General features: G+C 35.0%; 1 protein-coding gene and 1 long non-coding RNA gene across 2 annotated transcripts; one reads left to right on the top strand and one right to left on the bottom strand.

Annotated features, from left to right (window-relative positions):
* Window positions 1–5209: 5209 nt before the first annotated feature.
* Window positions 5210–30566, bottom strand: Lyplal1 (lysophospholipase like 1). The gene is made up of 5 exons (XM_047521158.1): window positions 30435–30566; window positions 26277–26376; window positions 13684–13853; window positions 6436–6551; window positions 5210–5543 (listed from the first exon to the last, which is right to left on the bottom strand). Exons 1-5 carry the CDS (start codon window positions 30526–30528, stop codon window positions 5304–5306), a joined length of 720 nt encoding a protein of 239 aa, XP_047377114.1. The 5' UTR covers window positions 30529–30566; the 3' UTR covers window positions 5210–5303.
* A 107-nt stretch (window positions 30567–30673) lies between these two features.
* Window positions 30674–35204, top strand: LOC124962302 (uncharacterized). The gene is made up of 3 exons (XR_007104452.1): window positions 30674–30938; window positions 33696–33830; window positions 34926–35204. It is a non-coding gene; the product is annotated as an uncharacterized LOC124962302 (long non-coding RNA).
* The last annotated feature ends 36885 nt before the right edge of the window (window positions 35205–72089 follow it).

Genomic DNA, 72089 nt, shown 5'->3' on the forward strand with positions numbered 1-72089 from the left:
CAAAAGGTATACTATAAAAAGGTATACTATAAGGAAATTTCTTTTTCAGGGAAAATCCTGCCAACCATTTAAAGAAAAACTAATACCAATACTACCCAATTAATTTTATGAAGCCATTATCCTAATACAAAAACTATACAGACTGTACAAAAAATAAGGAAAATACCCTGTATGAATATAGATGAAAATGTTAGAGAATAGTATTCAGTCCTATATAAAAAGAATTATACAGTATGACCAAGAAAGTTCATCCCAGGAATGAAAAACCAGTTCAATATTCCAAAACTGATCCACACAGTAACTGGCTAAAGAAGAAAAATCTCATGATTATACCAATTGTTATAGAAAAGTCATTTGATGAAATTCAACCAGCATTCATGTTAAAAACTCTCAGAAACTGGAAACAGAAAAAACTTCATCAACTTGATAAAGGACATCTGTAGAAAAATTGCTGCTAAATCACATTTAATGGTGAAAGATTGAATGCTTCCCCATTACTGAGAACAGGGCTAGGATGTTTGCTGTTGCCATTTGTATGTGGCTCAGGACTATAAGTTCTAGCCAGTGGAAGGAGCAAAACAAAGCCAAGGCATACAACTGGAAAAGAAAAATAAAGGTGTTCCAATTGGCAGGGGCATGCCAGGCTTTCTAGAAAATCATAAGGGAACTACCAAAACTCTCCTAAAATTAATAAATGAACTCAATGAGATCAAGACCAATATACAATATTATGTTTCACTATACTAGCAATGAACACATGAAAGCTGAATATAATAATATCATTTACACCAACTCATAAAATGAAATTATAAATCTAACCAATCATACAGATTTTGTATACAGAAAGCTACAAAACATTGATTAGAAAAATCAAAAAAGATCTAAATAACTGAAGTAACAGATTGGTTAATTGATAGTGAGTTGGAAACCTCAAAATAGTAAAAATGTCAATTTCCCCCAAATTGATACACAAATTTAACACAATTCCTATCAAAGTCCCAGCAAACTTTTTTTTCCTTTTTCTTTTTGTGGGGTGTGATATATGGATGCTAAACAAAAATAGACAAAACAATTTTGAAAAAGAATATATTGGAGGACCCTACCTAGCTTTAAGACTTATATAACTAGGGTAATTAGGTCTCTGTGGTATTGGTTAAAGGATTAACATAGCATATAATACTATTCAGCCATAAAGAATAATAATATTATGGCATTTTCAAATAAATGGATGGAATTGGAGAATATCATGCTAAATGAAATAAGCCAAGCCCAAAAAAACCAAAGGCCAAAAACTTTCCCTGATAAGTGGAGGATGATATATAATGGGGGTACAGTGGGGAATGAGAGAATAATGGGGGAACTTTAGACTATGTAGAAGAAAATGAGAGGGAGGGGGTATGAAAAATGGTGGAATGAGACAGACATCATTACCCTCTGTACATGTATGATTACACGAATGGTATGAATCTACATTGTGTACAACCAAAGAAACGAAATTATATACCCCATTTGTGTACAATGAGTCAAAATGCAGTCTGTAAAAAACTAAAAGCTAAATAAAAAATCAATTAATATCATGTGTGGATTAAAAGAATGAAAATTAAATCATAATTTAATACCACTATATACCTACTAAAATGGATAAAATAAAGAGTAATCATATTGAGTGTTTGTTTTAGCTTTTCACCAAATACCCAAAAAGAACAACCTAGAGGAAGAATGTTTATTCGGGCATGAGCTTTTGGGGGTCAGGGGCAGAATGTTACAGTTTTGATATGAGGTACCCCCAAAGCTTCCATGTGTCTGCAGCTCAGTCCATAGACAGCTCTCTCCATTGCTCTGAGTCCAAGGTGAGGCAGAACATCATGAAGGCAGAGTGGGACAGAAGGAGGATGCTTTTCATGGTGGCTAGGAAACAGAGAGGGAAGGCAAGGGGAAAAGGGCCCCAGGGAAAATGAATCCTTCCAGGCCACACCCCCAGTGACCCACTTCCTCTGGCCACATACCACCTTCTTACAGTCACTACCCAGTCAGAGCATCAGACTATGATGAGGGTCATAGCTGATTATGTTGCAGTTCTCGTAGTTCAATCATTTCACCTCTGAATATTCCTGCAGAAACACAGAAGCTTTGGGGGTTCCTCATATCAAAACCATAACATTCTGCCCCTGATCCCCAAAAGCTCACGTCCAATTCACAATAAAAAAATGTATTTAATTTCCAAGAATCCCATATCTTTAACAGTTTAAGCCTTACCCCAAAGTTAAAGTCCAAAGTCTCTACTGAGACTCAAATCAAATTCTTGACTGAATCCCAATAAAATATCAAGAGCAAGTTATATATATCCAATGTACAGTGACATAAACATTCCAATTCCAAAAGGGAGGCACAAGGGCACAGGAAGAAGGAATAGGGACAAAGCAAGGACAAAACCCAGCTGGGCAAACAGGTCCCGTAACTACTTGTACAGTGTCTATGACACATAGCTGTGAGATATGTTCTCCAAAGAACTTAGGCAACCCTGCCCTTTTGGCATTGTCGGTTGTAACATATATGGCCACTCTTAGTCTGGCTTCCTCTGTGACCAGCAGCTTTGCTCAACAGACAGTCCATGTTATTGGCATCTTTTAATTCCTTCATTTTCCCCCAGCTTCAGCTTCAGCTTCAGCATTTCATGCATCACCCTCTCAGAGGGAGCCCATAGGGTCACCCAGGACTTCCTTTGAATCTTGGTAGAAGCCTCCATGACCCCATAACTACAGAATCCTGCATTCATGTAGAACTGGGACCATATGGATGATACCTAGGTCTGCTGCCTGCTCATGCAGAAGCTAAGCACAGCTGCAGTTTCTTCTGAATGCCTGAGTATTGTGAAACAACTTCCTAGGCCCCACAGTGCAAGCAGGAAACCCCCATGAGCTTTTTCTCAAAGGAGTTTTTCCTTCTACATCCTGGAGCTTGCAGTAGGTATAGTATTGCAAACTCCTGAGATGCCCTAGCTTCACCTTTTCTACTGTCTCTGTTGAAAAGTACTTACTACCTCTTTAGGGATTGTAATCTCTTCAATAAGTAAGTCTTCCTTGGCCCCAGTTATAAATGCACTTTTTTGATCATATTGCAAGTTTGTAAAATCCTTTAGTTCTGTTTTCTACTCCTGACTCTCATGGTAAACCTAGCTAAAAGCTTTTGGTAATATGCATGCTACTGAATGAATGCTGTGCTATGTTGAAATTTCCTTTGCAAGATTAATTAGTCTTATCACTTCTGAATTCAGCCTCATAGTCTCAAGACATGGACATGAATAGCCAATAGTCCAATTTCCAACTGAGTCATTTCTTTCTGAAACCTCATGAACATGGTCTTTAACTGTATGCATTCTGAGCTCCTACCAGAATTGCCCAATAAGCCCCATTTAAAAATTTTAAAGCTTTCCCAGCTTGTATCTCCAAGCTTTCCAAATTTCTCCGGCAAACTAGCTCCAAAATCTTCTGAACCACATGGTCAGGTTAGTCACAGCAATGATCCCACTCTTGGTACCAATTTTTGTTTTAGTCAGCTTCTCTTCACTGTGACCCAAAGACCCAACAACAACTTAGAGAAGGAAAGGTTTATTTGTGGCTCATGGTTTCAGAGGTCTCAGGCCAACTCCATTGTTTTGGGCCCAAGGTGAGGAAGTACATCATGGGGAAAGGTTGTGGTGAAGGGAAACTGTACCACTTGGCAGCAATAAAGCAGGGGAGTGGGGGAAGGGGCCACAAGAAAGGTGCAAACTTCCTGGGCACCACCAGTGAACCACCTCCTTCAACTACACACCAACTGCCCATAGTTCCACCAGTTAGTCCATTCAAACTAGGATGACTGATTAGGTTATAGCTCTCACAATTTAATCATTTCACCTCCAAATATTCCTCATATCAAAACCATAATAGTGTTGGATAAAGAATGGAAGTGACTGTAGCTGTCATGAACTGCTGACTGGTATGTGAAATGGCAAAACTCCTTTGGGAAACAGCTGGGCAGTTTCTGGTAAAGGTTTACATATATCTACAATATAACCCAACCATTCCACGTCTACTAATTTACCAAAGAAAAATGATGTAATTGTATGCAAAGACTTTTACATGATATTTACAGCAGCCTTGTTTATTACAGCCCCTATTGTAAACAACTTAAATATTATCAATGGTGAATGAATAAACAAATTGTGGTATATTCATACAATGGAGATATGCAGTAATAAAATAAGCAAACTATTGATATATATAATATGGATGACTCTCAAAATAATTTTGTTGAAAGCTGGAAGATCCCATATGTTTCCATTTATAAAAAAGGGCTGATGTATCATTTTGCCAAACTTAAAATGTTGTTTGAAGAATCAAAAAAGAAAATATTAGATAATATATGCATGAGAGATTATTGATGTAAGTTGCTATTGAGAGCATCTTCAATGAAATGATATAATTTCATTTTCAGTCAATATTTGACAAAGTATTCTTGGAACCACATCATGACCAACCTTATAGCTTATATGTATTGAGTGCTTATTACATGCTGTTTTTTTTTTTTTCTATTTTATTTAAACTTCAACAAAACCCCATGCTATAGGTACTATTACTCTAACTTTACAGATGAGACCTAGAAAAGAATAGCAAAATGGTCTGATGGAAAGAGAATTCCACTGAGAATTGGAAGTCATAGATTCTAGTCTTGCTTTTTAGGCTATGGAAGTCTTTAACATTTTGTTATGGTTTGGTCCCTAGGATGGTGATATTGGGAGTTGCTATAAACCTTAAGAGGTAGGGCCAATTGGGAAGTGCTTAGGTCACTGGGAGCATGTCCTTGAAAGGGATTATGGGGCTCTGTCTCTTTTTCTCTGTTTTGTGCTAATGACATAAGCATATGCTCTGCTATGCACTCTTGCCATGATGTGTCACCCTCACCACAGGCGCAGACCAGTAGCACTGCCAATCTAGAACTCGAACCTCCAGAACCATGAGCCAAAATAAAAGTAGCCTGTGTCAGGTATTTCATTATAATTATGCAAAGACAATACACACTTATATCTCTATTACTAAATACCAATAATAACGATTTAGCCTATGTACACAGCTTTTGAGCAGGTCAAGTGAGTAATGTGGGACTTTATAAACTCAAAATATTAATGCTATTCTGTCAAAAGCTACATAAAAAATAATAACTACACAAGTCAATTATTTAATACTTTATTTTTCATTATAATTTAGCAATAAAGATCACTTTTCTCAAAAACATTATATTTATATTAACAAATAAACCTTGATTCATTCATTTTGGCCCTCCATTTCTCCAGGTAGCTTGGTAAGAATCCATGACTTCAGTTTTTCTAACTCAGATTTGCTTAGCTCATGGTAAAGATTTGGAAAACTATAAAAATTTGTGTTCACTCCTAGAAATTTTAACATTGAATTTGTCTCTTCACCCCATGAATGAAGAACTAATTCATCTGCAGTACCATGACACTGAAATAATTCAGGAAGTACACCATCATTTTTCTGAAGAGTCTAGGAAAAAACATGTAAAAATGGAAAAGTGTAAGAAATTCCATTTAAGAAGATCATTCTTAGAAATCAAAGATGGAAGAGAAAAACCACAGTTTTACCAAAGTTCCTGTAACTAAAGGGAAAAAGGAGGCAGAGGTGGAGGGGTGCTATCTAAGGTATACACTGGGGGCATGCCTGGGAGCTTAGTCAGTTGCTGGCACCACCAGAGCTATGGTTGTATGTGCCCTGCATTAACTCTATACAGGACTCCCTCAAAAATGGCCAACGTGTTTCCTGAAGCAACTGAATGAGTTGGGAAGACAGACCTCTTCACATAGCAAGAGAAAGAGTCACAGAGCTAGAGTAAAATCAAGGGAAAAATTATATTCTATTTCACTTTGATATCTGCTTTATCATATCTACTTTTGGTAGTGAAGATGAAATAACTAATGCATATTATTCATAAATAAGGATATTGCTGTAATACATATCAGTTTTATAATAGGTCTTTCATCTTGAGTATACTCATGACAAAATAAGCAAAACTTGCTATAATTATCTATATTTTCTATATGTATAAAGGACACAAATGTACTATATTATACAAACACATACACACACGTGTGAACACACAAATGCACACACACACACACACACACACACACACACACAAACATTAATTCTCTTTTCCTTAACACTTGCTTAACAATACCCTTTGTACAGGGCAATTCCTGAATATTAATGATCAACTGGAACTAATCAATTTGAATCATCTGGGCATGAATTCCTAAGAATGCTCAATTTACATTAATTATGCATCCATTTATATTGCTTATCATTTTAGTTCTCACAGGTTTATGTTTCATGGTGATTTTTTTTCAGTCTGGCTTTGTTTTTTAAATCTGTAATTTACCTGGTAAACAGCAGATGCTTTATTCAAAAAACTAGACAGAGCAAATACTCCTGCCACATCTTGATGATTTCTATATGCTAAATGCATCGCCATGCATCCTCCCATAGAAAATCCTCCTGAAAGGATCAAAAAAATACACTTAACAGACAAAGCAGAATATACACAGTAATCCAGAACAAAATATGGTTATGCTAGTATTTCTAAAATATTTCTAAAATATTCATAAGCCCATAGAACTAAAAATAAATTTAGTCTACTTTTGGTCTCATACAAGACCTGCTTAAGAAATAACAATGTTCCACCTAAGTCATCACCAGTAAAGAGATTCATGGAATAAAAGGAGTTAAAAATGAATGAAGAACTCATGTTCACCAAGTAAAAATATTTATCATAATTCAAAATATGAGCCATAGTATAATCATTATTTATTTAAATTTCTAATGTCTCCTTATATTTTATTTATACTTACAGGAAGGAATCCTTACATTGCAACTACAATTAATACCATGCACCTTTTTGTATTGCTTGCCAAACTGTGAGCTCCATGAAAAGTTAAGTTTTCAGTGGATATCATATAATAGGTGTTTAGTGATCTTTGAATTAGGAAGGACAGTAAAAAATTTGATGAGCTAGATAAAACATTTTTGGATTATAGTATTACTTTAGAAATTGACTTAGGAAGGCATAATACAAATAACACATTTATCTATATGGAAAATCATTTATTTAGGTGACAAATTTTTATTGCCTTTTATGTGCCAAATTCTAAGTCAGTTACTGGAAATACGCAGGCTTAAAATATATAGAACTTCAAGAAACACATGTATCATAGAGTATGGATGGGAGTATGGTATGATAGGAGCAGAAAGGCTGTTGGATCCCAGCCTGCCTATAGGCCAGACACTTGGTATGATATTCCCAAACTTGAGTCTGAGCTAAAAGACATCTTATTTATATTCCATGAGAAAATAAATATGGAAAGTAAATCATGTAGTTACATACTTAGAGAAATGCCAAAATACACCTTAGTGTATTTGGTGGATATCCTAATTTCCAGTCTACTATTTTATTTCACTTACCGAAGTGTAAAGCTGAGCCCTGAGGGATCATAAATTTCAATTTATAATATCCTTCTTTTATACATAAAGGTAACTGAGGTCCATGGAGATTAGGTGATCTGCTTAAAGTATTACACCTAATTTTAGGTGTAGAAGTAGGACTTTCAGAATTCAGATCTCTTGTAACAGTTGAATGTACTTTCTAGCATCTGCTGATATTTATTAAAATAGGATCAATTTATTTGGGGCAGGCAGATATTACTATTTTAGACCCAGGACATTGAAAGAGGACTATCAGTTTGCCAACTTTAGATTTTTTAAAAAGGTATAATATGTACATAATTACCATGCATGGTAAGTAATATGTCTGTAGTTTTCAACATTCCAGAAAGAAATAATAGGTAGCAGTCGTTCAATATAGATGGAGACCACCTGGAAGTCTCTTTTGAAATACCATCCCCAACATCCTCAGCTCCAGTACATCTAGTAAAGGTTCATGAATAAATTTGATGGGGGAAGAGGGATAAAAGAAATCTTAAAACTGTATGCATCATGTGCATTTGTGCATTGGATTTCCCAAAAGTTTAGAAACCATGGGGCAATCCTATTCATGAATTATAGAGTGGTAAATCTTTGATATGTCCCCTTGGGAGATGATGTGCAATCCATAGTCAAGATCGGCATTTATGGTAAACATTCATCATAAGTATGCAGAAAGAATTCTGAGCTTTATTGTTTTTTGCCACTAGTTATAGACTTTCTGCATCTGAAAATTTTCTATGTACTAACATTAAGTGGGTTATAAAGTGAACACATTATGAAATCCCTTAAAGTTAAGAAACATTCTTTCTTCAATCACAAATTTTGATCAAGTACTATGATTGACTGAACAAAGTGTTTCTGCCTCTTGGCACATGTCTCATGAGCAAGACTTTATCTTTATATTCTTGGTGGTACTTGGCACATAGTGAGAACCCAATAAATTGAATTTTTAGAAATGAAATATCATAGAATGAAAATAATAAAAATGTATAAATATCTCTGAAATATTAAAAAAACACAGGAAACATTTTCTAACCTAAAATTCAGAAGAAAGAGCAGGATTAGGCTGAAAATAAGGGAATCTAACTTCTAGTTCTGTCAGTGACACTCCTTAGCTGAACGTGTTTGCATAACATAGTATTTTACTTCTAGTATGGACTGCTAGAATAAATAATCTCTATGATTTCCATCAAGCTTTTAAATATAAATGCTTAATAATCTGTTCTAATAATTGAAACTGCAAAGGCTTTCAAAATTTACAGAATTTTTATAAATACGGAAATCCATTTTCAGTTTAGGAGTTAGAATCTTCTCTCTCAGAATACAATTCTAGCTTCCCTAAAAGTTCCCAGAACTGAACTTAGGAAATGCTTACTTCATCTCTTCCAATTTCCTTTCTGTTCCTTATAGTCCATTTACTTGAAAAGTGAATTCTAGGTTGCTTACAATAAAAAAAAAAAAATTGCTGGCAATAAAACCACATCTTTAAAAATAGAGGAAAAATGGGAAGATACAAGGGAGAGATGGGATTTAGGGGGAAAGTGTGAGATCCAGAGTGGAAAAGAAAGAGTTTTTGTATAGTAAAGTGATATTCTTTAAAAGAAGGAATCATAACACACCATACTAGAAACTTGTCCTAGCACTGAATTCCTTGATGTAATTTATTAAGTAAATTTTTCTTAATTATAAAACTGAAAGTCACACATTCTACATTCTACATACAGCCTCTTCTCCAACTGACTCTTTTTAATAAAAGTCCTGGGTGAACACTTAACAGCCACTAGAAAATAAAGATCCCTCTATACCTCTGAACAGTGTCTGACACAGACAGCTTATTAAATAAATATTCATTGAGGGCTGGGGCTGGGGCTCAGTGGCAGAGCACTTGCCTAGCATGTGTGAGACACTGAGTTCGAGCCTTGGAACCACATGCAACTATAAGCAAATAAAAAAGGCATGCTGTCCATTTACAACTACATTTTTAAAAAAATTTCATTGAATAAATAAAATTAAATAAATTAAAGTTTAATAAAGATATTTCTGTAAGGAGACAAATCTGTCATTGGGAAATGCCATTTTTGGTGATTTGATATAAACGGTGAAGCTTAGAAAATCTAGAAATGAAAGATTAGTGTGCCAATCATTCCTACACTGACTTCTTAAAAACAAAGATTTTAGACTCAATTCCAGACTAACAAAATCTCACACTTGTCTAATTTTTAAAAGATTTATGCCATAAATCAGATGTTTGAGAATCACAGATATGTAGCAAATAATTCAAAACTAAGTATAATGGGTAAGAGCAAAAAGTGAAAATATAGTCATGATTTAAAAGAAATCCATATGCTATAGATACCAAGGCTACAGGAGCAAAGTTATTTTTCTGAGAGATTCAAGAGTTTCAATTGTATTTTTGTCAAATGTAGCTCACAACTATTTGCAATGTAGTATGAGACACTATGTTTTAAATTTTATTTAATTTTTAACAAGTTTAAATTTCAACTGAAAGAACCATGTGTAACTAACTAGTAGCTACCATATTGGTCAGTGAAATTCTAGAGCATTTAAGATGTACCAGTGATTTAAAGGAACATCAAAATTCATAAATGGAGCAAAAATAAAATTAGTATTTCATAAAATGATAGTTCTTAGGCTAAGATAAAGATCATTAAAAGATGCAACATAAAAATAGAGTAGTAAGCAAAAATATATTAAGATGATTTTAAAAGCATACCTATAATAAAAACAATTGCAAATATTAAGTACCTCTGAACACTTTATTTTATTGATCAGGGAAGCAAATCACTTTATGTGTTAATCTCATGTTCAATTTTCATAAATTACAATGAAGAAAAATGTACTTCCTAAAATCTTTTTATTTAAAGGTTCAATCTAATTCGCTTACCCATTCATAATCTTGTGAGGTAATCTGCAATTCCTCACTGCCTTTCACAAATAATCACCTTTGGCTTGGGACACTATCATAAAAAGAAACTTTGTGTATTTTTCCTATAAGACAATTTTACACAAAGGGCTAGTCACTTGAATTCAATTTTCTACCTAAGAATCTAAGGTCTAAAATAAAATGTACTGTTCAATAAGTAAAGAGCAAATAGTAAATTTATTGTAGGTAATGGTTATAATGGATATTTATAGCTGCTGGTGAAGTATTTAAAATGTTAAGAGTTAATATTTCAACATATACTTAAGATTAACAAGCTGAATATAACATGTTAAAAATAATAAACTTGGCTTTATGAACTCTTTTTTATAAAATAAAACAGAAACAATCTATAAAACAACTATACCGGGAAAATTAAGATCCTCTATCCAAAAGCAAAAGTCTAAGGAAAATAACAGTTTGCTATCACCTGAATAGGATTCTAAAAATCCTAATAAAATCTACCATCATCGCAAATTTCAGCAGTTCTTCCATTTACATATTATAGTAATTTCTTCATATTGTGATGAAGTCTTAAAAGATTGGCATATACAAATTATGGTTATATTTATTTATATATTTCCTCTCATGGAAAGTTTGCAAGATAAACAAAATATTTTCCTGTATAGAAAACTGTTAGACAGTTTTAAGCCTTTAATGTCCTGTTAATTATTATTGAAGAAATAAAAGTTGTTTAATAAATTGAAGTACATATATATTTAAAGAAAGGAGAAGAATGCTATCATTCCAAGTTTCTGCTCCCAGCAGGGCTTCAGAAGAAACTTCGTGAGCTTTAAGTTCAGGAAAAGGCAGTCTGAAAATTTTGGTGTTAAGCCTTTATCATGGGAATTCCACTATTCCTTCATTTTATATTTATTTTAAATCTTATTATAAAATTAATATATAAATGTTCACCACGCTGTAAAGTGTTTCTACCATATAAAGACAAACAAAGAAGAAACGGGTCATCTGAAATCTTAATATTTTGATACATTTTTTAAAAATTCATGTTAGCATCTAAATTCACTGTCCATATACAATTTTATATTTTGCTTTTTCTTTTGTGTAATACTGACTTGAAAGAATTTCCAGAGTTTCAAAAACTTAAAACCTGCAATTATTTTTTTAGTTGAACATACTCATTGAGTGTCTTTTATGTGAGTATACATAGCATTTAAAAGCTACATTATATTTAATTAACTGAATGGACCATAATGCCTTTAGCTATTCCCCTCAAGCTGAGTATTTGGATCATCCATATAACTACCACATACGGTCCTAGAAGTACTTGCTTCTCCCTGCCTCAAAATTCTGATAATATTTCCAATATTATCAAAATTCAAGTAATCTGTTCATGTCATTTGTCAGATTCTATACATCCTAATGAAAATTAAACCTAAATTATATTAATATTTTCTCTTAACAACAAATTATCACCACCTAGTGGTCACATCTGATCATGGCATAAAGTTCTTGACTAAATCGAGGGACCTGGGTTCTAGTCCTAACTCTACTATTAGTCAGTAATCTTTTTGATTTTTAGTTTGTTCATCTCTGGAATGAGAATAATTACATCCTATTTCACCTGTTGCAAGGCTCAATATAAAAATGACTATATTATTTAAACACTATCTAAATACAAAACACTATGATATATAATGGCAACTTAAAAACTGTTAAGTATATTATAAATGTCAACTAATTTAAGAGAATTACCAACATAATATACTTTTTAAACACAATGGTACCCAAGGAAAGAGTCATTTGCCTTTCTCTAATTTCATTTCTGACATTACACAGAAAGGGACTAGAAGGAAATAAAGTTTCAAGGCAGACTTTAACAGGGAGAACATACTGACTATGAAATATGCTTACATTCTGCATACTGGACACTTTCAGTGTTAACAAAGTTAGAAGACTGGATAATCTAATACTATTGATAATTTTCTCATAATACAAGATTTGAATTCTAGTGCTGCTATCGACTACTTTGCCAACTTTCAGATGGCAATTTAAGTGACTATTTTATGTGTATGTTTCTCCTAAATTTTATCATAACCACTAAGGAAACATGAGATGTAAGTATAAAAACATTAACGAATGAACATTTTTCTTATATTTTTAATGTGAAAATAGGATTCATGTACACCTCTAAGGAACACCCTTTCACTGAACTTCTCCTATGTATCCGATCTGAGATGGGAAGTAAAGCTTCTGCCCAATTCTTTCTATCTTAACAAAAGTTTATTCATTTTTTTCTATATATATCCTTTGCACAAACCTTAGAAGTCATTTTTATAGTCAAGTCCGTTAGTCAACTATAATTTGCTTAGGTATAATCTTACTTACTCCTCCCTGTATTCTCAAAATCTTAAAATAGTATGTGTCAGTTCAGTCTTTCCTCATTCTACTGTATCTATTGTGTTTGCCTTCTTGCTATTTTCCTGACCTATAGACTAGTCAGCCCTCCACAGTGTTGCTGGCATAATCCTTCTGAAAAGTAGGTTCCATCACATCTTTGGTTGGGGTGCATACCAAACTATTACCACCAGGGAGAAACTGAAGTGCCCTTGCTTTCTTCATGAATGTGTTTCTCTTTATTTACCAGGAAAATTCTTATTCCCTCTTAAAGATTCAGCTGGAGGGTGACTGGATAATCTAATACTATTGGGTCACCTCTTCTAAAAAACAGCTCCTAACTACCAGAAAGACTTATTTATTTTCTTCTCACTGCTGCTCACACTGTACCTTTTACATACTTTATAATAATACATGCATTGCATTAGAACACTTTTCATTATTTATTTCACTAGACTGTAGTTCTTCTGAGAATTTTTTTTGTGCTCCAGGTCTAATTTTTATCAACAATTTGGAGATAAAATTTAGTATGAGAAGTATCATCTTAGAGTTGACTAAATAAGGCCAGACTACCTAAAAAAGATGGTAGACCATATAGGCAATACAAAAAAAGAGAATAATTTCTAAAACAGAGAAAAATATGCTATTCTTCAAAAAAGAAAATCAATTCATGTTTCATGAGATGTTATTCATGATTCTAATATTTTTAAAAGCCTCAATGTATGGTTTATCTAAAATGATGAATGGAACAATGATTAAATGCTTCCAAACAATGTTCCAAGTAAAATTCAATATATGAAATTAGACAAAAGTGAAAAAATATAAATAACCAACATTTAAAGTTCTTACCTACTAATATCCTGTTCTTCCTGATGCCACTTCTTACTTCATCATCAATCAAGCCAGTAAGGACTTGACACATTGCATCAATTGATTCAAGGTGTTCTGGGCAGTCATTAGATATTTTAAATCTGTCAAACCACACATTGGAGAATCCTCCCTTCAAAGGAGTATAGGGCCTGTTTAAAACAAACAAACAGAAAGAAATAACACAGTTGCTTCAGTTTCAAAAGATTTGTTCTTTGAATAACTTATACTAAAGAATTCATATGAAATTATCCCTATGCATATTGCGTTAACTGTCCTTTACTTAATATTGATTCTGTTACCATTCCCAAGAGCTAGTTCATCATCTTTACTTAACTGTCCATATTTAAGAAGTGGCATAATTAACCCATTAATTGCACATTAATGCTTTGGAATGCACTGTAACTTTAAACATAATCAAGCATTTCAAATATTCTGTTTTAATAAACTGTAATGGAGTTAAGGGGTTCTGGGTTCAAATCCTGTACTGGTAAAGGTAAATGAAAGGGGATCAAAACAATTCCAGAAATCCTTATAGGAAAACACAGAGAGATATAGGGGGATATATTTGATGGACATGGAGAACAAAGGTTTGTCAAAGATGAAGGACAGGAGAATACAACAAAAGATGCTGCTTATCACTGGGCCAGCCCTAATTTTCTACTTACTTCATGGAGAATCACTGGGTAATTTTATATAAGACTGCCATAGAAAACACAGTCAGTGACAAAAGACCCATCACAATTGAAAAGAATCTAAACTAATGACAAGTAACTTTTCCCTTTAATAACTAGAGATGCAGGATTCCTCCTATGCCCATACCTCTTCTACTCTGCCATCTCAGATTCTGCTGGATTCTCTTGCTCTGCAAAGGCAGTGAAGTAAAAGCATGAAATGTGAAGCTAGAAAACAAAGCAGAGGGCTAGAAGACCCAAACGTGCTTTCCTCTGTCTTCTCTGGGGAAAAGCCCAAGTGAAAGAGCAGCAAACCCACCCATGGGGCTAAGAACAGCCGAATCTCATTGCCACAATCCATAGGACGAAAGGGTGGTGCCGAATAGCAGAACTACCCTGCCATTCTTTCCTACTGATCAGGCCACTTCAAAGCAAACAGACAGACACTCGAGGGGCCTGAGTCAGGAGGACGGGATTTGGAAAGATTTCTCAGAAAAAATGAAAGAAACCTGGAATCAAGAAAGGTGCTCTGATTCAAATTTAAGAAAACTTCAAACACCTGGAATATTGCTGATTTATTCAAACAGAATCATGTCATATGTTTTAGAAAACTTTTTACATTTCTACATTTGAATGCTTCTGATGAATATTCCTATAAATCAGTATAGAAAATACCAACATTTTCCTTAACCTATGTAGTTCTAAAAAATTATAGAAATATGCAATGTTTAAAAATTTTGTCATTATTTTAATGTTTTTCATATCAATTTTATTATTTTTTTGCTGATCTTTCCATCATTTCCCTCCTCTCCCTCATATACCTTATCCTCTAGACCAGGTAAACCATGTTAATGATCTGAAAATATATATCCTTCAATCAAGCAATGCATGTATGCATGTGTATATGTATTTTTGTAGTACTGGTGGTACTACAAGGACCCAGAACCCAGGGGCACTCTATCACTGAGTTACACCTCCAACCCTTTTTATTTATTTTGAGACAGGGTCTTGCTAAATTGTCCAGGTTGGCTTCAAACCTGTGATCCTTCTGCCTTAATGTCTCAAGTAACTGGTTACAGGTGTGCCACTGAGCTGACTCCTTCAGTTTTGTTTTAACACATACATTAAAACATATACTTACAGGATTTTTTGAATATTGTTGCTTTTCAAAAGTGAAATACACCTATGTGATTTTCTTATGTCCAACATGCTCTTCTCTTTTAACAATACCTCATAGAAATCCTTCCCTCTGATACAGTTCTCACCCATCTTTTCAAATAATTATATTGTACTCTAAAATAAAAATGTTTTTCAATTTAATTAGCCAGTCTCCTACTAACAGACATTCATTCAGTGCCCAGTTCCACCCACTAAGAACAATGCTGTATTAAAACACGTGTGCATACATGCTTTTATGTACTAGAATTTTTATTCCTATGGAACAGGGTCCAGGAAAGAGGACTGCTGGATTGAAAAATGTAATTTTTATCTTATTATAAGTTTCATAGTTGATCATAAAAACTGCAAGAATTCACCTTTCTATAGCAAAGGCAGGAGAATATCCTTTTGTTCACAGCACAAACAGCAATAGATATTAACAAACTTCAAAATATCATTGAAAGATAATCAACTAGAATTTTAAAATCAACTTTATTGAGGTAAAATTTACATATATGTAAGCACACATTTTAAGAATACAGTCCAAACACTTTTGACACTGCAACTGTCATCTCTTCAATGACACATAACATTCTCATTTCTCAGAAAATCCCATCAGGCAATTCCCAGATACTCCCCAGGCCACTCTTGAGTGTTTCCATCAATGTTGATTAGTTCTGCCTATTTCAAAGCTCCACAAAGGTGTAAATGCTGACTCATATTATTTGCTATCTCTTCTATTGGGCTTGTTAATTTAGAAGAGCATTTTGTCTAATATTGATAAACATCTGTCATCTGTTTTTTAAGTATAAATTTTCAAATCTGTTTTTCCATACTTTGTTTTTGGTGCATTATAGTTGTACATCAAGGTGGGACTTGTTCTTACACATTTATACATGCACACAATAAAACAATATAATTTGGTCAATATCATTTCCCAGATTTTCCCTTTTTCTCCCCCTCTCCCCTCCCCCTGATCCCTTTCCTTCAATGTTCTCCCTTCAATCCAAATCTTTTTTGGAATATTTACAGGTATCTAAGGTATCTTTTTCATTTGATAAAAGATTTTTGCATTTAATATAATGTCTTGTTTGAAAACTAAATTTATGGCTTTCCTGATAAGTTTCTTTCAGTCCACAGATTTTGACATTTCAGATATTCTTCTAAGATTTTTGTTTGCGTTTAAAAAAAATTTTAAGTCTTAAAATTTGAGAAATTCATTTGATACATGGAGTGACCTAATAATTCATAGTCATTTTATCCTAGATGAACAGGCAACAACTGTGAGGAGGGGAGGGAAGGGAGCCAGTCAGACAGTCACCCTTCTCAGACAAAAGTGAAATACCACCTTTGCCATATATTTAATTTGATTCTGGGTTATCTAGTCTCTTTGAACATGGGTTCTAAGACAGAATTAAGCCCTAATGCCTAAGGCATGTACGATATATAATGACTTCTTTCCAATGTATGTATGATAGTACTAATTCTATACTGTCCTTGGGAAAATCAAGAAAATAGTTACTCATATAATTTTTGTATGTTCTGTAACTCATGAAGAACTCTGACTGAGAAAGGCTTTGTTCTGTTGCACTAATTTATACTACAGTGGTCATGAGAGGAAACCCTTTCCTCCTATCATCACACTGGCCTGTTCACTTGTCCTGTCTATTGTCAGGCACTCATTGTTCTTTGTTTATCCAAGAAATTCATTAAAATGTTTAGTAAACTCTAAAATTTTTCAAATAATTTCCTTAAAATTCCTTTTGGAATTCTAATTAATGCTACATTCCTGTCTGAGAATTGACATTTTTGACAAAAACTTGAGGGGAGGGCAGAGTTTTGCAGACAGAACTCCCAGGGTTTCTTTCTCCTGCACTGCTCTCCATTCGGGCTCTCACTTGATGTAAGATGATAAAAGTCTGCGCCAGCTCTTTATTAGGACTCCTACACAGCCTAAATTCTCCCTCAATCCTATATGCCTTCTGACCTCAGAAGCTGTTTGGCTTAAGAGAGGTAGTCAACTGGATTTAGGAAAGCAAAGGCAGAAAGCATTCAAGTCTTCCTTCTCCCCAAAACCTTAGGATTAACTCTGAAAATGAAAGCAGGTGCTTCCTACAGAGTCATTATTAGACAAAATGAAATCTCTAATTGTATTCAAATTGTCACTAAAACCACAGTGAAGTTTCTAAATTAAAATGCAATATATAACACTCATTCTAAAGTTCAAATTAGACTGTACCCTTTGAATCATTTCTGCTTCCATTTCCATTTTACTCTGCTATTTCACTAAGTGTTTATTTGTCTGTCTAAGCACTTAAATCAGGATGATATCATAGGCTAAAATGTGAATCATTCTGGGAACCCAGCCATTAATGGAAAAAAATGACATTTACTTAACTTTCTTCCCTTTGACAATGCCTTAATTAATTAATAGATGCTCCATGGTGGTAGAATCCCAACCAAGTGTTTTATTAATCTGGTAGCTTTTCCTTCTCTCATGTCACAAAGAAAATTAAAGTTTTCTGTTCAAAGGGAATAATCAGGAAAATGTAATAAGATTGATATTAATTTAGAAATTTTGGGTAAAAAAAATGTAATCAAGAATACATGTCTCCTAAGATGTAAGAATCTTTAAATAAAGTATGAAAGATTGTTTTTAAATAGCTAAAAAAAAAATAGTGGCACATATGTTATACTCATTCACCTTCCTTCTCAAATAAATCATTTTATTAGCTGGTATAAAACAGCTCAGACATTACCACAATAAATAAATATGCTTGGCAAAGAACATCTGTGTGGCTCCTAAATCAATCAATCAATCAGCCCATTACACATTGGTAAAGTATTAAGCTAGAATAAAATGTTCAAGGTTACTTAAAAATAAAAAGACATTCAGCTTACAACCAAGTTTTGTTTTGATGTGAGCTCCCCTAAAGTCATAAAATCAAAAGGTCATTCATAACCTTTATGATAGTAAGCTGGCTCCTGTCTTCCTCTCTGCCCTCATTGAAAAGCACTTCCCTCAGCATTCACTAGGTTCACTGACTTCCTTCTTTTTTGCTAAGAGGCCCAGCTTGTTATTGATCCAGGAGCTTTGCATCTGATATCCCTCTACTGGGAATGCTCTTTGCCACCCTTCTCTATGGTGGATTCTCATTGGTCATTAAGGTCGCAACTCAAATGTCACCTTCTCAGGGGACACTTTAAGTATACCACCGCTGTATCCTGCAAAACACACACACTTTCTATCCTATTACCTTACTTAATTGCATTAATACCATTCATCATTATTTGAAATTATAATATTTAGGTTCCCATTTATTTTCTATCTCCATGTGAGCTCCCTAAGTGAAGGGCTTTATCTTTTCCACAACTAAAATCAAAGCCTGATATATAGTAGATGCTACATAAGTTTTTAAAGAATGACAAATGTCAATAATCATTTGTGTTACTTGGGAATGATTTGTGTCAGAAACAACAGAATATCTAAAACTTTTTTTTTTTATTGGTGCTTTGGACATCATTTAACTTTAATTCTTATGAAATTCACATTGCAATTTCTAGGAAAATTTCTTTAAAAAAAAAACCTTTATTTCTAAGTAACCAAGTTTTTATATATCAAGTTTTAAATTAACTATTTAAAAAACTTACCAAAAAATGAACTATTTCTTCAAAATAGCTACTTTTAGTAGAGTTCCTGATTAGAATGCCTGTTTTACAGAACTGCTGGTATCAGGAGAGGACCTCCTCAGATGCTTCAGATCAGAATCCTAAGCAATGAAGTAAACACAAACCCACTGTTTGCCTAACTAACATGTGCCAACATCTATTTTATAATACATATTTAAGGAAAAGTCTAAACATTCAGTTTATGTGGAAAAATAGTGAATCAAAAAGTAGAGGCACAAATCTTATTTCAGAATTTTTCAAAACACTGAGAAACGATATCATCATAAAAATTATAAATGGCTTTTTAAAACATTATTTTTCTAAAAATGGAAATTCTAATTGTAAACTCAAACTAAGAAAACCTCTAGTTGTAAATACAGCTTAAACGTGGCAGAAATAAAAGTCTTTATTTGGTACTTCAATTAAAGAGCCCCCATTAACATAATAAAAAATATAGCTCTATTTTCCGTTTTAATTAACACGGCAAACTGCTGACTTTTACTTAATAAGTCCTTATTTCACTGATTAAAAACATCTATTAAATATGGTTGAGGAAAAGGAATACTTATAACCAAAACAGTAATTCTCAATTTAATTGTAACATAGTAATATTCTGTAACAGACCACAACTCAGTAAACACAACAGAGTATTGTTTTCCTCTTCTGCTCTTTATGTATGACAAATATTATTATGACAAAAATGGTGGAGTTTTCAACATATGTAGATGTAATACATATAATAATTATAAATTGGGGAGGATAAAGGGAACTTTGTAAGTCAAGGTTCTATAACTCAAAAGAGAGGAAACGTTTGCTATGTATATTCTATCCTAGAACAACCAAGAAAAAAGAATAGATAAATTAAAATGAAGTATTAAAGTTCAAATAATTCTGAAAAAGGAGAAACAGAATGTAGAAGAACAAAGAAGGGAGTAGACCTAAATTCAGATGTATTCATTCAATGTTACATTAAATGTAAATGGATTAAACAAATTTCTTAAAAACCAGAAATTATTAAAGAAAAAAATCCAACTATATTTTGTATATATAAAATACATTTTAAATGTAATTGATACAGGTAGGTTAAAAGTAAAAGGATGAAAAAAGACCAATCATCTAACACTAACCAAAAGAAAGGATGGAAAAGATACAAAGTATGCCTAAGAAAGCCAATGTATACTATATGATTATTAAATGTTACACCTTAGGCTATTACAAGAAATATTCCATATCTGGCCAGAACAATAATTCCCAAGCCCTTCTTACAATGTGACTCTGGTATTTCCTTAAGAGGCAGGGTTCACATCTTGTCTTCTCTTGAATCTAACTGGTCTTCTAACTAACAAAATAATAAAGCTATGTAACTGCTAAGCTTAGGTCTATGAAGGCAATACAGCTTCCTTATGGTGTTCTGAGGACACCTACTCTTAGAACTCAATCTCCATGCTACCTGGAAGCCCAAGACTCCATATGGAAGCCTCACATAGATGTTACAGTAATAAGTCTGAAGTAAGGTCCCAGCATTAATGCCAGATAGTGAGGCTTCTGATGGTTCCAGTACCCAGGAGTAAATTTATGAATCATATCCAGTCTTTCAATTTTCCCAGCAGAAATCCCACATACAATAGTCCAGATCAAGTCATCATTACTGTACCCTTTCTGAATTCATAACCCTATAAAATTTGTGTTGTTGATAAAATTGTTGTTTTTGATGGTTTGTTATACAACAGTAATATTGAGAACATGGAGACAGAAAATATTTTAATATATATAATGAAAACAGAAGAGAAAAATTTATGAGATGTAGCTAAAGTAGTATTTAGAGAGAAATTTTCAGCTCTAACATAAATAGCAGGAAGAAATATAAGAGCAGATACAACAAAGACAAAGAAAAAATAACAAAGACCAATTTATTCTATAAAAAAGTTAATAAACTGATAATTTCTTGGCAAAACAAAGAAAAAAGAATGTCGACAGAAAGTATTACTATCAGAATTAAAACAAAACACATCAACATAAACCATAAAAGCACTAAAAGGAAGTATCACGAAAAACACCATACTTAACAGTAAAATACTAAATGCTTCTCTTTCAAGAGTGCATAGGAAGCAGCTCTTGCTTCTATTCAGCATTTCAAACAAGTGCAAAAAGACAAGACAATGCAAAAAATGGCATAAAGGTTGGAAAGGAAATAGTACTGCCACCTTTACTCACAGACAATAAGATTATTTACACAAAAATCATAAGGAATATATTAGACAACTAGAAAAAATGTGAAAATATGAAGATAACAGGATGCAAAAACAAGTTACAAAAATAATTTATTTCTATATACTAGCAACAAATAATTGGAAAATTAAATATTTAAAAATTCTATTTAAACTAGCATGAAAAAATTTGTGAACAAACTTAGTAAAAGTCCTCTACACTAAAAAGTCCAAATCATGGCTGAACAAAATCAATAAATACCTAAACAACAGCAAGACATACCATGTGCATTCATGGAAGATACCAATTTCTCCAAATTAAACTGCAGATTCCATATATATAATTCTAAACATTATCCAAACAGGCATTTGTAAAATTGATAAGTAGATTTTAAAATTTACATGCAAATGCAAAGAATCTGGAATGATTAAAACTTCTACCACTTGATTTCACAATTTCCTATAAAGCTATAGTAATCAAAAGTTTTGTAGTGGTAAATATTAGACAAATGAACTAATGGAATAGAATATAGTCTATGTGAGAATCTATTAAAATGTGTTCACAAAATGACTTTTACAAAAGTACTTATAGCATCATTATTCATTTGATCCAAAAAATAGAAATAATCCAAATGTCCATCAACAACAGAAGGGAGAGAAATTGGCGGTCATACAATATAATATTTACTCAGAATTTTACAACTATTGATACACACATATGTATGAACCTTAAAAATGCTATGTCTGAGAAAGAAGTCAGACACAAAGATTAAATGATTCCATTTAAACACATTCAAGAACAGGCAGAACTGTGCTACAGTAACAGAAATCAGAACCATAGTTGCTTATGGGAGATTGGAACTGAAAGGAAAAGAGGTACAAGAACACACTCCAGGGTGAGAGGAACATTCTTTCTCTTAAGTTTGGTAGGCAGGTGCATATATTTACAAAATTCACTGAACTGTACACCTAACATTTTTATATTTCACTGTAAATGTTACTTTTAAAGAAACACACTAAGACTTCTGCCCATAAGATATCATCAGGAAAGTGAAGATGCAAACCACAAGACAGAAGATATTAAGATTCATCTAACCAAAACCACCACAAACTGTATGCGAAAAAATACAAAGCTCTGATGAAGCAATAAACACACACACACACACAAACACACACACACACACAGAAAAACACTGGTGAACAATTTGAGAGGCATTTCTTGTGAGAATAGCCAAATGCCAAATAAATATGTGAAAGAATGCTAATATCATTAGTATTAGAGAAATGCAAATTTAAAGCAAAGTGTGATACTACTACATATCCACAGGGTTGACTATAAATTAAAAACACTGACAGTGAAAAGTATTCAAGAGGATGTGAAATAAATGCAAAACTCAAACAATGCTGGTGAGAGTGTAAATTATTATAACCTGTCTAGAAAAATGTCTGACCTTATATACCTAAGCAAATAAAAAACAACCTGCTTTTACTTTTCATTAGCATTCATTTCCATAAATACCTGGTTTGGGGAAAGCTACATAATAGTAAGTATCTTTTCAAAGATGTGAGACTAGATACATTCTAGAACAAAACTGGCTACAAAACAATTAAGTAGAATCAATGGAAAGATTTTAATAAGGGATGATATTTTCACTATGTCCTGGTAGATATAGCATAGTCAATGAAGCACCTATAGTACAGAAACCCACAAGGGTTCACAAGTGATAAAAGCAAAAAGAGGAGAGATAAGAGGTACTATAAATCTGGACAATGTCAGAAAGTGTGAACCAGAATGCCAATGGATGAAAACTTGATGGGCTTTTTAAAAGGCTGTTAAAGTTCACTTTTTTTCAAGTATTAATTAAACTAAAAACAATGAGTTAAAAAAAACATGTATCTACCAAATGCCTCCTTTGGATGTCACCTGAAAGACAGTGAAATGGTAGCCCACGGAATCCTATCAGCATCAAAAGAAACACTGTCACAAAAGATGGAAAGAGCAGCTGTCTTTATTCTTCCAAATGAAGCCAAATTATGCTACAAAAGTCAGGTTAATAAAATCTAAGCCCAAACTCCTTACCTAAACAGAGTAAACAGTTGTTTACAACATCAGTCAGAGGTCTTGAAACAATAGAGTTTACTGTGAATGCCAGGTTGTTCTAATAAAATACTATAAAATGGAATTGTACAGTTTGGAAACCAAGTTAAAAGGTGGGCTTAATGACACAACACACCTAATGAATTGGAGGCTCCTCAGTTAAAATGGTCTGGCATACTTTATATACTTCAACTTAAAAATTCTGTGCTCATACTGGATTTATCTGCTTACTACTCAAGTCCTAGAAAGAAAAACTACAAGTCCTTGGGAACTACAATTCTTATGTTAATAACCCATGACAATTTATACTTCTAAAAAACTATTCACATTGGCATAAATCATTATACAGATAAAATATGAACACTGTATACAAATATCTACAGTTACTCAGTCCTACTATATAAATGTAAATTGCAACAAATTCTGCAATATATTATCAATATTCACTAAGGGTCTTCTATCTGTCAGGTTCTGTGCTCAGTGCTTATGGATAGTGAAGTGTCTAGAAGGATACAATAAAGAATTATGATTAAAATTGTTCTAGAAATTTGTCCAACACAAGGTAGGAAAAAATATAGTTAATTACAAGATAATATCTTAAGTATTCTCTCTCTTAACTAACCTTCACTTAACTGCTTCAAAGGATTAAACAAAGCTCTCTATTCTCTTGCCTGATGCTCATGGTAGGCTAAATGCTCCTGTCCTTCTAGCATACATTTTTGCTTCTACAAATTGGGTATTTTGCTTTTTATGCTTGCCAAATTTAATGAAGTTTATCCCCAGATTTGTTTGAACCAGTTTTAGTTTTCTATTGCAATTAAATAATTTATTATTACTTAAAATAACACTGGAAACTTTTTGCAGTTTTGCTAACTAAAAGTGAAAACTTGAGTAAGTCACTATAACATTGCATTTAAGTAAAATTATGACTTGATCTAGAACAGGAGCTATCAACATAGTCTCAATGGGAACCCCTTTCTAAGATTTAAAACTACATGTTCAAAATGATAGCCCCCTCGCCATATAAGAAAGGGAAAGCACTAAAAATGCAGCTAGTGCAACTGAGGACTGAATTTCTAATATTAATTTAAATTCAGTCAATTCACATACAAAATGAGATGTGCTGTATGTATAAAACATACACTAGATCTCGAAGTTTTAATATAAACAAAAGAATGTAAAATATCACTTTAATAATGCTTATTTTGATTACATGTTAAAATAATATTTTGAATATATTGAGTTAAATAAAATACATTAGTGACATGAATTTTACCTGTTTCTTTACTTAATGTGATGCCAAGGAAATTTACATTTATATAAATAATTTATGTTACATTGATCAGTATGGTCTAAAATGTTTGATGATCTATGTAAATGTTATTGATTATGAAAACAACAAAAAGTTACTAGGAATTCAGTGAATCATTTCAATGATTTAATTTTTACTAAATCAAAATAGTATCCACAAACAATACTTAGTGCATATAGAGATATTTGGACTCTGAAATGTTTCCAGACTAAAGTTTGAGAAACACTGATCTAGAATTCATATCACAAATGGTGACAAAACATGAAATTCAAAAGATAAAAATTATTAATTCCTAGAATCACCTTTCCAGTGCTCTTCTCTGTGATTTATCAATTATATTTACACGCAGAATGAAATGCACTTATCTTTCCCACTCTCATAGAAATACCAGTATCTTTTCCCTCCCAACTTCACATAACCTAAAACCCAGTAACAAATAACAAGCATTTATGACATATTCAAAGACATTCAACTTACAGGACAAAAACCAGCCCACTGGTCAGCAGGTTTCTTATTTACACTAGTGTACTTCAAACTCTCAATTATAAAAACAGTAATTTTTTTGAAGCTTCAATCTTACATTGTCATTTTCGTTCTACCTCCTTCAATGCTATCAGCTAGATAAGCAAATTCTTACTGGTGAACATAAAGAGATCCTTGAAGTCCTGGTTCTTATTCTTGTTAATACTAAGTTAATGGAAAAACGAAGCAAATCATTTGCATAAGTACATAGTATGTTTAATAAAAATAAATCAAGAACAGATAATGAGGAATCAGATTGGGTGCATAGCTCAGCACATTATTTTGCTTACACAAAAAATACTTGCCAACCTCAGTTTAAAGCATATGTTCAGAATAAAACAGTGCAGATGCGAAGTTAATATTTTAGAAAAGTAGTTTGAATTCAAAACTATACTAGTCTTATTACTGTGAATTAAACACACCTACAGGTTATATAATCTAAATATTTATGAAGTCAATACCATATTTCTATTATGGTTTACTGGTTCAAAAAGAGTAACATTTCTAAAAAATCTTTTGAAATGTGGAAAGAATGTCATGAAACTCTTCTCCACAGAACTCTGGCTTAACTAAATTATTAGAAAGAATACAGTATACTTGTTGAAGTTATTAATTGCCTCTAGGAGCAAAAGAAAGGAGGAATAAAGTGTGAAAGATGAGCAATCTGCAAGGCCAGAGGAAGCAGAGTCTTGTTGGTCATGCTTAGTACACAGTTTAATTCAGAGCTATAGGGAATGTTTTACAGAGAGGGAAACTACCTGGCAAAACCTGGACCAAGAATCTAAATACAAAATAAAGAATACCTTCTGGAAAAAGGAATCCTAATTTAAAATATCTTAAATACAGAATCAAGTTTATAAAACAGCTAGCTGGCATATATCTCTATATTTTATGCCACAGAGTTATACTGAGAAATAGGACAAATTACTGCATACCTGGAAGGAGCCGTTGGATAAATAATTTTTACATGTTCGAATGTTAAGTCTTGATTTAAAACCTGCTTGATCCACATTCTGAGTCCTTTTCCAGAATCACCTGATGAATTACAAAATCTAGAGTAAGATGAACATTTTAATACAGTGCATTTAAAAACAGTCTATAACTTTTAAGTCATATAAGGCTGGAATAAAGATTTTTAAAATCTCCATCCATATACAAAAATAACTATCTAGAAAATGATTTGGCAGTGTGACTTAGAAGGTATCATAAGTAGTAATAATTTTGATTATTACTTGAGGCTTTATCACTGATTTCTTTGAATACCCTTAAGCTTAAATTCTGTTTTCCTCACTTGTTTAATGGGCATAACGAAAATAAATAAAATAAATTAATTTTCCTAAAAGAAAATTCCATATATCTGAATTTTAATACCATCATTTCTTAACTTACTCTTAAAAATAATAAATTCCTAAAGTGAGTGTTAAACCTAATTATATTTAGATTGGAGCAATCTAATGCAATTTTCTTGGTTAAGACAATAGCAAGTCTTTAAGAGGGGTATTCAGCGCACTTTTAACTTGGAAGAAATCAGAATTTAATCTTGATAACGTGTTTACATGATCTAAAATCATTGAGTATATACTCTAAAGCTGAAAAACCACCCAAACTCATGCAAGAATTAATATATGTGTATTTGTATACAGAAAAAGAAGGTAGTAAATGTAGGTCCATCATATGTAGTCCTATAAAGGAAAATATGAAGGTCAGAACTTTAATTTTTTAATCAATTAATTCATGAAAACATAATTTAAATACTGTCTATTGAATAACTACTGATTTGCCAGGCACAGTATTTACTACTAGTGTGGCACTGGTGGGGACATTATTTTATTATGATAAATAGGCATTAGTCAAGTAAAATAAATGTGTAAGACAAATGTAACCACTACAAAGATAAGGAAGGTGGTGCTGTAAGGTTTACTGCACTCAGCATTGATCGAGTTAATGAGTTCCAAGGCAACTTCATAAAAACAAGCTCCACAGGGCAAGGCTTATTTTGTTTTGTCCACTGAGTTGTTTGTTAACCTAATTCCTACAACAGCACTGACATGAACAGAACATAGAGTTTTTGAATGGTTTAAATTAAAATCTGCAGGATGGTGAGCAGCGAAATGCAAGATATCTTCTCCTACTCTCCAGGCCCATTAGCCTCACTGCTGTCCCATGAATGTGTTAGGGAACCTACTTCAAAGTCTTTGTCTTGTCTTTTCCATTGCCTGGAACAGTATAACCCAACATTCCCATGATTCACTTATCTAAGTCTGGTCACTGAAGCACCATCTTCATAGCAAAGCACACCCTGAACACCTTTTTTAAAATTGCAATCACCCTCATCTCTTCTATCCACCACCCTCATATTGCTCCCCACCACACAGAACTCAGTACCTTCCACTGTGTTATTTCCTGCGCTGGAATGTAAGCTCTATGAGAGCAGGGTTTTTTGTTGGTTTGTTCATTGCTATATATTCAAAGTCTAGAACATACATAGTATGACTACATGATATATTTCTTGAAAGAAGGGACTGAATGAATGAATATTAGACACTTAGATAAACATGTCTTAGAACTCAAAGTAGGTCTAAAATGAAGACATATGTATGTTAGCACCTGTATATAGGTAAAAATAGAATCTATGGGCTTCTATGGAGTTTACTTAGGGGAGAAAAATGTTGAGTGAGAAGAGACCCAAAACCAGATTTTGAGGAGCCCTAGCATTCATGGCCAAGTACAGGAGGATGAGTCTACAAAAGAAACCAGAAGCTTATGCACATGTATGATTACACAAATGGTGTGAGTCCATATCATGTACAACCAGAGAAATGAAAAGTCATACTCCGTTTTTGTACAAGAAAACAAAATGCATTCTACTGTCACCTATAACTAAATAGAATAAATAATTAAAAAAACAAAGAAACCAGAAAGAACAAACAAGGGATAGTAAAACAGTTCAAATAAGATCTAAAAATGTCCACTACATTTAGAGATGGAGAGGTTACTACTGACTTTGGAAAGACTCTACATAGTCAACTTATGGACCTTGCTAGATGAAGAGAAAACCATAAACAAGACACACATGGTTTGGGCCTTTGTGAACCATACAGTTTAATGTAGACCTCCATAATTAAATTAGGTAATTACAAGTATGTCAAATACCATTGAAAGGACAACCATAGTGTGTCTTAAGAGAGCAAATAAGAGTGAACTAACTTCATCTGGGAGACTGAACAAAGCTAACAAATTTATCATGTATTTTTTTATCTTAAAAGAAGATATTTCTTTAGTATTTTAGAAGTGGGAAGGGCTCAAATTAAATTGGCAATATATAACTTACATTCCCACATGTTCTTCTATAGGTGCTATATTCTAAAAGAGAATCTCCATTTTTTAAGATTTTTTAAAAACTGTCTCTAAACACACTTCTTTAGCCTTGGAAAAATTAATATACATCCATTCATCCACAAAACCCACTTTTTAAAATGTCAGTACCTTATTCCAAAAATATTGTAGGTTTTTTTTTTTTTTTTTTTTTTTGGTGGTGCTGGGGATTGAACCTGGGGCCATGTCCTTACAAGGCAAGCACTCTACCAACTGAGTTATATCCCCAGTCAAAAATATTGTATAACTGTTATATTGCATTTGTCCATATTTGGATTAGCTATAAGTCAAACAACTCCTACAACACAATCACATATAATAAAGTCTAATATATCATTAGCCTCTAAGCATGATAAAAGCCTATTCCCAATAAGTTTTATATAATTCAATGGAGGTTTAAATATGTAATAATCATATTATTATTATATTTACATAATCAACAGAATTACTTGAATTCCATGTCCAAAGTACAAAGGAATACACACACGCGCACACACACACACACACACAACCCTTAGCCCACCAGAATACTAAGTTTGGAGGAAGAGATTTGGGTTCTAATTCCAATTTCATCACCATTCACAGTAATAGTCAAGTGACTTAGAACTGTTATCTCCCATTATTGCTCATATCTAGTTCTCCATCCTGTATCTTTCCAGGTATCATCCCCTTTAAGCCTACACATCTCAACTCAAAGACTACTTTCTTTTAAAAATCTGACAAGCTCTTCATCTTCCAAATGGCTTAATAGTGCTTAACCACAATTTTTGTTTTTTCCTTTCGGTCTCTTGGCAGTAAATCATGCACCATCTTGTGATCTCCCATGCATGCTGACTCAAACTAATGAACTGTTTTTGTTTTTAAATTTCGGTAGGCCTCCTGAGGATGCTGACTGCATCTCATTTCTTAAAAAACAAAAAACAAAAACAAAAAAAGCTAAGCACTTTGTATGCAAGAATTAAAACAAGGGTCCTTACTCTGGAGGTGCTCACAATCCATTAGAAAAGACAGACATAAAAGATTACAGCTGAGAGTAAGAAATGCTATATAGAATGAACGGCAGGCAGAGGAAGGAGAAATTACCTGCCCTTGGGCCTCAGAATTAGCTTTTTACTATACCCTGGAGGTTTAATGACAGAGGGAGAAAGAGGAAAGCAGCAATGGGGAGGAAAAAGGAAAGGGGGAAAGCATTCCAGCCTGCATAGTGCCACATAAAAAAGAGATACTCAGTAAATATCATCTGAGTTAACTGTGAATCTCACTTGTCTAAAGCAAAGGCAAATAACCCATCCCGGTGGAACAATGCAAATCATACTAGCTGACCCTGAAAAGTAAATAATCTGCGTGCTTCTAGCAGAAGATTCCCTTTACTAACTTGCTGTTTAAATGTGCGGAGAGGAATGGGAGGTGGTTAAGTCTTGCACTGGGGAGAATGTTGTGGAGGACTGAACAGAGGGCTGCAGGGCACAAGGCACAGCGACAGAAGAGAAGATCGTGGACCCGTGCGCAAGATAAAAACAGGAAAACCAAGAGGGGACGGTGAGGCAAGTGATAGTGACTTTGCGTCCATAATCACGGGCTAGCAAGGGCAGAACCACCCTCTCCGAACCCACAGGGCTCCTTTTGGAGCCGGCGCCTCTTCCACTGGGAAACACTGGGGGACGAAACGGAGGATGTTTCTATGTGGCAGATAAACAGGCCGTAAAACTGAAATCCACCTGAGCCATGCAGGAAGATCAGTGAGGCGCTGTGCCTCCCAGCCGGCGATACCACACAGCGCCGCAGGCGAGCTGAACCCGACGCAGCAGCCATCGCGGAAGCCTGGAGAGGTCGTGCACCCCCGCCCTGGCGCCACCGCGGGGCCGCGCGCGCACGCACGCACGCAGACGCCGCGCGGGAGCGCGCCTGGCAGCGAGCATGCGCCATGGGAGCTGTCCTGCCTCTGAATCCCTTTGTATTTGGGCTCATGTCTAAGTTTCCTAGCTGTACTGAGCGTTTGGTTTTGCTAAGAATGGTATTTCACAGGTGTCAGTCTGCAGTGGGCTATTGTAGTAACTAGTGGACATCCTGATACCCTCAGCATTTGCTTTAGGATTTTTAACTGCAATTCTAAAACTCAGTCTTACTTTCTACTTTGGCAAGATATTAGTGTGTGTTCAAAATTTAACAAATAAAACCACTTTGGGACGTGCGCCAAATGTTTGCAGCTTTTTACATATAAGGTAAGTCAGCCATATAATAATTTCTCTTTGTGTTTTTTAAAAGCAGATCTAATCTAATGAGACAGAACTTCACACCCGTTAGGATGGCTATTACCCAAAAAGTGGAAAATAAATATTGGTAAAGAAATGTAGAAACTGGAACCTTGTGCATTGTGGCAGCTGTAGAAACAGTTTGGTGATTCCTCAGGAAGTTAAACATGGAATTACCATATGACCCAGCAATTCTACCCCTCAGTATATCCCCAAAGAAATGAAAACAAGAACTCAGACTGATAGTTGTACACCAGTGTTCATAGCAGCTTTATTTACAATGCGCAAGAGACTGAAACAACCCAAATGTCCATCTCCAGGTAAATGGATGAACATAATATCTGATATGCATGTACAATGGAATATTATTGGGTCATAAAATGAAATGAAATTCTGAATGATGCTACAACAAAGATCAACCTTGAAAACATGCTAAGTGAAATTAATCAGACACAAAAGAACAACTGTTTTCTGATTTCCTTCATACACACTGATCCACAAATATAAGGCAAGGGAATATCCCAACTCTTTTTTATTTTTTAAGTCCCTTCTGGAATTTGAATCGTAGTCCTTTTAGGGTCTCTATCTGTTAGGATTTCTGTGTTTCTTCAGCTTGTCCCAAGTCTTTGGTGTTAGTTCCTAGTTTGATCCTCCAACTGAATGAGCACCTGTCTAAACAGGTAGATAAGCAAGGGTAGATACCTCAAGTTTGGAATCTGGAGTTTCTCCTAGAACTTGACTTTTCTCACATTTGGGATCGTTATTAGAATGAACCAGGTTCTTCCAAACCTAATCAAAGTATTATTTTATTCCAGTGATTTAAATACTTGGGTATTGTTATCCTTTTTTTCTTTCTTTCTTTCTTGAACAAATAGAAGTTGTCAGATTCTTATATTTATAGATGCCTTCTGGTAGGCAAACTATTGAACACAAATGTTTTGTTCCTTTCATAATGTTATGCTACTTTGAAATGTAATTAAGTTTCAGAGTGACTGCCTGTTTCATGCCCTATTGAATTTTTGGGAAAATTATCAATGATTTTTAGTCTTATGTTCTTTTACTCTGTGTTATCTTCTAATTTTTTTTAAGTGCTACTCATTTGCATTCAGCTAGTCTGTATACCTACTAGTGATGCATCCCCTTTAGATTACTTCACTTCTAAACTGTAAAAAGCAAATAAACAAAACAAAACAAAGCTTTTTCAATATCTATCAGTATCTAAAGATACAAATGAGGAGGTCAGACTTTAGTATGTTGCTCTGCTATGTGTTTAGAAATTCTGTAGGGCACACTTGTTGACTTACAAAAAAACACTTGAAAGATTAACCTTTTAAGGTAGAATATTTGATCATTTCAAATGATACACTCAAATGAAATTGCATTAATCATACAGACATTACAGTTTGCATTGCTCTTTACCTTGTTCTTGAGCATCAAATTATATCCTTTCCAGTGGTTAGTTTTTATCTATAGCATTATTCAAAGGGACAGAGAAACACACACAATAAATACATGCATATTGCTTAAGTAATTTTAAAAATTTTATAAAATAATAAAGCAAATTCCTTTATACATTCCCCTTTTCCATTTATTAAAGAAAAACCACACAAACAACAAAAGACATTTAAAAGTCCTGAATTCTTATAAAATAGTAAAACTAAACATTTTAGAAATGAGATTATAAACTTTAACGTAGCCATTGCCTTAGCGACAAAGACATTATACTTTTTCAGTCAGTCTTCCTAAATACAGATGTGGGAAGTTCCTCTGCTCCACCTACTACTCCTTCTAGATGTGGTCCCATTCCCTTTTCAGAGCAGATGGACCACTGGTGCATTGTTACATAGCTGAGGCAGCATTGGCAATGGGAACAGAGTTACTCAAACATAGACCCAGCACAGTCCTGGAGTACTGAGAGTTATGACTTTGTTGGACTGTTAATGGTCAAAATGAACCACACCAAAGAAGTGTGTCAGGCCCTGGGGAAGGATGATGGAAGTTCTTTCTTCAGTACAGACTAGGTGGCCAAAGTTTACATGAGTGACTGAACAGTGCTCCTTACATTGCTACATGTCTCTGCTGTTCCCTAGGAAAGAGGTCTTCTCCTATTTGAGCACCTTCTATATTCCCAGGTCTCAAATTCCCAACCTCCTTCTGGAAATACTTCTTATTCAACTTCTTCGAAGTCTTTTTATCAGTCTCTAGAATCCCTCCATTGATCTTATTTGCCTGAGTATTCTAGAATTTACTATTTTGTTCCTCAGTAATAGATCTTTATGACTTTTCAAATCCAGAGAAAGGATGAATCGTAACTTTTAAACAGGTCCTGTTTCCTTGGGGACAGAGAAGTCTCATTATTTAAATTGTCCTTTGAAATGGGAGAAAGTCATTGCATTCTATATATCCAATCAAAGAAAGGAAAGAGAAACAGAACACTTTCCCTATCAATGCGGTCTGCCATATTTATATTCTATATGAATGCCATCTGTATTCTGCCATATTCATTTAAAAGAAGCTTGTGAATGTGTGTTCATAATATTGTAATGCTAGTAAGAGTTTCAGTTCCACTTCAGAGATGACAAGCTACATGCGATTAGGCCATTTTGTGCCATTGGACAAGTTTCTTCAGGTGTGAAATTGAGGAGTACAGCTTGCAAACCTCTCAAGTTCTATGAGTCTGGGATCACAAAGAATTTAAAATATGCAACTCTTTCTATTCTTTCCAAGGTGACTTCTAACTAGAAACAAACAAGCAAACAAAAAGTTAAAAGGACCTTCTTAAAAGATAACCAGAAAATGTGAAGTCTATCTTTGCAATCAAAAAGAAGACAGTGCAATTTATTCTGAAATGGACTCTTTTCAGTATGTATGTGTGTGCATTTCTCTGTGTGTGTGTGTGTGTGTGTGTGTATGTGTGCCATTGACTCATGAGCAATATTTTATATAAAGATATGACAATGGATTTCCTATTATCATAACTATATGCTTTTAAAGAATATACTTTGTTTTTGTTTAGGTGTTGATTATTTTTAAAGAATATACTTTCTTATAACTTGATGGCAAAATATCAATATTCACAAACAAATATTCTTAAAAGGAAGCCTTAAAAAGGAAGAAAATTGGGTCTGGGGTTGTGGCTCAGTGGTGGAGCGCCTTGCATGTGTGAGGCACTGAATTTGCTACTCAACACCACATAAAATAAATAAATAAAATAAAGGCACTGTGCCCATCTACACTAAAAACAAAAAAAAATGTACAAAAAAGGAAATAGAGTGAAACACACATTATTACCTCATGTACATATTTGACTGCATGACAGATATGATCCTATAATAGAAAAATGAGAAATTACACTCCATTTATGTATGATTTATCAAAATATATAAATGCATTCTACTGACATGTACAACTAATTAGAACGAATCAAAACATATTTTTAAAAAAGGAAGAAAAATTCATCACATGCTATGATGTGAATGAATCTTGAAGAAATTTGCTAAGTGAAATAAATCTAGTCCCAGAAAAGTCAAATACTGTATGATTCTACTTCTGTAAGAAATCTAAAGTAGTAAAAGTCATGGAAAGGAGTAGAATGGCAGTTTCCAAGATGATCTTGCAAGTCTAAGCATAGAAACAGCAAGCATATGAGGTCATTTTTATAGGGATACCTGATTTTAAGAACATATAATTTATATCCCAAAGGCTAAATTTACAATATAAATTAGATATAGTATAATTTATATTTCGATGAGTTTCTATTTCTGTGACCTTCTTGCAGGCAAACTGGATTTTTTTCATCTTCATATTACTAATGCCTAGATTATTAAAAAAACAACTTTGCTGAGTTGCTTTTTAAAGCGTCTGACTTTACATTGACTCTAATATACGGATGGACACCAGTTCTCTAAAAATTCTTCAGGAACACATCTCTATTTACATTCTCTGTTTTATTTCTAGAGATATCCAGTCTCGTCTTCTAACCTTCTGTCCGTGTTGAACACCACGAATTCTCCAAAGGTGCTGTGCTGCCTCCTATCTTCTCCTATGCCCATTTTAACCACAGCCAGATATACCTCTCTCTGTTCCCTCCTTTTCCTGCCTACTTATTTTTCAGAGTTCAGGTCTATCTTCTCTTCCTTTGATTAGTCCTCTTCTGCCTGCTTTCAAAACAAGTATAGCTATCATTTACATACTATTTGCATATTTGACTGATGTTTTATCACACTTTCATTGTACCTGAGGATCATCAACAAAAATAAAAACAGTTTCCATGTAGTATTGGCACTATGTTAAGTCCTTCACAGCCATTTTCTCACTTGAAGATAGGTGGCAGGTGTGTGTGTGTGTGTGTAAAAATAATTTTTGCTTAATTTTTGTCCTACATTCTCCATTAGTTTATTGTTACAGTTATGTATCCTCTAACAAAAGGGATGTTCTGAGAAAACAGCTGGTAGGCAATTTTGTCTTTGTGTGAAAAACACTCAGCATATTAGCACAAACTAAGAGGGCTACAACCTTCCTTACTAGATGATCTAATCTTATGGAATTGCAGTAGGTGGTGGACCAAAATGTTATTCATGACTATACATGGTCATTATAAAATATAAAAGACACAACGGACATTAAAAAGTATCATTAACTACAGCTGTTTCGATAGCAAAAGTAAAAAGAGACAATTTACTCAATAATTTAAATTGTTTAAAAAACACACTAAACATTACTTTTGGAATTTTAGCTGACAACTTAAATGACTTGCTTCAATTTACACCAGTGACAGTCTTTGAAAATTGTTTATGCAGCTATTTTATTTCTTTCTAACAATTTTTATATTCTCCTTACTAGTATTGAAGTCTAAGTGAAAAAACATTAGTAATATTTTGTTTATGAAGACAAGTGGGTTGACTCTAATAAAAATACTGATTCATTTGCTTTGCTTCTCAGTGAGAAATGCCACCCATGAAGTATGCTGGCACTTGTTGCTAATAATAACATAATTTTAAGAAACCCAGGAAAACTATATACCTTCACTCACAAGAGTGTGAATTATTTATTTTTCTTAATAGAAAAAGTGAAGTGCATCAATGTTCAGTTCTGGTGGAAAGCAATTTAATAGCATATTTTTATGTAAAAACATCGAAAGTGCTTGTCCAAGAGGCCAGAAGAATGTCTCCTCTCTATAGATCGTAGACATATACTTTAATATCTTTAAAAGAATAAAGTATTAAAGGATATATTATGATCAGCTTTCATTAACTTAGCTATTTCTTCTTTCTTAAAAAGGGTTTCATTCACATGTGCTATCTGCGGTTAAATCTTGCTCTTACCCACAGGAAAGCATCCTATCTAGGTCTGATTTTTACATCATACAAGTGTAGTTGAGAGACCAAAAAAAAAGTATTTTTCATGACTATGAAAGTCATCACGTATACTAAGAAGGCTCCTCTCTTGACCCTTTAGTTAGGGAATACTTCTGCTGATCGCATGGTTAACATCTGGAAGTCACTCGAGATAATAACCTTCACCAATTCATTGCTTATTCAGTGAAGACAGAATACAATGGAAGGAGAGAAGGCAAATTCCGTATCTCCTTTGATGCTCACAGACTTAAATCTTACATTAAGTCATTCATTAAGCCAGTAAAAGGATTGAACTGTCAATGAGTATGTTCTTTGTCTTAAAATAAACTTCCCCAAAACATAAAAATACATGGCAAATGAAGTCTCTTGATTATTTCAGTTCACACAGGACATGATTTTCATTTTGACCCATGGCCGGGCTATAAACACAAGATGCATGTACTATTTTTTCCTACAATTTGTGCTTTGTGTAAAGCACAAAGTTTCTCTAATAATGTCATTAAACAGACCCGTTCATTTCTAAGTACAGATAAAAAAAAAAATAGAGTGTAATATAAAAGTTCAGCCATACTCTGTACTCAACAGCTACCATTTCTAAACTGATCTCTAAAGCATGTACAAAAGGATCAATCCAAGACTCTTCTCCAGTGGTTTCTTTAAAATAGAGCTTGATAATGATAACATGTTTTCATTTAAAAAAATTCTTTTCTTTAGTTGTAAACGACACAATACCCTTAATTATTTATTTTTATGTGGTGCTAAGGATTGAACCCAGTACCTCACACGTGCCAGGCAAGCACTCTACCACTGAGCCACAACCCCAGCCCACATGTTTTCATTTTGTCCCTATGATTATTTCTTTAGAGTCTATTGCATTTTAAATATTCATAGGAACAAGAATAAAAAGATAAAAAGGACACAAATACTCTAAAGAACCAATTTTTCTTAACAAGAGGTCTCTATCAGAAAATAAATTATTGCTTTTTATAGTCAAAGATTATGCTAATCATGGCAATTATTTGGGGATAGGTAGTTTTAACATGCAATCCTTTGAAGACAGAACTTTCACGTGGGGCTCTGGCCATTATTCTCAGAGACTCATTGGTTTTAATTATTGTCTTTTTTGACCTTTCCTCAAAAGATGGCACCACATTCCACATTACTGCATTCCTAGCTATTCTGCTGATGTTCCTTTCCTTCCTGCCACATTTTTTGAGGAAGTGCTTATTGCATCCATAAGTGTTTCTGTCACTTCTGCTGTTTGCACTTGACCCCTTTGCTTAAATGAAAGCCTTTTTTATTTTGTGCCTCATTCAGTGAAGTTTTGCACCTAGTTCAGTGAAGTTATATTGTGATAAACATAATTTGATTTCAAGTGTAGAAAAATCTCATTTTAAGTGCTATAAAATCTGTGGTGACCCATGCACTCAGATATCCTGTGTTAATGCAGAATTGTCTAGTATGGACCCCTTGCCAAATGTGAAGTGTCCAAGTCTTAAAAATTAATTGGTTTTCTCCCTTCCAGAGTAAACTCAGGAATCAATGTTAGCTTCTTGATTTGCTGTGGCAATAAGGTAAACTGACCTTCACTTTGTTAGTTACCCCCAAAAGTTCAAGAGCATATCAGAAACTTGATGATTGCTACCAAAGAATTGGTAGCTACCTGAGGACCAGGACTAGAAACATTTTTTCAGACTTGAGCCTCATGTTAAAGTGTAAACAGTGCTGGTAGATTGCCTGTTTTGTCCTTAGCACTATAACATATGACAAAAGATAAAACTGATGGCAGGTAGGTTTTACTCCTAAAAAACTTGACCTCTTTTTTCTTCACTTACAAGTAGAGTAGCAGAGTGATGAGAAAGATACATTTTAAAGTTACATGCTTGGTGTTTGGAACCTATTATAACTAACCAAAATTATTCTTGTTTTTAACATTTCCATGATACTTAACATTGTTAACACTAAAGGTGATAATAGTAACAGTAGGATAAATTTGTTCCTGGGAGTTGTCTGATACATGTGTAACTTGCATTTGTGAGGGAGATAGTCCAGTGATATACTTGATTACGTTATGGAACAGAAAAGTGATAATATTATGCAACTCATATAAATATAGTCCTCATTTATGTCCTATAAAACATATTCAGATGCCTTTGGAAATTTAAAAACAGTCACTTTTCTGTGGCTTCTTCATGTAATTTGGCATTTTAAAAGCTATAACTACAATCCCATTATTTAGTAATCTGTACATGTTTTAAACTATCCAAATGGTATTTCTCTCAAATATTAGTCAAGCTTTTTGGTTTTCTCATTTAGTTCTTATGTCTTTTTTTTTTTTCATTATTTATCACTATAATAAGCATTTTTCTAATGCTAGAGTATTTGATTATATATTGCTTGAATCCACTGAAAACTAAGTTCTGGGTAAATTTTTTACAAGTTCGGATGGAAGAAAACATAGTCCTAATTACAGAAAATCAGGAAAGGCATATGTAGAATAGATACAGTTCTTTAAATATTGTCATAGAAAACCTCAGACATGTGAGCTAGCAGCAGCTACAAGCATTATCATAGGACCTCTCTTTTCTGAAGTTCAGTGATTCTTATGAAGGAGCAAGTGAGAGCACACTCCCTGCCTCTCTTTTAGGGCTTATCCTGTTCTGGTTCCATCTCATTTATTTGAAGTTCCTGAATAAAGACGTTTCTTCTCTGATAAATATTGGATCTCTTTCTATAATGGTACAGTTATCTGGGATTTATTAAGTGTATGTAACTTGGATAGGGTAAACTTGCTATTTTTGTTTGCTGATTTAATATCAAATGAGCAACTAGTGAGTGAGTGAGAAAGTGAGTGAGTGAGTGAGTGAGTGACCATCAGCTAGGAAACAAACCAGCTCAAGAGAAGCAGCTGGATCTTGATTATATTATATCATGTAAATTACACAAGAGCTCAGCATCATTCTTTGAACCCAATTATAGTTATTCAATAAATATTTGTTGGACATGATGTTCCTCAAAAGACTCAAGTTGTACACTCATGCTACAGTATTTATATTGTGAGGGAAAGCTCAGTCTCCTTGTAAAAGGGATAATCCTGTTTCACTACTGGATAAATAGATCATTATGTAGTGTTTCCAACAGCTTTTCTAGAAATGACCCCTTTGAGGTTCAAAAAGGAACCAAAAGTGATTAGATTTTACAAATGTTATGCCACTTCTTATTACATGTAGTATTCAATAAAAAGAAAATCCCATGAGACAATTCTGTTTACCCCATGGGTCTGATGCCATAAAGTCTCATTCTTACGGCATCAACATTTTGGCATTTGTTTGTCAAAAATGGGGTGGAGTTAAAAGTATTCTTTCTGCCAGTTTATGTGATGCCATAAAGCAACATTTTTCATTTTTCAACACTTATTAGCTCAGCTCCCCAGCTGTGTAGCACCACGCCCTGGTGTGAAATTGAGAGGGAGAACTCTTGACAAGTTTATATTGGCTTAAATTTATAGGTTTTCTTTTGGGTGGGGGAAGGGATTTTTAAAGGGCATTGTAATTTTGTGATTTTGTGTTACAAAACCTTTATAACAGGAACTAAGAGCTTATGGGGAATGATTATCATTGAATATTGTTTGTCCCCTCTAAAGAAATATTAACAGTTATGTAATTAGATGAAAATTGAAGCAAGACATTAATTAATTAATTAGTTAGTGGGTTGATTGACCTAGGTAATCTAAGTGCTTTTATATACTGCCACATGTATAACTGAGGACCTTGCATGAAAAATACATTCAAAAGGTGTGAGCCAATAGAGAAAATACAAGTTCAGTCTCCACCTAGACAGATTTTGATGTAATCATTTATGTAATTGCTTCAAACTCTATTTGTTATGTTTTATGAAGAGCAATTTAAATAAGGCTAAATTAAATTGATTTCACAGAAGGTTTGGTATGCCTAGAAAAAAACTCCATTAAACAATTACTGTAGCATGACATAGCACATTGAAGTAAAATGATTGACTGCAAGCTAAAAATTTGAAGATAAACAAATTTAATCCTTGGCTGCCTTTCTCCTTTGACACACGCCCTAACATGTGACCAAAATGGGGGAGATTCTTAAAGCATTTTTAATATTTGTCTTGAGTGAGATAGTACTAGTGAATTCTGAGGAAGCTCCTTGCATTTATATTGTAAGAAAGGCTTTGGCAATACCAAATTAGGATTTTTAGTTCCATGCTTTATGTGGGAAGGTAGAGTGGAAGAAGAGACTTTATAAATCCTACACATGGCTTGTAAAATAGGTCCAAATTCTCCCAGCCACAGAGGGAGGGGAGATCCATCCGTCAAGACTTGCAGAATGCGCAGGCTGGCGCTGACAGTGAATAAGTACCTTCAAAAACTGTCAGAGTAAACTGGAAGCAAACTTAATTGGCTCAGTGGCTTTGTTTGTACATGTAAAATGCAAAGTAACAATGGTAAATCTTCTAAAATCATCTTGACAGTCCAGGGGCATCTTCAATTATATGTGTTTTTTAATCCATATAATCATAATCCTAGTCCAGACAGAAAGCCAAGGCACTGGGCATTTCAGTAGGCATTTTTGGGGTGAAAGTACCAATATTAATTTTTAATGCCAAGTGAAATGATTAGAACAGCTTTATAGAGCTCACTGAAGCCTAAATTCTGTCTTTTAGCCATGGCTGTGAAGAGCAAAGAAAGAGTAGCATCAGGAAGATGGGGCTGGTATGTAACACTGATAGGGACAGACCTATTTTTGAGCATAAGGATTGCATCTGGAAAGATCAAGAAATGATTTCACAGATAACACCTGATGCTTTATATAATAAAATAAAATTTGGATGATCTTTCAAATGAAAATCACATGGGCCAAAGTTGTATGATGCTCTCCTTATCCTGCCTTTAAGTCTACAACTACTCATATGTGGAAAGACACAAGAGACAGGTTAGCATTTAGAATCTTCTATTAGATGAGTTTTTTTTAATTAATTTTTTTTTTTTTTACATAGGAAGGACATGTTCATGTGTATAACAACATAGCTCTGGAAATATAGAAATAACTTTAAGGAAAATATACAGGTGGATTAAAAGGAGCAAGAAGAAGAATCATTAGAAATATTTTGGGAGAAAAAGTCATAGGGCAAGAATAAAGAACCTAGAAATGATTTTTTTTAAAGACCCACATTTAAAGACTGGGTCAAAAAAGAGAAATCAGTGAACACCTCTCAAGAGCAATCATGGGAGTAGGCAGAAATGAGGGGGAACATCAGGAAGAGCAGAGGAGACCCACTGTTCTGAGATGTGGGTAAAAAACTGTTAGGTACGAGGACAGTATGAAATAGGGCCAATGGTTTTGGTGGTCAGGACAGAGGTGACTGGCAAAGATTTCCTGAGCAGCTTCCCTAGAGCGGTGAGGTGGTTGCTTTGAGTCAGACTACAGTGACTCAAGTCAAAAAGCTAGAATTAAAAAGTCATGAATGCAAACAGAAAATTTAAAGGTGCTAAACTACATTGTCATTAAATGTTCACTGGGGAGAAAAAAAAGAAACAGAAGAAATAAACAAAATATTTATTGATTTTGTTTTGGACATGACAAGACTGACAGTCAACATGGGGTGGTGCCATTAATCAGAATGGTGAGATTATAGTACTGTATAGGCTACTTAGGGAAATGTGTAAGCCAAGAAAAGGCAAATATAATAAATTATTTTCCAAGAAAGGAAAAATAATGAGGGGATAAAGCCTGTAGGTCTCCAAAGGAGTTTCTGAGCCAATTTAGCAGAAATGAGGGAATGAGAGGGATGGAAAGGCAGGAAGTGACAATATAAAAAAGGACATTGAGAGTCAATTATTTCAGAAGTGAGGTATTATTTTGCAATAGTGTGAAAAGTTTCCCTGAGCAAGAGGGATCATGCTGCTGGACCATTAAGAACAGGAAAGGTTTTTAATGGTGGGGAAGAGGGAAGATATTCTGTGTCCAAAGTCAAAGAACAAGTACAGCTGAAAGAATAGAATAGAAGGTATACCTAAAAAGGAAACCTGTGAATACTGACATACCTGGAACCTCAGTTCTGTGCGACAGTGTAAAATAGATGGACAGATAGATTGAGCTAATTGCAGAAGGGTTCAAAATGCTATTAAAGGATGAGAATTTTTATCTAACGGATAACTAGGAGCCCTAAAAAAATATTAAGCAGAGGAATCCATAAAGTAAGTGACTTTTTTTTTTTTTTTTTTGCAGTACTGGGGATCGAACTGAAAGCCTTGTGCTTGCAAGGCAAGCACTCTACCAGCTGAGCTATCTCCCCAGCCCAGTAGGTGACATTTTTGATACATTTACCTCGACTGAGACTGGAAGGGAACACAGAGAGGAGGAATCTATGCCCGTGGGTGCATCAAAGAGCTAGGCAGATGGGACAACTGAACTTTGAAGCAGTGACATAAATGGAGGTAGTGTTAGTTATGGGATGACAGGATTTAATGACAACTTAGCAAAGGGGAAGAGACCTAAGAAAGAGTTAAAAGTGGTTCTAATGAAACAACAGAAAATAATCCTTCTACTGAGGAATGGGAATCAAGTAAAAGGCAAAGGGTGGCACTGGGGAGAGGAAGGTGGTTTGTGATTTGGAAAAACAATAAATTTCTTATGAAGCTACAGGATGTTAAAAGCACATAAATAGCTATTATCATGCTTTCTTTGATTAAAACTAATGTGTAACACAACTGTCTACTGCTGAAAGATTGTCAGTAGTAGACATCAACCTGGCATGAAGAAGTCAGAAAGAAGTTAGGTGGCTCCTTTGGTCTTTTGGAGGAAAGACTTCTGGTGAACAGGCTCTGTTAATGATGGCTGTGTTCCAATTAAAAAGCCTTTAAGAGAGGATAATATGAAAAAGACCATTTAATCACACCTTGATTTTTTTTCAGTCACAGCTGCACATGGGTAGCAGGCACCATGCTGGGAACACTACCTTTGATTGCAAAGCATAAAATTTTTACAGGCTCTTTTTTTCCCTAACAAGTTAAAATTTAAGGTCTTTTCTATGTTGCATTTGGGTAATAATCCAACAGAAAATATCCAAAAGTGCATAAATGGACCCAGTTAAAATATTTTTTTTAAAATCATTTTTGATGGTTCCTAGTAGTTACTAAGGTTGTGGAAAAATGTAGATTAATGAATACTTTAAATGAAATTTACTGTGTAATAGATTTAAAACTGGGCGAGATAGATCAGTAGTTACTAAGAGTAATGAAAATAAATTCTTGAAATGGTTGTTTCATGGCAAAAACTTGACAGTCTTTAATTATATTTTTGGAATTAGTTTTTTTTCTAAAATATTTCCTTAACTTTATTTTTATAGAACTAGAACGTGTCTTTTAACAACATGCTGTTTTATAATTATATGGAAGTATGCTACACTGGGGGAAAAGCATCTTGCAGTAAGTAGATTTTGCTCTTATTATTAGACCATCAAAAATGAGAATAAATATTGCCAGTTATGGCATGTGTTTGCACATGTAGAGTGTGATTCACAGAATTTTTTTTTTCCCCCATGTAGAGTATGATTTACCAAATTTTTACTTTGGTTCTATATTTAGTATCTCTGGCTCTTCAGTAGACTCTCAAGTCACTGAAATACTTTTTCTCACTTTATGGAATAAGCAGTAGCAGTGGTGTATTAGTTTCCTAGGGCTCCCATAACAAATTACCAAAAACTAGTGACTTAAAAAGACAAAAATTTAATTTTTCACAGTTCTAGAGGTTGAAAATCTAAAAGCAAAGCTTTGGCAGGGCCCTCTTACCTCACAAGTTTCTAGGGAAGAATTCATTCTCACTTTTTCCACTTTTCGGAGGTGCATGACAATCCATTGGGGTTCTTGGTTTATAATTGTTTTCTCTTTGGTCTCTGCCTTTGTCTTCACGTGGTGTTCTCTGTTTTCTGTGTCTCCCTGCCCTAATCTCCCTGTCCCTTCTCTCATAAGGACACCAGTCACGGGATTTAGTGCCTACCCTCAATCCAGGATAATTTTAACTTAAAATTCTGAACTGGTAACATCTGCAAAGACACCCTTTCCAAATAAAGTGACATTCTAAAGTCCTGGGTAGCCATAAATTCTGGGGGGGATAATAGTCAACCTAATACAAGTAGTAATGATAATGTCTCAGCCTGTATTGTTTTACATTTTGAAAATTGCTAGCCAGACCAGCTGCAGAGGGGAGGGCCTGCTGGGAACAAGTGGCCCAAAACATAGAGGCCTTAGGATATAACACAGGAAGTGGTCTGGCAGTGGAGCTGTCCCTCAGGCTCCACATGTTCCATGGAGGATTTACTGGGTGGACTTGAAGTAAGATCCTTGGCCTTGTATATGTCTCCAAGGTCCCCTGATTTTTTTTAATTTAGAACATAATAAGCAAATCTACCCCAATAGCTAGACCTAATTCACCACATTAGGACCAAAGAAGGGAAAATTTAGAGTGGAACTTGGAAGCAAATCAGTTTAACTTTCCACTCAAATGCCATCACTTATTTATTAAAAAATATTATGAGTAGCAATTTACACTCATATAATGTGTGTTTTTTCATCGAGGCTCACACATACTAGTAAAAGTAGACAGGTGAACAACCTGTAAGATTCAGACACTTGTGGAAAAAACGAGACTTATCAGTGAGTTCAGAAAATACTTTGTGAACATATGTTTGGTTCTGGGCTCTGGCTGGGAGGACCCTGATCCAGAAATAGAGTCAAGGTTTTGCTGACCATTGATCCAGTGACTGTTGATTATCTCATGCATACACCATATGCAATATAGCCATGAAGTGGGGCTCTGGGGTTGGAATCTCAGGTTTTCCATTTACCTCTATGAGCCTCAGATATTTCATATACAGGTTGGGAATAATAATAGTAACTACTTCATATACTTGTGGGAAAGATTAAATCATTTTATATAAGTAAGGCACTTAGAACAGTTCCTGGAACATAGCAAGTGTTCAATAATGTTCAATTATTATTGCTACTATACCCAAGGTATTTTAATTGAACAAGAGTATATATGATCCTTAACCTCTGAGAGAAGATTATTATTTTTCATACAAACATATTTGTATAATGTTTATAATTTACAGTCATCTTCATACAATTCTGTAAAAATTCTTTCAGTTTACTCAATACAGTTTTAGGCTGGAAAACTGGAGTTGAGAGAAGGTAAGTGAATTGTTTAGGTACACAAAGTAGCAGCATCATGGACTCAAATATAGGATCTCTGTCCTATAGGCTAAGCCTAGGTCTTAGAGAAGAGGGAAAAAAATTGGTGGATTTACAGAAACTGTAGTCCAGACTACAAAGATATGTAGAAGTGAACTGAGAAACACCCTGTACAAAGGAAAATCTTCTGATTTTGAAGTCAGGAAACTTGCATATTAGCTTTTTAAAACGATGTTTGTTCTTTTGCAAAGTCAACTGACTCTTAATGAGATGAATCCTCACTCCTCAAGTCTATGTGATATGTTTCAAGTGGTAGAGCTCTGGGTTGTAACATGCAAATCTTTCCTTCACTTGCTGAGTTTGTATTTTCTGGAAATCTGCAGAATCTGGCTCGTGGAGCAAATGTGTTTGTACAATGTGCCGGTTACCATGTGTTTGGGAGATGTTCCCATATGCTGTTGTTGATGCAACAGGGATGGGGCTTTTAAATGTTGATACTATGAAAATGTAATGTGATTGGACTTGGACAGGTGCCTGAAACAGACCACCCATCCTATTTATTTTGCTGCCAAACAGGTCAAACAATTTCACTTGAAGGGCTTTGAACTTTCTTGATAGTGAATAATTCACATTTCATTTTAAATGCATGCTAAGTTATACTGAAATAGTCCTCTTGGAAACTACTTTTGGGTGCTTTAAAAAAATTTTTAGGAGGGTCTTGCTATGTTGCTGAGCAACTTCTAATTCTCGATTCTCTTGCCTCAGCCTCTCTCCAGTAGATGGAATTACAGATGTGTGCCTCTGTACCTAACCCAGTACATATTTTTTCAAAGACATTTCTCCTCCATTAATTTTATTTTGGGATTTACATTAAAAAAAATACTGTGCCTTGTTGAGGTAAAGAGGCTATTATTTTTAAGCTTATCATAGGACTTTAATCAATGTTCAAAAACCATCCCTCAAAAGAAAGATCTATTTTATATGTTTTCATGTGTTTATCTAGCCACTGGAATGTTAATTTCCCTACTTCTTGCCATGCTAGATGCTCTTCCATGTGCCTCACAGGATATTCTCTCCCTGTAACGGATGGCCCCGTGCATGTCATAAAGGAGGCACCCCAGTAGATGAAGTATCTAAGTATCTAAGTATCTAAGTAACACAGGTAAATCTGTGTTAAGCTCCTTTCTTAACTGATCTGTTTCCCTAACTACTGAGGTCAGAGTTCCTGTTCTGTGAGCTCAGGTCTTATTGAGATCAAGCAGAGCAATGGAAAGCTGCCTTAGAAGAACATATTTGGTATTATTTCCCTCTTGTTGCTTAATATTATGGTGCCATTCAGAGCTATTATATCAGGCAGATTTTTATTTCAATAAACATTTGTAGAACTAACTTTTTATTTGGGTATATTTATTATAAAGAAGAGTGAGTTTCACTGGGTGCAGTGGCACATACCTGTAATCCAAGTGACTTAGGCTGAGACAGTAGGATTGCAAGTTTGAGGCCAGATGGGAAAACTTAGTAAGGCCTTTTTCAAAAAATAAAATAAAGAAGGCTAGGGGTATAACTCAGTGGTAGAGTACCCCTGGGTTCAGTCCTCCAATGCCATGCACACACACACACACACACACACACACACACACAATTTGTTTCATTGTGGCATATTCACACCAACATGTGATGTTTTGATCATTTCCACCCCCATTCCCTTTCTTACCCTCCCTTCCCCTTCTCTGTGACTCCCTTTCCTTTCTCCACTAGTCTCCATTCTACTTTCATGTTGTGTTTTATTTTTTCCTAAATGAGAGAAAACATGTGGTACTTTTCTTTCTGCTTCTGGCTTATTTCACTTAACATGATCTTCATTTCCATTCATTTTCCTATTAATGACATGATTTGATTCTTCTTTATCGCTGAATAATACTCCATTGCACATAGGTACCATATTTTCTTTATCCATTTATCTGTTTATGGGCACCTAGGCTGATTCCTTAACTTGGCCATTGTGAATTGTGCCTCATTAAGCATGAGTGTGCAGGTATCCATATGGTGTGCTGTGCTAATCAGCTTTCTATCACTGTACAAATGCCTGAGCAAATTAAATTAAAAGAGAAAAGGCTTATTTTGGCTTAGGGTTTTGGAAATTTCTGTCTATGATTGGTGGACCCCATTGCTTTTGGGTCTGTGACGAGGCAGTATAACATGGCAGGAGTGCATACCAGAGCAAAACTGCTGACCTCATTGACTGGAAGCAAAAGAAGAGGAATTGGAAATTACGAGGGTCCCAGTATCCCCTTCAAAGTCACAGGCCCAATCACCTAAAGACTTTTCTGTTTGTCCCATCTCTTAAAGGTTCTATTGCCTCCCTATAGCATCTCCCAGGGAACCAAATCTTCAACACATTTGGGTGACATTTAAGATCAAAACTATAGCTGCTATCCTGTCCTCTGAGTAAACAAAGAAACAAAGAAACAAACAAAAAAGGTGAATGGACTCAGCCCTCTCTATTCAGAGGTGACTAAAGTAAAAACTGTCTGTTAGTCTCTACCCTCACTATACCCTAAGCCTAAGAGTGACTTTCCCCAGTACCCAAGAAACTGCATTTTTTTTTTTTTACCACTATTATCCCTAGACTGGTAAAAATATCTTGGTCTGAAGTCTGTATCTCCATATTCCTTTCATTTTCATAAATTTCATATAAGATGGGCCAGTATCAAGACATGTAAGAAATTCCAGTTGATCCACAGGGGAGAATGTATCAATTTGTGCTTCCTTAAAATCACATTTTTATTTATTTTCCACATGGAATCCTCCACTCCGCTTATAAATCTATTCTTTTGCCTAAGCCTTCCCATGACCCTCAGACTTCTATTCCCCTATACTGAGAACCCCAGTTCCCTGAGTGACAGCTCATACTAAAATTTACCAGGGCCACGAGCTCTAGGAAGTACTGCTGTGCGTGGGGTGTGGAGAAGGTGGGAGAAACGGAGCAGTTGGTGGTTCAGGAAAAGGCTCTCAGATCATTTCCTCACAGTTGCTTTTGGTAACTCACAGTTACAGAGGTATGCCATTAATTTCTCAGTTGGAAGTATTTTTAGGGCAGTACAATGATCTCTTTCTCCCTTGAACTTCCTAGAGGTTTGTTCTTTACCATCTTTTCTTATGGGATGGGTTAGCCTAGTGGTTGAGCATGTGGACTTTAGAACCACATTGCCTAAATTTCAATACAAGGTCTACCTCTTACTAGTAGTGAGTTACTCTTATTGTGCCTCTGTTTTCTTAACTCTATAATATGTCTTCTAATAGTACTTAATAAATAGGAATTAATATGAGAATTAAATAAGCCAACTATGTATCTATAAATCTATAAAACAAAATGTGTCATGTCCTAAGTACTCAAGACAGATGGCCATTATTATTCACTATTTCCAAATAGTCCTTAATCCTTCACTATTACAGTAAGATTTCTACTGTAAAAATCCCACAAATATGCAGCATTAACTAAGTATACAGATGGAATTCTAAATAAACTCAGAAGCAAAGGGAAAGTTTAAGTCACAAGAATCTCTTGGTGAACTGATTAATATATGAAAGATTTGATAGGTTTGAAGCAGGGCCCAATAAATTGCATTATAAACAAGATCCCAAATGAACTAAAGATGCAAATAGTCCACAGATCACATTTTGAGAAGGATCTTTAGCATTTTGGTAAGGTACTGTTCTCACTCATTTATTCATTCACTTATTTGGTCAATCAATATGTGTTTTGAGCATTTGCTACATGCAAGAAATCATGCTTGAAACTTTGGAGGACCCATAACAAATTAAATACTGCCCTTGTTTATCAAAAAATCCAAGATATAGTTAGGAAATAAGTCACTTACATGCTTTAATTTTTTAAGGAAAAAAAATTAAAGATATTCCATATTCTTTTAGCTTAGCAGTGGGATTAAAGGGAAAAACTTGATCATTATGTTGGGTAAACATAAGAACTGACTCCCTGAACTCACAAGGGCATTCAGAATCCAAGAATCTTAAGAAAATTAATCATGATATTTAAAAAAAAATGGGTCTTGAACCATAACATCTAAAAGATTTTCTTTAGAAGAAATGTGAGGCCATAACTAAGAAAGTTTAGAAGAATACTCATCAAAGTTGGCTCTCAATTAGGTTAACTGTTTTTTTACTTTGACAGTTGAGCCTTTGTTTACTCCCAATTTATAACCTTTAAGAATTTTTCCAACCAGGTGCAGTGGCACACACCTGTAATCCCAGCAACTCAAGAGGCTGAAGCAGAAGGATTCCAAGTTCATGACCAGCCTTGGAGACATAGTGAGACCCTGTCTGAAAATAAAAAATAATGAAATAAAAGGGCTGGGTGAAGGTCAGTGGTAAAGCACCACAGGGTCAATCTCCAGTACCAAATAAATAAATAAATAAAAAGAAAAAAAAAGAAAAGAAATGTTCTCTTCTGTGGCATAAGATATTCTTTCCCCAAGCCCATCACTTGAGAGAACATTGTGTCAAACATGCACTCTAGTTATGTATGGTAGAACGGAGCTGTTCCTCATCATTATAAGAGTTAAAATAGAATAAAATTATTTTTTTTCTTCTGCTATTAGACTTCTGTCTCTTGGCTTATAGCTTGTTTAGTTGCAAGTCATTGTGAAAGTAAACTCACTGTTTTTAATAAGCATGTGTAAAACATCAAAACTGGCATTTTTTTCTGACAAGGACCTGAGGCAGTATCTAATTTAACTGTGAAACTTGAAATGGAAATTAAGAGACATGACTTTTGCAAAGGCAAGCACCACCATGGTAACAGGTCTCAGTGTCTCAAATCCAGGCTTATCAATCTAGGGTTCTTTTTGAAAGATTTTCAGCCATTCATCCTTATTTATAAGACAAAACAAAAGGTGTTTGAAGCATTTACATATAAAATGTTTGCATGTATGATTGAATTGGTGTATTAATTGTATTATGCGATATATTTTTAAATAAATTTTTAGAGGAGATTAAAAATAAATGTATAGAAGAAGTCTTAGAAATTTCTTCTTCTCCCTCCTTTGGAGTAAGGCTACTGAGAGGTTTATTTTATTAGGTCAGAATGATTTATGTAAACAGGGAAATTAAAAGTTCTTAATGATTAAAGCAAAGGGTAAAACCCTTCCATCCCTAGTGTCTTATTTTCTACAACACCTTAGTCCAGGAATGTTTATGAAATGAGGACTTGAAACCCATTTCTGTACAGTTTTATTTCAATGTAATTTTCCCCCAATGTTATTCCATTCTAGTTTGATAAAAGAAAAGACTAGGACCTTCATTTGTGAAACTCAGAAGGTAGATTTTATGCTCTGGATCTAAAAGTACATTTTTTCCCCCTCTACATACCACACATATCTGTTTCATCTCTCTTTAATTCCTGAGAGAGTTGATGAAAGAGAGCTGTTTTTCTCCTTAGGAATTTCCTTTGGATTATTCTTATTTCAGTATACTAATCCTCTGTTTTTAAGTTTCTTCTACAGAAATTACATATATCTCAAAGCCAGAGGATTTTTATTTCTAATTTGCAGTGGGTAGCAGAAAGAAAGGAATGCTTTTAGACCTAAGATCTTGTTTCCCAAGGAGTCCTCAGAAGTAACAGGGAAGGTTTGTAGTTTGATAATGAAGGAGGTGGTAGAGGTGGGTGGAGACAAGAGCAGAAATCAGTTTAAGCAGATTATCTCTAATGTTTTACAGGGTGTTAAAGGTCTTTATAAATAAAACCACAGGGAAACAGCGATCTGACAGCTGTTGGAGGAATGCCTGAGAGGAAGATACAGGAAAGGTGTGACTGTTAATGTCCAAAAAAAGATGTCAGCAACTTCAATGAGAAAAATAAAGCCCCACAGGATGATAGCAGAGAGCAACTAGCTGGTATTCGTAATGTTGGGACTAACATCCGATCTTTAGTGGCTGTTTTTCCAAGTTGACAGAGAAAGGACATAGATGGGTCCCCACGCTTTATCAAAGATGCTAGGTTTCGACTAGAAACTTAAGGAACAATTGTCTTGTGAAAATAGTCATTAAATAATTTTCTACTTGTTTGTTCAGACCTGAGAGAAAGAGAGTCAGGTAGTACTTTTTGTATCTACAGAAACAAACAAATTGAAGTTGGTCCTGAGAGAGATCACTGAATTACACTGCTTAGTTCTCTTCATTTACCACAGGGAGAGAAAAGCCTTTCTTTCAGAATCCCTGGATGAGCAGGCTTATGGCAGGCACAGCACTTACCTCGACTTGCAAAAACAAATAGAACTGACAGGGTGTCATCTAGCCCTTACTTCAACAAGTTCTGCACCATCAAAGGCTTATATCCGCTAAAATAAAAGTGACAAGAAATAGATTGAGGTATCAGAATAATTCCTCCCAGCTGCAAGATTTGGAGCAAGGAGCCATCAAAGGCAAAGTGTGCCTGATCCAGTTAAGAACCCTCTCATTCTTTATGGAATTTGAGTATTAAATGAATCCCTGAGATTTCTGGGTTCAGGTTCCAGTTGTTTACCAACTCAAATAAAAGAGCCCAAAAAAGAAAACTGTTCATGAGGCTTTGTGCTTCGAATCATTCTTACCAAACATGTTGATGAGTTAAGTATAAATGAATCAGAAACATACGGTTCAAATTTCTGTGAAAATCCACAGGGTATATTAAGGGAATTAAAAGGAAATGTGTTAGGCCAAACATATTTAAGAATTTTACCAAACCCAAATCCACCAAAATAGTTTAACATTTTCTGGTGAGTCTGTTCCAGTGTATTCTTCTTTAATAGTGTGTTTTCACAATTGCCTTAAGCTTACATTCTTAAATGGTGTGATAGATCCATAAATAATTGTAATGTATTACAATGAAGTTACCAATCTAGTTCTTTAATCCAAAGTAATCAAATTTATCACAGCTAATGATACTACAGCTAGACATAATTTAAACATATTAAAAACCCTAGGGAATTTGGACCAATTTCAAAGAAGTAGAATTTTAAAGTAGTGAAGTTGAAGTTGTACAATATATTGAATTTAAATCATTTTTGAAAGCATGGGTTCTTTTAATTCATTCATCAAAATTTAAGCTTGTTTAAGGCACTGTCTCTAAGTGTTTGGGGACCAGAGGTATTTTAAAAACTAAGTAAATAAGATGTGAATTATGCCTTCAAGGAATACACCAAACTCTAACTTAGCCTGTGCTAAATTATCACAAACTCAGAGATATGTTAATTTTTACTAGATAGTTTAATTATAAGCAATATTATAGGATTTCTTTTAAAGTAGGTTTCCTAAAGTGGGGAAGAGTCTATTCTCCCAAGAAGCATGTACAGAAATTGAAATAAATTCATATGGTTAATACTTACATAACAGTATATTTCAGAAAATAACTGTTTCTCACTCTAAAATAGATGGAAATTATGGAAATAATCTTCTGTATGAAATCCTTCAAGATAACCTGACTTTGTTTTACTATTAGTTCTCCAAGTGAAAGAAAAGATTGGGTTAATTAAATTGTTTTTATTATTGGTATTTTAGAGTTCTCCAGTGACTACTTCTAATTTCACCAAAGAATGTTACGCAAAAGAAAAGCACAACGCAGAGAAGGGAATTTAGCTCCTAATTTGTTTTCTAAAAACAATATAAAATCTTTCAGAATCATATTTCATGCATATGAAGAAAAGACAGGAGGAAACCTGCCCTTTAGGTATCAAAATAATGCCTGATAACTCAGAAGATCCCAACAAGTTGTATTTCTGATTTAAATTTATAAAGGTTTATATGAATGGTGCATACACTGAGGCACTGACTTTGATACACAACATACAGTTGTTCTGGAGGGAGCATTTTCTTCTCACCTTATCTTTTTTGGAAAAGGCAATATCCCGAACTGACAATATCCACGAAGCAATGGCCCTTGCTAAGAGCAGTTCCTGGGCTTGAATCCCTTTGGGGACTGTGGTAATTATGGTCTCTTCCTACAGTGGGCCCTGGAAGTGTAACCCCTTCTCTGAGAGAACCCAGGTTTGGGGTACCACTCTACACAGATCCTTGGTGTGAGCAAGGCAATGTATATAGGGTGCTTCCCCAACAGGTCTAGAAGGCAGAACATTGAGTCAAAGAGGATTATTCTCCCACCTTAACATCTCAAGGAGCTTGTCATGCTAGTTTTTAGACTTGTTTGAGACTCTTCTTTCTTTCCTATTTCTCCCTTTTGGAATAGGAATGTTGATCCTATGCCTGTCCCACCTTTGCATTTTGGAAGCAGATAACTTGTTTGGTTTCACAGTTTCACAGCTGAAGAGGAATTTTGCTTCAAGATGAATCACACTGAGATAGGAACAGGAATTTGGAGATACAGAAAAAAGAAAGACTGAGTCTCAGAAAAGAAGTGCCCACGAACTGTTGGAATGCAGGAAATGCCCCTGAACTTTTGAAATGCAAAACAAGCATTCCTGAGCAACCCAGCCCAGGTTCTTTGCCTGTGCCCTTGGCCTGTGCCTTTGACCCATGCCTTTGCCTGCAAAAAGTAATGTGAGAGCAATGCACAAGGGCTAGGAAAGCTGACAACAACACTGTATAACTCTTCCCTGCCTCCTCCTCTGGTCCAGCCCCTAGGTACTGTTCTTCTATAAATACTATACCCCAAATCGATAGGTGGCTGTCTTCCTTTCTGGAGATGGCCTCATTCTCCCTTGAATGTGTATTTCCTACTTTACCCCAAAAGATGTCGCTCCCTTGGGATATCTTGCATTCTCCTTTAAGTGTGTATCTGCTTTCCTAAATAAATCTGTCTCTGGTGTGTGCTAAAATTCTTTTCCATCATGTATATCAAAAGCCCCACTTACACTGAGTTGATGTCCCCTCTCTGTCACTAGAAGAAGTCAGTCTTCTAGTGACAATCCTCTAATCTCACCCAAATCTAATATAGATAATATAGAGAGGAGATTTTGGACTTCAGATTTGAGAGTTGAAATGCACTGGGGCTGTTAGAATGGAATGAATGTATTTTACATATAAAAAGGACATGAAATTTAAGAGGCCAAGTGACTTCCTAAAATGACTTAATATTTGTGTCCTCCCCAAATTCATATGTTGAAATCCTGACTCTAAAAGTGCTAGTATTAAAAGGTGGGGCTCTGAGAGGTAATGGGTTAGAGCCCTTATCAAAAGGACCCCAGAGAGCTCATTTTCTCTCTTCCTGCACAAGAGGAAGATCCTCTGAACCAGGAAGGAGGCCCTCACCAGACACCAAATCTTCAGCATCTTGATCTTGGACTTTTCAGCCTTTAGGAGATGAGAAATAAATTTCTGTTTTTTTTTTTTTATAAGCCACCTGGTTCATTGCATTTTGATATAGCAATTTCAGTTGACTAAAATGATGGGTATCATTAGTTGGCATCTGGGCCAACCAACCGTCCTTGAAATTCATATTATTATAATTGAGTCCAATTCCTTTGGAAAGATGAGCATGTCATGGAAATCTCATAGTTGTGGGTGTAATGTACAAAGCTACTCCCCCTGACCTTTCTGGTGCAGCCATTTTCCCCGCTTCCCAACCACTTGTCAATCTGTGAACATCCTAGCTAGCTATTGGTTCATCAGTCAGCTTGCAAGTATCCTTCTCCGATATTGGTCCCCTGTTAGCCCAGCGGAATTCAATTGCTTTACTGTAGCTACCCTGCCATCCTTCCTCATCTTTCTCTCTTTCCTACTCACTTTCTCTATCCTCCTTGCTTTCACACTTTCTTGCATGCGCCCTATCCCATTCCCTTTCTTTTCCTCTCATTTTCTCTCTTACCCTGCATGGAGACACTCTATTTGCTTAATAAACTCCCTTATGTGATTTCCCGTGTCTGGCGTGGTTTCCATGGAATCCCTTACATTGGTGCCGTGACTCAGATGGGATCTTCCACTGTCTCTTAAGCGAGTGGAACCCCATCTGAGCCCCAGTGCCCCCGGACACAGCCTCACCTTCCGCTCTGCCCGGACGCTCTGCTCTGCATTCATCACCGGACTTCAGATTGGTGAGTCCTCTAGGCCTATTTCCCTAGGCCGATTTATCCGGGACCCTCCAGGCGGCTGAGGGGTGGGGGTACCCCAGCCACAACTTTTACAGTTACGGCTGGGCCCTATAGTCGGTCTTATCTGCCGGGTAGATTCCTGATTTTATGGTGGAGATTCTCTCTCAGGGTTGAGGCTCATCTCGTGCTTGTGCGCTCGCACTCAAAAACCCTGACGTCAGGTTCTCAACTCTTCTCGGCTTTTGCCTGGCCCCACATTGATGTTTGTGTGACGACACCATCTATGTGCTGCCTTCTCATCTCCAGTCGACTACTCTGTGGCCTCGGGACGCTGGGGCACAGACTCGGCTGTATCAGCCTCCACCATGGGATCTAGGCCCTCCATTCCGGCAGATTCAATCCCTGCTTGACTCCTGGTTTATATTTGGCCACAGTACCCTTTAGATAATCAATCCAAAATGGCCGCAGATGCCCTGGCCATAGACTTGGCTGTATCAGTCTCCACCATGGGACCAGGGTCCTCCAATCTGGCAGATTCAACCCTGGGAACCCTTTGCCCGACCCCCGGCTTAAAGCCATCAAAATTCATCTGTGTAATGGCACACAGCTTCGGTGAGTGAGCGGGCAGATGGAAAGGGATTCCTTATCTTCAAGTCTCTTCTTTCTTGCTTCTTGGCTTTTCCTGCAGGCTCAAGCGCCTCCAGGCCTTGCTTCTCCGTCTTCCCCTGCTTCCCCATATAATATAAGCAGCCCCATTCCCCACAAGTAGTGGGAGATAATTGTTTGACAATTTTCTGCGTTTAAACCTAAATTAATTACTAACCAGGAAAAAGGGTTAAAAGGCCCTAAGCATCAAGTTTCTGCTAGAACATTTTAGCCCCTTTTAGATCCAGATCTCAGTCAAAGCTTACATTGAAATGTAAATGGAGGAAACCAGAATGCTCAGTGGGAAACCAGTCTGGAACCCAAGGAGAAAAGTGTCCATTTTAAATTTCTCCTAGGCTGCAACTCAGAATACTTTTTCTCTCCCTTTCACCTCTTCTCTCTTTCTCATTTTCTCATGCTGTAATTAATGACCATTATCATTTTCCTTCTAGTACTTTTGTTTTTCTTAAATGCTATATTTTTGAGCTCACAATTTTGATCCTACATACCTAAGTTAATGATTTTTGATCAGTTCTTTTTATCCAACTCTAGAGTTATTTTTGAACATTTGTTACATTGCAATGGAGATAAGCATTACAAGGCCTTTACTTTTGTGTTAAATATAAGGGTGCATAAAAATTAAAATTTTAAAATGGATCCAAATATTTTTAATTCACATAATTGAAAAAGGTTCAATTTAAATTGGGTAAACTAATAGAAGTAAAATGTCTTTAAAATTAATTCACAAGTCTCTAGGTAGTAAAACTAATAAAATGTTAATGTTTATAAAATGTCTAACATCAATTTTTCTAGGACTTTTCTTCAACAGGAAAGAGACTGCAAATACTGTTTACACTTGTCTAACATCTTGGTTTTTTTTACACTTATCTAATATCTCAGTTTTTTAAAAATAAGATGAGTAAATTAGAGTTGACACATATAGGATTACTCAAACGTGTTTGTTAGAGACATCTAATTAATTTACAAAGTTATTCCATGGAGTAACATACTTAAAAACATTATTCTTTGTATATTAAATGTGTTCATATTTTCTAGGTATACAAGCCTTTAAAGCAGAAAATTTATCAAACTGCTATTCTCCAAATTAAACTTGTCTGTAATGGTAAACCTATCATTTAATATTCTATATAGGACCTGTCATCAATAGACATCAATAGAGTATATGTAAAATTTGTTAAATGTATTTCTAAAAGTTATTGAGAGCCTGATTTGTTTAAAGGTTAAACATGAAAGCATTTTGCCACTTTGCCACACAAAAGGAAACTTAAAAGCTCTCTCAGCCTTTCTTTAATTCATGTTTTAGATATAATGTTAAATTGTGTTAACTAATGTTCATATAGACTAAGGAGTCAATATATGTAAACTTCTTAAAATAACATTTAAGAAAAAGTGTAATGCGCAGTAGCAAAAATGGGATAACAGTGACTGAGATTGGGGTCTCTGATGACTTCATGACTGTGGCATGCCTGGTGCCTGGGAGTGTTCCTGTGCAGGAACACAAGATGCCTAACTGCTATGGCAGTACCCTCCCTGGGAAGGCTGTATACAGGAGTCCTATCAGCTCTGACATTGATCTCAGGCACACAGCTCTTGGGCAGAAAGGAATTCTTTTGCTAGATAACCAGTGTTTCATCAGCTCCCTTCTCTGGTTCCTGCCCACCTTACAGTAACTTTGAACAGTGAACTTCCTTAAGAGCTACACAGAGCTCCTAACATTGCACTTTGCAGCTCTGAAAAAAGTTATGTTAATGTCCTAGTCTCTGTAACTTTCCTGAAAACAAAGAATAATGCTTACATACATAATATAAAGATTATTCACATAACTCTTTAGATCTGCATTTCCATCAGAGAACAGAGTTCCATCTAATCTCAGCTTAATCTTCAAAATCTGTGTTTATAAACCTTTATTTTTAATATTCCTTTGCCCCTCACTAAACTTGAGAATTGGTCATGCTGGTCATGGCAAAAGAGGAAAAATTAGCTTCAAGATTAGAACATTTTACCTAAGATTTGTGAAAAGCTCCATCTTACCTGAGATAAAGCTCTGCCTCACAACCCTGCTGCACGTTAGAATGGCTCCAAAAGAAGCCAAACTTTAACTCATTTACAGTTGTGTTCAAAAGTTTGATGTTTGTTATAAAGATTACTGTAATCTCAAACAGGGGATATAATAAATAACTCAGCCAAAATTCAAGATAGCTATTGAACAAACTGAATGTTTTACTGTTGGTAATTCCATTTTGTACTTTCCTTATAAACTCTAATTGTTGCCTAATCAATATTTTGCAGAAGTACTGCTTCAAGAGCAAACACCGTAAATTAACTTGGAATAGTAAGCCATCACCTATAGGACAGATAATGTAAACCCCAATTAGATGAAAGGGGGTAAATAACTGTAAAGTCATAGACATTGAAGTTAAAGCCCAGTACTCTTACTTTATGACTGGTGAGAATGACTTGCTTGATGGTTAAGATCAAACTTAGAGATTGAGATTAAATACAGAGGTCAAGAAAAGTCCATATTTGGGTCTTGCCCTCAAAGTCAGCCTGAACCTGTGGGATCCCTTACAGTGGGCTAGCAGTGATACTGCCGGTTATCAGTGACAAGTTCTGCTTCCTCATATGTTGAAGTTTGAACATTAGAGAAGCATGCTGAGGCAAGCATATAGAGCAGGTTTTAGTTAAAGGTAGTAACACACTTCTCCCAGGAGGGAGAAAGGGGGCCTTGACTGGTACAGTATCCCCAGAAGAGAGAGCATCCTGCCCCGTTTATAGACTGAAGTCTCCTTTGTTCGCCTGCTCTCTCCCCCATTACCTTTCTCCTTCCTGCCTCTGTGACGAGGCCCAGGAGATCCCATGGGATGGCCAGGGGGTGAGCAGGTGGGCTGCTAGGCAGGAAGACAGCAGCAGCCCAGGGGGCATTGATTAGCAGCTCTCTGTCTGCTCAGGAGTTGCTTCATTAGCAACCTTTTTTGGGAGGGGTGGGATCAAAGGACTCTGGAGACACAAACATTCCAAACTTCCAAGGGTAGTTTCCAACTTCCCGGACTCAGAATGACCTCCATTTTCTCGATTGGACCCAATTCCCTATTCTGCACTAACTGCCTGACCCTAATGCTGACTTCAGCAACTTGAAGAATGTGCATACTAGAAAGGTAGGGGGACAACTCTGGTCTTGTGGCAGCTCTGAAGAGTGGGTCTGTAGAGCTCCCGGTCTGTGGAGAGAATAGGACTATATATATATTTTTTTGTTTACTTATTTGTTTGTTTTCTCATTACTATTGTGAATATAAATATAAAGTGAATCATTTGGGGGGCCTTCTGGAGATAATGTTTAGAGGTGATTGGGAGCTATTAAGTATATATTGGGAACTAGGAGCTCTCTGGAGGGCATAAACAACTTGGATTATAGCTTGCCTTGCGTCAGTAGCTAAGATCTTGCTAGTGAGTATGAGCAAGTTCAAGAGCTGAACCTTCAAGGAACTTGGCCTCTTAAAAGGGGTTTGACAGGAGGGTTGGGATGGGAATAAGAGGTAAATTCTAATGGAAATAATGGCAGGAACTATATAATGATATCAGATCCCCAATCATGGCTTCATAATTAAAATCTAGTTTCACTCTAGGAAAATGGCATTGAATTAAAACAGGAGGGAAGTAGGAGTAGAATATTATAGTAGTCGTGAGAAGAGGGAGCGAAATTTCATGAATCCCAAAATCAGTTGTCTAGTTCAATGATTTAGGGTACAAATTATGCAACAGTGACGCCATCCAGCAGAGTCAATTTGGCGTGGGAGACAAACGAGTAGTGAGGCTCTTGAATTCCGAACAGTTTATTGTAGATTCAGGAAACCCGGGAACTCCGGCACTCGAGAAGAGCTGGCTTATATCCCCTCCAGGAGGTGAAGGGTAGGGCTGACACCAATTATGCGAAGATTAGGCGAGGAGCTAGCTGTCAATCACAGTAAAGGTCAAAACCAGCAGGCATGATCAGGAACACCCGGGAACACCTGTGCACTCATTGTGTGCGTGGACTTAATTGAATACGGCCAATGACAAAACACCTGGGTGTGCTTATGCTAACCGACTTCCTCACCACCAATGTGATCAAAACAACTTCTGGCTGGCTGCCAGGCGCCATCTTGGCGTAGTCCGTATGGCATGGCCCCCAGCACAACAGAACATTAAACATTAACTCTTAGAAGAGACTTCAAAAGACTTCAAGAAATCTATTTTATTGAGAGCATAGTCTAACATCTAAAAATAAAGCAAAAAGATTCTGATATCTTTAATTATATGCTAAGAAGAACTGAAAGATTTAAAAACTGTTAGTGGTCTAATCTATCATTATGAAATCACTTCATTGTATTATTTTCTTGTTTCAAATCTTATTAAATAAAGATTTTGTGAGAAAATAGGCCATGTGATATTTTTCAAAAATGGTTTAATAATTTTAAAATAGCAGTTGTAAACATAGACAAGTTAATGGTAACAAAGAGATCTATGTTCTGTAGGAAGATAGAATATTCTAAGGCTAGATTCCACATACAAGACATAAAACAGTGAACAATTTTTTGTACTGTCTCCATACAGTATGAACTGACCAACCAGCTGAATAAAATATTTTTGGTAGAATAATAGTTAGGATTTGAAATAATCAGTCGCTTTAGCCATTGTGATAAAATTTACCTCCAATACAACAGTCAATTTCTTAGTTACTATTAACTTTGGAAGTCGACTTCACTTGATGGGAATAATTTTTGGCTTCAGATTAAGGACGATAAATTTAGTGAATGAATATTCACTTCATCTGCAGGAAAGCTGTGAAAATAAATTAATGATTGTTAGTGGCTACACATGCTCTGCTTTGTGCACCAGAGGCATCTGTTTGTCACCTGTCCCTCCCCTGGACACATGCTTTCTCACACCACTATGTATTTACATCTCTGCGGGCAATGTCCTCCTCCAACTTACTGCCTAAGTGAATCCCTCCTCATTTTTCAGTTAGACCTTTCCTAATCCTCCCTCCCAGCACTCAATTAGGTATGTCCTCCTCTGCTCTGGTAGTGTTTTTTTGTTTTTGTTTTTGTTTTTCTTTGTTCATAGCTTTAACAGAAAATTAGCAAATATATATATATAATGTATATTTCCATATATATGTTTATTTATATATATTTATTTATCTTCCTATTTATGTGGTTTATCTTCCTATCATGTGGCTGTACAACAGTGGTTGAGACTGTGACACCAGAGGGCCTAGACTCAAATGAGAGCAGCAGGCTCTTGATCTGGGGCAAGTCACTCAAACCTTGAGGCCTTTGTATTCTCACTTATAAGAAGGTGATGATTTACCTTGTATGCTTTTTATAAGGAATAAAAAGTTAATATATGCAAAGAACTTAGATTTAAAAGTACTTTCTCCTATCAATTGTATGTACTGATTTTAATAGATAATATTTGTATAGTATATATTTATAGCATAAGTTGTTGATATAGGTATTGTTAAAAAGGAGGAAACTTACCAATAAATAATTAATATTCTAGAAAGTTAATTCAAACCGTACAACTTTAAGAATAAATACTTCGATACTAGGCACATTAAACAAATTAACCAGAACACTGCCAGATCTTTACTATATCCTTCCTCTACTCCTGTTTTGATTTTTAAATTCCCAGTCTTACTTTAGAAAAATAATGTTTATTTCTGTTTTGAGTTTTTACTAATCAAACCTGGCATAAAAGACCGAAGCAAGCTAAAATATTAACTAATTTTGTCTTTATTTCCTCTAAAACATGTGGAATATGTTTGCTTTATTGTTTTAAAGGTTTGTTTTATTGATCCTTTTATATGATCCCTTTACTGCAAAAGGTTTTGATACAGTGGAACGGTCTGCTATAAATCTCGTAACAATAATGATATATTATTAAGACCTGGTGTACATTTTCCCTTATCAGTTGCCAGGCATTCCAGTGGGGCTTTAATTTCTACCATCCCACTTTCAGACCTTTTCTCAGTCATTCCAGGAAGTGGGTTTCCAGAGTGCCAGGCTCTCCTCTTGGTGCACTTTCTCAGGAAGTAGCAATCATTGCTGTTATTACTTGTGTCAGTTCTTCTCCCCTAATACTAATATAAAATACTACATTTCTAATTATTATTTTGTCAGCAGAACAGCTTTTACCTTTGCTCCTGTATTCTGAGACTGGACTTCAAAAGCCCATTATTTCTAGTTGAAATACTTTCCTGTGGTTTGGCATTTAATCCTTTCATTCATTGTGAAAGCTAAAATCCCTCACCTTGCTTCTACTTATTTTTACATATGGCACCTTGAAGTCCTCTGTATGTGGTTTCTTTATGTTTTTTTGAAGACTTTCTTCATATAAAAATTTTATATCCCTTTTCCCACTTTAGTGTAGTAACCTGTATCATTCTTTCTCTGGTTGGTTTTAACTTGAAAGATTTTTCAATTACTGGATCTTAGCAGCTTCTTAAATGTATTTTATTTTCCCATAAGCCTTCAGAAAACTAAATCAGGTCGACTTTTTCTTTCAAAATCAGTCCGCTAATTTTTCTTATCATATTCCGAGTTGGCTACTGAACTCGTATGTAGTTACTTTATGTATATATTTATTTTTAAAATGGATACGATAATTTTATCTTCCTTTTTTCTTTTCTTTATAGTTGCTTGGTCTCACTTTTCTTTTACATAATATAAAATTGAGTTTCTAAAATTAAGAATCTTGCATTTACTCAATATGACCCATAGGTTTCTGAAATGCCTTCTCAAGGAACACAAAGAGTAGGCTTATCTTTTACTCCAAAGCTATTTTTCAATGAAGAAAAAGATTTAATAACATGCTAAAAGGAAATTTCATCTTTTTGTGAGGAAGTTGGTAGTACAATGAGCACAGAAAATAATAATGGAAGATCAGATAGATCAGATAGGGTCACTGTAATCAGAAAACCAAGTAGGAATATACTAATTAAAGAGCTTAAAAATACAGAAAAGATTCTTGCACCTTGTTATAAAGGTCTTTATTTCAACAAGCAAACAAAACAACAAACACAACAACTAGTTTCTTTCTCTAAGAAAGCCAACATCCTCTTTCTGCACTATTTATAGAGGCTACTTACTATTACAATATTTTTACTCCTATAAAAATCACAGGCATCAATTCTTCCACCCTCTTCCTCTGTCATTTTAGCATCCATTGTATATCATTCTATACATATTATTTCAATTAATCTTGAAATCTCCAAATTAGAGATTATCTCCCATTTGTCAGATTAGGAAATAAAAAGTTTAATTTCCCAAGGTTATTTAGCTAGAATCTGACTTAGGAGAAATACTAAGATCTACATATCACATATACCTTCTTTTTTCCCTGCCTCAATAACATTTTTTAAGTAGAAAATTCTCCAAAAAAAGAGATGGAAACTCCAAATTGATACATCATACAAGTATTAGTTGTCATTTAGTATCAAAAGGCTTTACTAATATTTAAAGGTTTGGGGCTCCAAAAGGTTGCTTTTTGTAATCCTATAAACAATAATACATGAATTAACATTAATAAATGATATCAAGTATTGTGAGAGTCACCAGGCAATGATTCCTCAGTAAATAACAGGAATGGTGACCCAGGGACTGTATTTCAACTATTACGAGGCACATTAGTTGATGCTACCCAATAGATATATTAAATTAAGTTTGAGCTTGAAGCTGCCTCTGTGTTTGAGTCCTCAAATGATAAGTTAGTCAGTTTTCCATGACTATAACCAAAATACCTGATTTTGACTTAGGGTTTCACAGGTTCAGTTCATGACCAACTGCCTCTAAGGTAGAAACAACATGGTGGAAAGCTGGTCAATTCATGGCACCTGCGAAATGGAAAGAGAAAGAAAGGAGCCAGGGACAAGATATATTCCCCATGTGCACATGAAACAATACCCACCTGCCCAAATTCATCACCTAGTAGTCCATTCAAATTATTAATCCATCAAATGGATTAAACTGCTAATTAGATCAGAACCCTCATGTTACAATCATTTTCTAAGAACCCCACCTCTGAACCTTGATGCATTAGAGACCACGCTGTTAACATATGAATTTAGTGGGGGCCAGGGAGGGACGATCCAGATCCACACTATTTAACACATGACAAATTGCAGCCTGACTTGTTACATGGACTAACTAAAAGCCTTATTTAGGAATAAGCCTTTATAACAAGTGGCTACCTCTTAGTCAATTAAACAGCCTCAGTAACTCACAGGCAGTCAGCTCATTCAAATAAGGCAAAACCCAAAGATATAACCAATTTAGCTGTCTTTATACGTCACTTTAGTTTCTGTTCATAAATGTCATCTAAACATCCTGCTGATTCTTTCAATCTTCTTTGATTCTCAGGGATGCCCAAATCTATAATCATGAGTAAAGGGTAGCTAAGATCTTTAAATTTCTTGTAATTTTGTCTTTTGTCAGTTTGGCACCCAGTGTCAGGCTGTAAGGACACTTCTGGTGACCTCGAAAGCTGCTAGAAGAGTGTAGGAAAGGCACCCTTCCCTGTCTTCCCCAAAGAGCTTCTCTCCCAGGACAGTAGATAAGTCCCTCTTGGGTGGGACTCTGCTCTTTTTGCACTAAGCTTCTGAATACAGGATTATTTTGTTCTGTATGAGTACATAACCTTCTGGGATTTGCAGTGGCTGATGAATCACAGCAGAAACAGAACTGCAAGGAGAACGTAGGTGTCTGGATCAGACAGAACCTGAAAAATCATTGACTCAATTGATCAAGAACACCTCAGAGCCAAAGTCACACCTCAGTTGGTGGGGATAGCTCAGTCACTTACAAATTGGTAGAGAAACCTACCACCAAACACTGAAATAACTGTGAGAGGACAAGACAGACACTCAACTGGGTGGGCAGTGCTCACCACTCTAGAAAATAGCTGATCCGTGAGGCACACTGTAAGCACTATATGACCAAACTCCCAGCATTTCCTTCCTAGGCTTCTGTCTTGGAAGAGACCCCAGATACAACATAAAAATGAGATCCTTAATTTTTAAAAGAACTGAATAGTCTGTTTTCTAGGTTTGCCTGCCTTTTATATATGCATAGTCACTGACTGATAAGATTTTTGACTTTATGATGGTGAGAAAATAATATTCATTCAGTAAAAGCCATATTTTGAATTTTGAATTTTGGTCTTTTTCCAGGACAGCAATTAGCAATACTATAGTTTCTTCAGATGCTGGACAGTGGCAGCAACCTGCAACTCCCATTTAATTAGTCATGTTACTCTCATATGCTGATGCTAGAGAGGAAAAAGGGGAATAAAGGTGGGCGTGGACCTCCTAATACTAAAAGGGAGATCAGTAGAGGAAAGGCACCAAGGTATGGAAGATAGAGGGGGAAATGTTGAGGAGTGATAATGGCCAAATGATGTTATATTGTGTGCATGTACGAATATGTAACAATGAATTCCATCATGTACAGCTATAATGTACCAATAAAAATGTGGAAAGAGACAAACAAAACAAACCAACCAAACAAAAATATCTGATACTCTACAGTGGACTATGTTGCCAGCGGTTCTTGGATATAGTTATTCAATAAATTACATGAGAACTCAATACTTAATTACAAAATAGACTTTGTGTTGGATGACTTTGTTCAGCCATAGACAAACATAAGAGTTCTGAGAATGTTTAAGGCAGGCTAGGTTAGGCTATGATGTTCAATAAGTTAAGTGTATTAAATGCATTTTAAACTTCCAATGGGTTTATTGGGATGTAACTTCATTGTAAGTCAAGGAGTATATATATATGTAAGTCAAGGAGTATATATATATATATATATATATATATATATATATATACACATTTTATATATGCACACACACATATATATAAATACTTTATATATACATACATATATATAAATACTTTATATATATATAAATACTTTATATATATATATAAAGTATGATGAATCACAGCAGAAACAGAACTGCAAGGAGAATGTAGGTGTCTGGATCAGAGAGAACCTGAAAAATCATTGACTCAGTTGATCAAGAACACCTCAGAGCCAAAGTCACACCTCAGTTGGTGGGGACAGCTCAGTCACTTACAAATTGGTAGAGAAACCTACCACCAAACACTGAAATAACTAAAGTAGGTAAAAGGGTAAAATAATGGCTGGCACGTATTAAGCTCTGAGGTTAGCTACTATTATTATCCTTAGGAAACTCTTTGTATAATCAGAAGAGGGAAATAATGGGATATGATGTATAAGAGCTACAGATTAAGAAGTGCAAGTTCACATACAGCAGAGGCAGTGGACAGGGAGAGTAGAGTGGAGTGGGATGAGTAAGAGGAACCATTGTTCTAGATGCTGTCTTTATTGACTTGCTGGTTTGCATTTGTGTTGAATACAAATAGTACTGGGTATGGGAGTGCCCAGCTTAAACCAGGGGAAGGAAAGGGTAGAAATGTCAACAGGAGGGAGAAGGGTGGTTAGTCAGAATTGTTACTTGGCTCTGACTTTCTCAATAGGCCCAGTCAGAGGTTGGATAGGAAAGTAGCTGGTAAGTTTCCAGATGTGTGTCAGGAAGAGGAGGAAGAAAATTAATGACCTAACAACCTGACGTTAGGATCATGACGGGGACATGAACTTTCATTTTAAAAAACTGCTGAATGAGCCCACAAAATAATAATAAACAGTCCTGCACCGTTTGTCCTTAACCCTGGACTCCAAACATATTTTTTGTTAAACAAGTTGTTCAAAGAAGATGCTGAGAATTAAAACATGGAGCACTCCATGACCAATTTAATCCTGTTAGAATTTTTTAAAACTGCCTTTAAACAATTGATCTATCTCTACTCACTGAAAACAAAGGGAAATTTTGAATTATTTAGTATTTGATGAATTCAGACAAACTGGATTATTCATTTTTGTATGATTATCTGATCCAAAAAAACCCACTTGGTTTTTAAATCATTTAGTTTAACTATTTAAACTGATCAGATTAATAAAATTTCAATAATCTGGGGTTGAATTTCATGCAGTTGATTTTTTTTTTTATATTCAATCACTTTCTACTGCTTCAGCTGAAATAACAATATAACCAAAGGGAATGAAAACAATCTGAGATGATTTAATTATTCAACTATTACCAAAAATAAAAATTGCAGGTGATCATGTCTGAAATATACCCAGATGATCTTCAAGATTATCCAGGTCAGTGTAATCAGAAATCTTTTCTCCTTGATCAACCATACTCTTGCATGCTCTTGAGCAGCTATTTGTTGGTTTTTATGAGTATTACAGAACAGCTGCTGGGGCATTTCTTGTGATACTACTGAAATATTTTCCACACTTGTTTTCTTATTGAATCGTTTCCTTCCTTCTTTTCTCTTTCTTTCTGTTTCTTTGTTTCTTTTTGAGCCATACAGTTAGCAATCACACCCTTCTAATGGGTGTGAGGTAGCTTTTTGCTATCATTGTGATTTGCATTTTTCCCTAATAGCCATGTTGAGCATCTTTTTCTGTGCCATCTGTGTTTTCTATGGAAAAATGTCAATTCAAATTCTTTGATCATTTTTTAATCAGGTTACTATTGTTGTTCTTGGAGTTTCCAGAGTTCTCTATTTAATTCCTTATAAGATATACAGTTTGAAAATATTTTGTTCCATTATGTGGGTTGCCTTTCTTTTTGTTTTTGGAGATTGAATTGATCTCAGGGGTGCTTTACCACTGAGCTACAGTTCTAGCACTTTTTGTTTTTCCTTGAGACAGGGTCTTGCCAAGTCGCTGAGGACCTTGCTCAGTTGCTGAAGCTGATCATGAATTTGCAGTTCTCCTAGCTTAGCCTCTGGAGTCACTGGGATTATAAGCATGTACCACCAATCCTGGTTTGGAAGATTTTGTTTATTGATATACAAATTTTATTTTTTTTTAAATCCAATTATTTTGGTTGTCTGTGTCGTATTTAAGAAATCACTGCTAACTCATCTCTCATGGTAAATATTTCATCCAATATATTTTTGAAGAGTTTTATAGTTTCAGGTCCTACACTGATTTTTTTTTTTATTATTATCTATCTACTTTAAGTTAATTTTTGCTTATGGTATTTAGTAATAGTCCAACTTCATTGTTTGCTTAGGGACACATGGTCCTAAAAAATAATTTAACTATATATGTGAAGGATTATTTCTGGGTTTTCTATTCTATTCCTTTTGTATTTATATCTATCTTTATGCCAGTATTACACTAGGTTAATACTGTAGTTTTCTGGTAAGTTTTAAAATCAGGAAGTATGAGTCTTTCACTTTTTTTCTTCTTTTTCAAGATATTTTTGCCTATTTGAAATTCCATGTGAATTTTAGAATGAATTCTCCTATTTCTGTATAAAACATCATTGAGATGTTGATAGGGATTATATGGAATCTATAAATTATTTGGGTAATGATGATCTCTTAACAATAGTAAGGCTTTTGATCTATGAAGCTGAGATGTGTTTCCATTTATTTAATTTCTATCAGAAATATTTTGTACTTTTTATTATAAATCTTTCATCTCCTTGGTTAATTTTTAAGTATTTTATCTTTTCGTTGCTATTTTTCATAAAACTGATTTCTGAATTTCCTTTTCAGATTATTCATTATTACTGCATAAAAATATAACACAATTTTTGTGCATTGACTTTGCATTCTGTTATTTTGCTGAATTCAATTATCATTTCTAATAGTTTTTTTTTCAGAATCTTTTAAGATTTTTCTACATATACAATCATATCATCTGCAAACAGAAATTTATTTTTCTACCTTTCCCAACTAGATGCCTTTTATTTTCTCTTCTTGACTCTGGCCAGAATGACTAGTACTTATTGATTAGAAGTAGCAAGAGTGAGCACCCTTGTCTTTTCCTAATCTTAGAGAAAAAAGTTTCAATCTTTCAACATTGACTGTTATGTGTGTCATGCAGTTTTTCATATATAATTTTACTATCTTGAGATAGTTTATTGAATGTTTTATCATAAGGGTATTGAATTTTCTCAAATGATTTTTTTGCAGCAACTTAGATATTCATTCTGTTAATTTGATGAATTATATTGATTAATTTTCATACTTGAACCATTCTTACATTCCAGGAATAAATCTCACTTGGTCATGGTGCCTAACCTTTATAATTGTGCTGCTGAATTCATTTTGTTAGTGTTTTGTTGAGGATTTTTTACATGAATGTTAATGAGGAATATTGGGCAGCTAGGGTTGTAGTTCAGTGGTTGAGCACCTGCATAGGACATGTGAGGCACTGGGTTCAATCCACAGAACCACATAAAAGTAAATAATTAAAATAAAGGCATTGTGTCCTTCTACAACTAAAAAACTTTTTTTAAATAAATAAAAAATACAGACTATTAGCTCATTATTTTCTTTTCTTGTAGTGACTGGTTTTGGTGTTAGTGTAATTTTGGTCTCATAGAATGAGTTAGGAAGTATTCCATCTTCTTCCACTTTTTGAAAAACTTTGAGGAGAATTGGTGTTAATTCATCTTAAAATGTTTAAAGAATCTACCTTTGAAGCCATCAGGTCCAAGTTTTGTTGTTGTTGAGATATTCTTTGATTACTAACCCAATTTTTCTGCTAGTTGCAAGTTGAATCTGATTTCTCTTACTTCTTGATTTAGTTTGTAAGTTTTACGTTTCTAGGAACTTATCCATTTCATTCAGATTCTCCAACTTGTGGGAATTAAATTGTTCATAATAGTACTCTTTTCTCATCTTTGTATTTCTGTAGAATTGATAGCAATGTCCCCATTTTCATTACCCACCCCCCGCCCCGTCCCCCATACTGAGACTTGAATTCAGGGCCTCATATGTGCTAGGCAAGGTCTTTAACCACTGAACTACAGCCCCAGCCCCAGTTTGCATTTCTGATTTTACTTACTTCTTTTTTCTCCTTAGGCCATCCAGGTTGTTGATTTCGAATCTTGCTTTCGTAAATGTTAACATCTATACAGTTTCTCCCTTAGCATTGATTTTGCTTCTGTTACTGATTTAAGTTTATCCCATTGTGGTCAGAAAAATACTTTTCATGGGATTGGGATAGCTCTCTCATTAAAGCTACTGAACCTACTGAGACTCTTTTTTTTTTTTTTTTTTTGTAACAGATTTACCTTATGGATACTTAACCATTGAGCCACATCCCCAGCCCTTTTTATATTTTATTCAGAAGCAGAATCTCATTAAGTTGGTGAGGCTAGCTTTGAACTTGAAATTCTCCTGCCTCACCCTCCCTAGCCTCTAGGATTATAGTCATGTGCCATCTTGCCCAGCTAAAGTTACTGAGCCTTCATTTGTGGCCTAATATATGGTCTATCCTGGAAAATGTAACATGTACTTGAGAAGAATATATATGCTTTTGAGGTTAAGTAGAGGGTTCTTTATCTGTTAATATGGTTAGCTTATTGGAATAAATACTATATTTCTTACTTATCTTCTGTCTAGTTGTTCTTTTCATTTTTGAGAATGCTATATTAAAATCTCTAATTATTATTGTCAAACCATTAACTTTTTTCTTTTTTTTTTATTGTAAAAAAATGGGATACATGTTGTTTCTCTATTTGTACATGGAGTCAAGGCATACCATTTGTGTAATAATAAATTTACATAGGGTAATGTTGTTTGATTCATTCTGTTATTTTTTTCCCTTCTACCCCACCCCTCCCATCCCTCTTTTCCCTCTATACAGTCCTTCCTTCCTCCATTCTTACCACCCTCCTTATCCCTAACCCTAAAGCTAACCCTAACCCTAACACTAACCCCTCCCACCCCCCATTATATGTCCTCATCCGCTTCTCAGCGAGATCATTTGTCCTTTAGTTTTTTGAGATTGGCTTATCTCACTTAGCATGATATCCTCCAATTTCATCCATTTGCCTGCAAATGCCATAATTTTATCATTCTTCATGGTGGAGTAATATTCTATTGTATATATATGCCACAGTTTCTTTATCCATTCATCAACTGAAGGGCATCTAGATTGGTTCCACAATCTGGCTATGGTGAATTGAGCAGCAATGAACATTGATGTGGCTGTATCTCTGTAGTATGCTGATTTTAAGTCCTTTGGGTATAGGCCAAGGAGTGGGATAGCTGGGTCAAATGGTGGTTCCATTTCAAGCTTTCTGAGGAATCTCCATACTGCTTTCCAGAGTGGCTGCACTAATTTGCAACCCCACCAGCAATGTATGAGTGTACCTTTTTCCCCACATCCTCGCCAACACCTATTGTTGCTTGTGTTCTTGGTAATCGCCATTCTAATTGGGGTGAAATGGAATCTTAGGGTAGTTTTGATTTGCATTTCTCTTATTACTAGAGATGTTGAACATTTTTTCATATATCTATTGATTGCTTGTGCATCTTCTTCTGTGAAGTGTCAGTTCATTTCCTTGGCCCATTTGTTGATTGGATTATTTGTATTCTTGGTGTAGAGTTTTTTGAGTTCTTTATAGATTCTGGAAATTAGCACTCTATCTGAAGTATGAGTGGCAAAGATATTCTCCCACTCTGTAGGCTCTCTCTTCACATAGTTTCCTTTGCTGAGAGAAAGCTTTTTAGTTTGAATCTATCCCAGTTGTTGATTCTTGCTTTTATTTCTTGTGCTATGGGAGTCCTGTTAAGGAAGTCTGATCCTAAGCCAACAAGTTGAAGATTTGAACCTACTTTTTCTTCTATAAGATGCAGAGTCTCTGGTCGGATTCTGAGGTCCTTGATCCATTTTGAGTTGAGTTTTGTGCAGGGTGAGATAGGGGTTTAATTTCATTCTGTTGCATATGGTTTTTC

The sequence above is a fragment of the Sciurus carolinensis genome, chromosome 12, assembly GCF_902686445.1.
Source record: "Sciurus carolinensis chromosome 12, mSciCar1.2, whole genome shotgun sequence".
Taxonomy (NCBI): domain Eukaryota; kingdom Metazoa; phylum Chordata; class Mammalia; order Rodentia; family Sciuridae; genus Sciurus; species Sciurus carolinensis.

Coding starts and splice junctions, on each gene's coding strand:
- Lyplal1 (XM_047521158.1), bottom strand. CDS start 30,528: ATGGCTGCTGCGTCGGGTTCAGCTCGCCTGCGGCGCTGTGTGGTATCG. Junction 26,377..30,434: donor GATCTTCCTGCATGGCTCAG/GTGGATTTCAGT, acceptor GTAATTCATCAG/GTGATTCTGGAAAAGGACTC. Junction 5,544..6,435: donor AAGCATCTGCTGTTTACCAG/GTAAATTACAGA, acceptor GTTTTTTCCTAG/ACTCTTCAGAAAAATGATGG.